The 72,089-nt window shown below is 44.5% G+C and overlaps 2 pseudogenes; both read left to right on the top strand.

The window, feature by feature from the left end:
* Window positions 1-178: 178 nt before the first annotated feature.
* Window positions 179-298, top strand: LOC136660896 (5S ribosomal RNA; annotated as a pseudogene).
* A 44,354-nt stretch (window positions 299-44,652) lies between these two features.
* Window positions 44,653-44,769, top strand: LOC136660741 (5S ribosomal RNA; annotated as a pseudogene).
* The last annotated feature ends 27,320 nt before the right edge of the window (window positions 44,770-72,089 follow it).

The following is a 72,089-nucleotide window of genomic DNA, read 5'->3' as shown; positions in this document are numbered from 1 at the left end:
CCTTCCCCTAGGTGTTTGTTCATCCCTTTATATCGAGGCACATTATCATCCTCTGGTGCCTGTGGACCTTTTATAGGTTACCAGAGGGCCTAGCCCAGCTCCTGCTGCAGAATGAGCCCATGTCCTTCCCTGGAACCATGACCTTGGTCACTATGCCCAGCCCTTCACCTTTTCTTCCTCCAGCAGCAACTGTTACCCTGCACATGCCTGATCTCATCTGATCTTGGAAGCTAAGCAGGGTCAGGCCTGGTTAGTACTTGGATGGGAGACCACCTGGGAATACCGGGTGCTGTAGGTTTATACCATAGTCTTTTGAGACCTAAGGTTGCCAACCAATTCCTGGCTGTGCTTTCCTCCTTCCCTCTTCCCCCAATACCCAGGCACTTCATCCTTCTCCACACCTTCCTGCCTCTGCCTACTGGCTTGCCACCATCCACCCCATGGTTCTGCTCTTAGTTCCTTTTATGAACCGATACGAGCCCTCGTCTCCTTGTCTGTCCAGTCTTTGTCTGGACAGTCTCCAGTCTATCCAGTTCCCTGTTGTCTTGACCCTGACCTCCCCAGTGACCCTGAACCAGCTGGCAGTCCCAGCATTTGACAACACTGCAGGAAATCCCAGCACATTCACTGGTCCCTGGCAGCACTCTGGCAGTGACAGGCCAGGACTGGTGCGTCAGCTTTATAGGACGCATATGCAAACACATGGTTTTGTGCTGAGTCAAACTAGGCCAGTGCTTCCTACACTGGCTGGCAGCAGTGCTCCAAGGCCTCAAGGAATGGCTTTCTGAGGTTTTTCTCAGATCTGGTGTCTGAGATACTAACTGTGGTCAGTGACTAACCATGATTCTTAACCCATTTCTGCCCAGCCCACAGGTGTTCTCATTTCGTCCCTGTTGCGTATATGCAACTTTAGGCATAAATGGTTTAACCAGCCTGAGTTCAGATTTTTTGTGCACACACACACACACACACACACACACACACACACACACACACACACACACACACACACACACACCATTCCCACCCCCAAAATTGTCTAAGTGACAATATGTATTCTGCCATCTGGAAACATTATTTAATATGAGGGAAATTTGAAAATAAGAGGTCTCTCTTGGTAAACCTAATCTGGAGGGTCTTCTTGGGCTTCTCTGAACCTGGTAGCATTAAGAACACCCCATCCTTGTATGTTTCAGAGTTGTGTGAAGTGAATGACAGCAAGTGACACACACACAGACCCTACAGAGGTTTCAAACAGACCGAGTCAAGCTGTGTAAATGTTTTCATTTACCAAGGGAAAGGATCGGACTGAACTTTCCTAATGATTTTTCGGACAGGGTGAAAGTAGCCAACTTTTTTCCTTTTTCAACTGACCTTTTACAAAGTTTATTTTGTGAAACTGTCAAGGCTGCTGTAATTAGGATTTCCTCCCCTCCATAACTCAAAGTCAGATTCAGCTGCTTTCCCCCAATCACATTTAAACACTGTTCAGTCATTAAAAAAGCATTCCTCTCCCTCCTCCCCCCACTAAATCCAAGCATTTGCATATATATTTGAGAAGGTAGGCTTTGTGCATCTTTAGGAGACTGCAAAGTAGTTTTTTTTTTTTTGCAGACTATCAAGTTTATACTCTTTTTTTTTTTCCTAATCTTCCATCATTGCTGAAGAAGAACTTGGCAGAACTAGGCCAAAGGCCTGTCTAGTCCAGCATTCTGATTCCCACAGTGGCCAGCTAGTGCCTTTGGGTAACCCACAAACAGAAGACAATACTCACTGTGACTGCCCTGTAACTGGAATTCTCAGTTGTACTGGATCCTGGGGTAGTATATAGCATGTCTGTGCAGTCTCTCTACATGATTCAGGAGTGTAATGTTTGAATCAGTCAATCAACAATTAGTATATAGGAATTCAGGTGTACAAGTGCTAGGATGTCCCTTCACGAAACCTGGGCTATTTCATATTGAAGATGCACCTCTCACTTATACCTGAAGTGGTATGCGCTTAGAAGATGTAATGATTCCCTGGAGTCCTAGGTGTTTTGCTGAAGCTATGCAGGTCTAGGTCTGGACTGTGCCTGTAGGATGGACATGATGTTTGTCTTGAGTTCTACAATGGAAGAACTCAATGTCTTGAGTTCTACAACGGGATATAAATTATTACCTACCCTCAAAGGAGACCACTTCGTGCATGAATCTGTTCACGAATCTATTCCTTGCCTGAATCTGTCAGAAGAAAGCAAGGCCAAAGCTGTACATGATGATGTCCAACAAGCAACCACTGAGGGCAGGTAGTTCTACCACATCGCAATTTTGGAAGCAGTTGTTGCTCCAAACTAATTCAGAGAGGAGATGGGGTAGAATTAACTGGTCCCAGCAAAACCTGATTAGAAGGAGACAAGGTGACAGCATCATGCAGTGATGTAATAGGAAGCCCCTTTAATTGTAAGTGAGTACTTCCTGTTCACAGGACCCTTTGATTACTTATTTTTGGTGGCATGTCAGTGTCTTGCATAGTTTGAGCCTAATTGTGCTCGGTAAGCAGTAAAGCACCTAGTTTTGATTCAGAAGATCCAAGATTTGATCTGTGGCATCTCCAGGTAGGTAAAACAACCCTCACAGAAACCCTCTCAGTACAGAATAATCAAATATCAGATGTTTTAAATGACCTACAACAGAAAAGGGCAGGAAAACAATTATTTTCAGTGTCTCTTCATTGCAATGAACACAGTCAATATGGAAGGACATTATCCTTATAGATATTGTTGTAATCGTTCAAAAATAAAATTCATCTCTATATGCATTTCTCTGATGTATCATCTTGCTTTTATTTATTTATTTTAAATAAATGAACTTGGCCATCTGGACAACGATTGTAAGTGTTGATAGACCCATGTGTGAAGTTAAATGCTGAGCCACAGTGGCTGGCTTTGGAATTGGGTGGTGATGCCGGGCACTGAATCTTACCTTTGGATGCAAATTTTCACACGCTGCATAAGTTTGTATCCATTTCCCGCCAGACTATAAGGCTTTACTCTCCAGGTTTAAAACAAGTGAGTGAGGTTTTATGGCTCTGTTATAATGGAAATGTTGACCTTAATTATTGTATCGTGAATGGCTTGCCAAATAATATATGGAATGAAAAGTAAATAACAGAACCATATAATTATATTTTGTACCATTATGCTGCATGCAAACATGCAACTAATATTATGATTTTTAAATATGGAAGAAAAGTAGATTGGAGTCGTTATTTCCATCCCTTACCATTTTCCTCTTCTTTCCTTTTTTATTTTGAGGTTTTTTTTTAGAAGGGGGGATGAGAACTAGTTTTCAATCCTATTATTTTTAAAGATCTCCTGCCTCCCTCAAGGGCTTTGGACATTTAAACAAGTGCTTTTATCCCTGAAAATTAAAATATTTTCATGTAATCAGTAAATTCTGTTATGAAACTTTACCACAGCTATATTAAATGATAAGAATAACTGCTATTTTGAAATTCTGAACATCTTATAATTAGACCCGCCGTTAAGAAATGTTCAGAGTTAAGGCACATTAGAATGTATTCCGCAACATGGAGACAGGCCTGACAAAGAAACATTATTCTTAGATTTACAATTAATTACCTTTATGTCTATACCTTGCATTCAATTTGCATATCTTAAAAGTGCTGTAAATTTTCCAGCACTCCCTTGTTATTTAAGATCATTTGCCTTGGTTAAAAGTTTTCCACTGTGATAACTTTTGCTTGATTATGTAGTTGTGAGGTCAATAAATCTGGCTATGCTTAGGTCGGCCATGTTATAATTTTTCTTTGTGTGTATGTGCGTGTGTGTTTCATTATTTTTTCCTCCTTGTTCCTTCTGCCCTCTCATTTATAATCCCCTGAAGAACCAGTAGATAGAGACGTCTGGCTATAAGACAAAGTGAATGGTCAGATTTTCCTGATGTTATCTTTTTCCCAGAACGCATTGGTACTGGGTATCTGGCATGTTCTATACATCTTTCGAGTGTCATTCTCATTAAACAAATACAACTTAACATATAGCTCTCAATGAATGAAATTTCATACAAGGGATTTGTTCACTATTGGCTTGCACCCCCCCCTTTTGTACTCCTGTTTCATTTCCATACTCCCAAGTTCTTGGGTTAGCAAATAGTTCTGTGGAGCTTGTGTTTTTGGTTTAGAATTTGATATTTCCATGGTTAAATCGGCAACATTTGATTTGAAAAGATTTTCTGAAAGCCTCCTGATCTGGCAACTTTTCACATATATAACCAAGAATCCAGTGGCACATGTAAGGCAAATGCATTTTTTGTACAATCCAATATATCAAGTAATGTTCAAGGTTATATCAAGGTTTCAAGCAGATGGTAGGCAAATGACCAGGGCAGGAGGAAAAGCAGGAGTTTCTTGGGACATCTCCAGCAATTTTCTGGTAGTAACATCTAAAGAGGTAGATATTTTGGAAATGTATTGTAGCATAAACCTTTGCGGAGAACAGGCCCCTTCATCAGATGCATGGAGTGTGAACTCAATTGGTAGGTGTGAATATACATGAGTACAGAAAATGAGAACAAAAAAAATATGGTGAGGTTAAATGGCCAGAAAGTGAAAAGTGGTATTAGGGCTATTCACATAATACATCACATTTTTTTTTCATTTTTTACAGTGCTTTTAACCCACGGTTAAAGGGACCCAAATCATAAACGCTACATGTATATGTACATATGTGACTGTACACATTTTCATTTTAAAAGTGAACCATGAACGAGATCATTCACATATAGGCTGTTGATTGTGTAACTCCGTGGTTCCCAAACCGTTAGCCGTGGCTCCCTGGGGAGCTGTGGAAACCAGCCAGGGGAGCCACAGAATCCTTGCAAAAAATCCACCACCCTGTACAATGAATAGAATTGTAGCTCTAATGGTGAGCCACAGCCGAAGGCCCAGGAGGTCAAGGGAACTGCTAGTTTGGGAATCACTGATGTAACTCCATGCATTTTGAGCCAGCTTGGAAAATATTTTAACCCCTGAATCAGCCCCACATGTTAAATTATATATGGATTCACAGTGTTTGCTGGTTGTGGCCCTCCTTTGACTTCTCCTGCTTTCATTTTAAATCTCTCTAATGGTGTGGAGGGGGACAGTTTGGACAAAGTCCTCATCTATAAACAAAGGTTTAACAACATATGTAAGGTGGGGTAGTTCAAACAAACCATCCCCCTACATCAGTGCTTCCCAGACTTAGCAGTCCATGACACAGCACATGACTCCAGGAAGTAACTGCCGATGATGTCATCACCTGTTACTTCTAGTGTTTGTGATCAAATGTGATGCTACAAGCAGTGGTAAAACAGTCATGGTGGGCTGGTGGGCTTTTTCAAGTACGCGATTTTCACGCACTGAAGCTCTGCCCGCTGAGCCTCCTACTGCTGCCAGTAGCATTATGTTGTGGTCTCACTGATGGGTGGCTGGTATCCTGCGCCACCCCTGAGAGCCGCACTTCACACTTTGGGGAAATCTGCCATACATGATTAGGGAAATTTTTAAAAAGCCGTGGAAAAAGTATGGGAAGGGTTGTTGTGTGTTCACCATGAGCATACACCTCATTTAATGCGTGAGATGGGTTTGGGAGGGAAGAATGTCATCTGAACTGGGGCTATGTGTGCATAACTGTGAATAAATGTACACAGATTGTACACATTTACAAGTTAATTTGTAATAATAGCCCTATTGTCTGTAATGATGCTAAGTCAAATTTAAGTGTATAAAGGAGAAGCACAGCGTGAATGCACAACGGATTCCTCTGGAATATATACAGTGCTTTTTTTGTAAAAAAATAGGTGCAGGAACTCACAACTTTTTATTTATTTATTTATTTTTAAACCATCTTTTATACATGCGCGCGCGCGCACGCACACACACACACACGTCCATCCCGTGTGAGATCCCTGGTAGCAAAAGCACTCCTGCCACAGCTGGAGTGAATCACCCCATTTTTTTTTAGGTGGGGAGGTGCTCCATTGGGCTATAGGAAACTCTCTCCATTGGGCTATAGGAAAGCCTATACAGTAGTTAAAGTGTTCAGAACAAATATATAAGGTCTTCAGCCCAGCTGGTGGCCATCAGTGCCTCAAGTGTTAGTTCCAAACACTTTGAACTTAAGACCTCTGGTGGCTCAGTGGTTAAATTATAGGTCTGTGGAGCCAGAGGCTTGGGGTTCAAATCCCACTGAGGAATAATTTTTTTTTTTTTAAGGTGGGAAGGTGCTCCATGGCTGCAAAATATAAAGGTTGGTTGCTAGTTGCCAAAAGGGGGGCCAGTTGAGGCTGCAAAACTCCTCAAAGTTCAGTCCCAGGCAGGCTCTTTTTTTAACTTTTTTTTTTTTTAAGTCCCAGGTAGGACTTAACCCACAGCCTCCAGCAGGGGGCTCACTCCAGGAGCTTAACTGTGGGTTAAGTCCTAACTGGAACTTAAAAAAAAAAAAAAAGTTAAAAAAAGAGCCTGCCTGGGACTGAACTTTGAGGAGTTTTGCAGCCTCAACTGGCCCCCCTTTTGGCAACTAGCAACCAACCTTTATATTTTGCAGCCATGGAGCACCTTCCCACCTTAAAAAAAAAAAAAAATATTCCTCAGTGGGATTTGAACCCCAAGCAAAGACCTATAATTTAACCACTGAGCCACCAGAGGTCTTTGATTCAAAGTGTTTGGAACTAATACTTGAGGCACTGATAGCCACCAGCTGGGCTGAAGACCTTATATATTAGTTCTGAACACTTTGACAACAGGTTTTCCTATAGCCTAATGGAGAGAGTGCTGGGCTGTGGAGCACAAGGTTGGAGGTTCAAATCCCTCCCTAGCCAGCAGTGCAGAGCGGGGTGGTGCAGGCAGGGGAAAAAAAGGTGGGGGCAAGGTGGGAAAAAAGGGGGTGGGGTGGTGCAGGCAGGGGGGAAAAAAGGTGGGGGCAGAGAGGAGGGGGAAAAAAAGGTGCCGGTGCGTTTCATTACAAAAAAAGCCCTGAATATATATATATATATATATATATATATATATATATATATATATATATGAAACTGTTGGCACAGCTCCTTTGCTTGTGCAACTAAAACAATAGCACATCATGTCCCTTTCTCTTGCCTCCATTTCTCTCCTCTTCCTCTGTTATCTTCTTCAACTCTGCAAAGATTGTAAGCTCCTCAGGGCCAGGATCTAACCTCTTATTCTGTGTAAAGCTCCATGTGCATTTTTTACATGTGCATTTTTAGTGTTTCATTAACACTAATTCCAGAAGGATGGGCTGTTTATTTAGTACAGGTAGACACTATTTGTCTTCCATCATGGACACAATTTTAGCTTATATGGGTTTCCCCATTTGGTCTCCTGTCTACACTCTAGCCATACCAGGAGCTGCTTAGGTGCAGCAATGCAGCGGTATCATGTGCCTTTATGCCATAGCCTTGTCCTCGTTAGTAACCCGTAACTATTAGTAGCATATGAGATACAATGCAGGCTCTTTAATCTCATGCTAAATATGCATATCTAGATCAGTTATGCAAGCAATTCTGTTCTGACCATGAGATCAATCTGTGTCGTGCATCATGTTGAAAATGCCCCAAATTTTGGTGTGGGGAAAAAAATGTGTAGATGTGCTGTATCTGTAGTTTATGGTTTAATTCAAGGTTAATACAATATCCTAGAAGTAAAAAGGACACAGAGCAGTTTGCTGGAATAGTAAATGGTAAACATGGCGATTTGCTTTTTAGGCTTAAAACAAAAATTAAAGAAGCGTTTTAAAGAACAGGTCCATTTATATCCGAAGCAAACCTTTTGTTTAATGAGACCATGCATTACTTACGAAAGAAAAAATAAACAACTGTGGCTGATTTCAATTAGCACACTGGGAGAAATTGGGAATCGCTGAGTTCCTCTGCAGTCATTTATTGAATCTACAGCTGTGAAGCCACTTAAAAGAAGCAAGGTGGAAAGGTATGTACAGGGGACACTGCATCCTACTATCTCTTATTTGCTTAAGAGACTCTTGTTGTACAGACAGGTCATAGGGCAGTGGAAAAACTGTGTCCAGTTCATCCATTTTATAAAAATGACACCTCCCTTTTCATGATAATGTTTTTTCCAAAAAGAGAAAGGTGATGTCCTAATTCCATTTCATCATTCATTTCATATCATTAATTAGTAATCTGAGCTTATTACCATTGTCATTTACCCCTAATACCTTTTTAAAAACCTATCCGAGCAGAATTGCTAGCCATGTTGACTTTTTTTCCTCTTGTCAAGATGCACTTGACATCTGCACCCCAGGACCAGTGGCATCACTAGGGGTTCAGAAGGTGTGGCCCGCACCAGGTAACACACACAGGAGTGACATCAGTACTGCCCAAAATTTTTTAAATCTTGATATTTTCGAATAATGCCATCATGTTACATATCAATTAGTGAAACAAACTGTGGTGAAATCTCTCTACTCTGTCGAACAGCCAAAAGGCAAAAGTTATAGCCACAAGACCTGCAGAGTGATATTTCATAGCACAAAATAGGTTTCTGTCCCTGATGGGAAGATCAGTGGGAGCCTATGGTTTATCCTAAGGCCTGAGTTCATAGCCACCAGAAGGTTTCAACCAATTTTTTCCTCACTAGAGTGGCTAGAGTGAACCTCTTGCACCACACTGCTATAGAAAATCACCCCAAAGGAGCTATTTGCCCGAAGTGGAATGCTGCCATTAATGCCAGTGGCAGCTTCAACCTAATGGAAGACAGCAGCAGAGGACGAGGGTTACTCACTAAAACAGAATGGGGAGCAAAGACACACATGTTCAACTTAAGTCCCAGTGTTGCTTGATGCTGGCAAAAATTCTGCAGCTGCCGCTGCTGCATGTAACCCTCCAAAAACCCGGGTGGGAGATGGAGATTCAGCCACCTGTCCATGCACCTTGTTCTTTCCACATGCGGTCCCTTTAAACAAAATAGGAAGTGTGGGAACTGCTAGCAGCCCTACCGGCATGAGCTTACACTTCCTGTTTTGTTTAAAAAGATAGTATGCAGAAGGAGGAGCAAGGTAAAGGAGAAGGGAAATAGATTCCTACCTCCTGATTCACTGCAGAGTGGCTCTGTCCGTAGAAGGTTGGAGAGAGGTGGCAACAGACTCAGAGTGAAGGTCACCCTGTGTCTCTTTGATGCTCCCTAAAACCCACTGCTTGACATGAGCTGCAGTGTTCACTTCATGGATGGACTGGTTGTGCCCCATCCTAACCACTGCCCCTATCCAGGTTGGTGCTCCTTTTAACAAGCGGAAGATGGAAGTATGGCACTTTTTGAGTCAGGTACTTTTGACCCTTAGCCATTACAACACTCTAGCTCTCAATAGGAAGCCAATTGTATATTTTTCTTTAGAGGAGAATCATGTATCTCCTTTGCAACTAAATCCTAGGATGCATATCTCTGTGTCTGTTCCATCTGAACATCACACAGTTTCCTATGATGTCCATTGTATTATCTTCTTCTAAAAACCCTCAGGTATTTCATATACTTCCTATCTAAATAGTAGGTGCAAAAATACATTGTAAAGCGTGCATTTAAATATGTATTTTTCTGCAAATGTACCGAATGCATAGAATCCACAGACATATTCGTATCTTATAAAATCTGATTCCCTGGGGAGTGGGAGGGGTCTGGAACCATGTGTTCCATCATATGTCTCATTATGAGAGGAATTTGGTAACATCCCCACTGTTGGGGATGTTTTTCCTCAACAGTGGATCTATTTTTCTCTTGCTTGGGTTGTAATAATGTAGACATGAAGTTGTACAGCAAAGGAAGCCTTCCAGATCGATTCCTCTTGGAGTTTCTCTCTGACTTGAAAATACGTAAATAGTTTTGAGGCTTTCTCAAGAAACTGTGTGTGACCTATTTAAGAAAGGAGCGGGAGGAAGCTCAGTGGAGCTACAAGTAATTGTGGACATAGCGATGTTGTCGCCGATTATGAAATGGTCTGTCCATTTAAAAAATCATTGTTAAAACTTCCCCCCAAATTCCAATAATATAATGCAGTGGCTCAGATGAGCTGCCTTGGCAAAAGTATGTGAGTAGCAAGAGTTTCCTAGTCTTATGTCCTATATACATCTGTTAAATTACTCAGAGATCTCATTAAATAAAGCTAATGTACTTGTAAAACAGTAGGGAGAGACAGTATATCATTGTAAGTATTCGAAAGAGCCATTCCAGCAAGGAGGAAAGCCAAGAAGGCTAGGTATATGCTGGTCAGTGTAGATGTTTCTGGGCTATAAATCTTAAACCTTCCTGCCTAGTTATTGTGTATTTCTTTAGGTGAGAGATTGATTGTAGCAGGAGAAGATGAATTTGCCCATAGACCCTTTCTTCTCCCTTTTTTTTTTAATACTCCTGATGCTTCACCAAGGTGATCATGCTTCTCCCTCCCGTCCCCTCCCCAGCTTCCACCTTCCCCCCTTTGCAATCATTTGTTTCAGATTAAAAGCAGGAAACAGCACAAAGAAACATGGGGAAGGCTTGTCTCTTACAATCCGGCAAACATGAGGGCATGAAGATGTATAACTGTCCCAGGTGTGAGAGAACCGTGCGTGGGTCATTTTTCTTTCTCTTTCTCCTAAACCCAAAGAGAGCACTGAAAAGGGCAGTGAAGAGACCACACTGCCATGATTACAGTTTGGATTTAAGGCACAGCACAATGCCCATCAGGGGAAGGGCTGTAGCTGAGTGCTTTCAATGCAGAAGCAGTGGCATATCTAAGATATTGCAGGTAGGATGCGTGTCCTGGATGCCACTTGAAGGGGGAGTGCCACTGAGTAGCAGCTTCCTGTCCAACTCTCAGCTTCTGCCAAGCCTGTGCTTGCTTGGGGGCCTGCAGCAGCTTGGCAAAAGTCAGGAGTTGGCCAGGAAGCTGTTGGAAAAAGAATGGGGGCAGGGGGCACCAGTCACATTGCAAAGCCACCTGCGTTCTCCTCCAAACCTGAAAGTGATGTGACGATGCCACATGACATCATGATGTCCCCATCCCTGGCTATGCTGCTGTGCAGAAGGTGCCAGGTTCAATTCCTGGCATCTCCTGTTAGGGCTACAAAAGACTACCTTCCCCCATCCCCCCACACACACAACTGAGATGCTGGAGTACTTCTTTCAGTCAATGTGGATAAGCCTGTCCAAGCTGAATCAAAGGGTTCCATTCTCTAATGACTGGAGGCAGCCCACAGCATATGACTACCTGAAGCTCGGCATCAAATGGCGTCCCCTCCTTTCCATTCCTCCTTTTCAAGTTGCTTCCTTCTTTCAAAACTCTCCTCCAATTTGCCTTCCCTTTTATGCAAGCCATCCTGCAGGACTGGCTTTAAGCCAATTGAATCAATTGCTCCAATTGGGCCCCATGCCTAAGGACCCTCCTCCACTAGGGTAATCTAGGGTAATCTACTAGGGTAATCTCCTATAGTCCAGCCAGCCCAGCTAGTGACCTCAGTCACTGTGAGCAGAGTCTACTCATATTTGCTTTTTCTCAGTCAAGCGTGAGTGTGACGGAGTGTAGGGAAGGGGCTTTTGTCAGAAAAGATGTGGCTAAGTTTCATGACAATGTGTGAGCATTCCCATGACACCTGTTTGTTGACATATGATAGAGGAAGAAGGGGGAAAGATATATGACCCATATCCTTGTTATAATGCCATGTGCTTAATGCAGGAGAGGGAGGGGGGCCGCCCGAGTAGGAGGATATATTTTTCATGAATATATATAGATGCTGAATTTATAAGGATCGATGTAGTCGCAAATGTTGTACAACATGTCAAGATATCATAAAAAAGCCAGCAGATCTACATAAAATACCAGCTTAATCTTGGAGATTTTAAAGCCTCATTAAAATGTGGATAAAGTCCATATATGGAATGGCAGCATTCAAAAGGTTGAAGTTGTATATCTGAGGTGGAGGGATTTTAACAATTACATCTGAATGTCAGTCGACTCGTTTTGGTTGCAGTTGATATTAACATGTAGAAAGTTATCAAGATGAGATTCCTCTGGATTCCAGAGTTGGCTGCTACTATGTGAGACTTTAAGGTGGTGTTAATGAATGAATTTGGTTTGCAATATGGTGGGACCTTTGTTCCCAGATAAGCTTGCTAATAACCAATCGGTTTTTGTTGTTTTTTTGAAGGTGTATACGGTGGTCCCTTGGTATTTATGGGGGATCTGTTCCAGGACCACCACCCCCATTGATACAGAATTCCATGGATAATTAAATCCACAGCAGGAGGGTCTCAAGGGGCCTCCTGGATGCGACCAGAAATCTCGGAATTGAACTGGGTGTGCCTTCCTGTCACATCTGGGAGATCCTCTGAGGCCCTCCAGCCACAGTCTCAGCACGCACAGATACTGAAATCCATGAATGCTGGGTTCATGGATAAGAAGGGCCCACTGTACATTTACATCTTATTTAAGAATGGAGGTTTCTGAAGACCAAATTTTGGAGTTGATGATGGCAAGGTTGTAAGAAGCTTAAGAATATATCAAACTCTCTTTGATTGCGTGGGTCATTTTTATCCACAGTGATTGGCAGCATCTTTCAGGGATCATCATAGGAAGGACATTAAGAAACTGCCTCATACTGAATTAGAAAATTGGTTCAGCTAAGTCAGTAGCTCTTAAGGTTTCAGGCAGAATGTGTCTCTGCACTACTTGGAGACACCAGGGATTGAACCTGGGACCTTCTGGATTAGCTACAGCCAGTCCTCAAAGGCACATTGTGAAGAGCCCTGCTAGACTAGACCAAAAGTTCAGTCATTTTACATAAGAACATAAGAACAGCCCCACTGGATCAGGCCATAGGCCCATCCAGTCCAGCTTCCTGTATCTCACAGCGGCCCACCAAATGCCCCAGGGAGCACACCAGATAACAAGAGACCTCATCCTGGTGCCCTCCCTTGCATCTGGCATTCTGACATAGCCCATTTCTAAAATCAGGAGGTTGAGCATACACATCATGGCTTGTACCCCGTAATGGATTTTTCCTCCAGAAACTTGTCCAATCCCCTTGGATTTCTGGGCAGGGGGAGGGCGGGGGGAAGGCGGCCCCAGGGGTGGGTGCACAGGGAGCCGGGGGCAGGGCTGGGACCCGGCGGTTATGCTGGATGCCAACCCCCATCCCCAGAGAGAACGGAGCGGCTCCCAGCTGCTCTGCTGTCCTCGGACTTGCGCCACCTCCAGAGAACTTGCGCCACCTCCACCTCTGAGGAGACCCATTGGGGCACACAGGCCTTACCCAGGGGTAAGGGGAAGAGCTTCCCCTTGCCCGTGGCTGAGCCGCTGCACCCAATGAACCTGCGCTGGAGCAGGGAAGCCAGGATTGCGCCCAAAGACCGTTATATTTCAACAAACTTGTATAATCTTTCTTTCTTTCCTTCCATTTTGTTATTGTATATTGTGATGTTTTATTGTAAGTGAGCATGAACAATGTTTAGAATGGTAGCATATAAAAAGTAAGGCTGGCTGATCCATGAGGGTTAAGTAGTTATAACAAATGGCTGATTGGTGGTGGGGGAAAGTACCTGCCTTCTTCTGCCCACATGCTTCATTTTAAGAGTTGGTTTGCCTATCTGTGGTGGCCATGTGTTGGCTTTGGAACTCACAGTGTGTACAGGTCAAACCGTACATGTATGTTTATTTTTCTCATTTTTATACTGCCCTTCCTCTGAGGAGCTCAGGCTGGTGTACATAGTTCCTCCCCTCCTTTTGTCTTCACAGCAACCCTGTGAGGTAGATGAGGCTGAGAGATACTCCAAGGTCACCCAGGAAGCTTTGTGGCTGAGTAGGAATTTGAAGCTGAACCTAGCTCTTCCTCCCAAACACTATACCATCCTGGCTATCAGAGTTCAGCTCTTATAATATGCAGTTGTGTTACTGATTCCTTCCAGGTAAAGTAACTGTGCTCCCTTTTTTTCCATGTTGTCAGATTATGCTTTATAAAATTTGATCTCATCTGAGAAGTGGAATGAAATAAAATCCTATCTGAAAGAGAGAGGAAAGAACACCTTATCATTAAAGGAGGGGGTTGGAAACCACCCACCAAAGACCTATTAAGCTACTGGATTGTTGTTTTTTCATAGAGGGGATAAAAAAAAACTTTCAAAGTCAAGCAAGTAGTTTTACCTTGATCTTTCTGCAAGACTGCCCCATATTCACTAGTTGTCAGCACATGTTTGTCTGGAGTCATCTGTCAATGCCATCCGTCACTCCTCTGCCGTTCCCATCAGTCCCATTATCGGGGATCAGGAGAGAGCAGAGGATGTAGCCTGAAGGATCATTAAACCTCAGCTTCCAGGTACTGCAGGTAGACCAGGTGGCCTGTTGTTATTTATAATAAAGAAACAACACAGCAGAACTGCCTTGACAGTGGCCCAGGAGGCCTTCTTAAAAGGACGGGCTGAGGCATGTCACCGATGAAGGACAGCTAAAAGTGGACTTCCTTCTCCCTCACAACACCAGGAGCAGGAGGATTTATCGAACATCTGTTCAGTACATGGCTGGGAAGATTGATTAATTTAATTGCTCGCACTTTGCTTAAGTAACAGTTGAATACTTAATGTCAGGTTTGAAGGATATTACAGTGGGTTTTTCTTGCCCACCTTTCCCTTTCAAGTGGAAGAGTCAGGGTCAGTTTGGATAAACAACAGAATCAAGGGGTGAAGATTGTTTGGGGAAGGTGCCATTTCTGGTAGAGTCACTGGGAGGAATTGTATCGGGGGTAAATGTGTCTTTTGGGCCCCTTCCCTTCTCCCTTCAAATGTGAATTTGGCTCCCAGGCCTTCCATTTATGTTCATCAACTGCCCTTCCTCCTCAGGGTGGTGCACATAGTTCCTCCCTTTTTGTCCTCACAACAACCCTGCAAAGTAGGTGAGGCTGAGAGATGGTGACTGACCCCAAGGTCACACAGAAAGCTTCATGGCTGAGCGAAGTTTTGAACCTGGATCTTCCAGATCTAAGTCCAACTCCCAAACCACTATACTAATCCTTGTCCCCTTTGGCTCCCGGACCCCCCTTTTGATCCTAGGTCCAGGTACGATGTACCCCTTGAACCCTCCTCTCAAAGGCCCTGACTTTGGGTGGCTGCAGAGGAGTGGGAAGGGATTAGCAGGGGTTACACATTTGAATGATCCTTCATAACAGAAACACTCTGCCCGAAGAGAACTGACAGGGCAGGGCAGAAGACTAGGCTGGTTTTATTTTATCAGAGCCTTCCATGGTCTCACCCTCCCTGCTTCTCAGTACTTGTTTCTCATGCCTGTCCTTCACTCGTCCAGCAATGGTACCCTCAATCATCCAAAAGATTTTCTCTCCCTTAAATGGGTCTACACTTCTCCCTCACTGCCTGTGATGGTCAGCCCAATAGTCAGATATTAGAGTTGATCCCAAAAGTTCACACCAAGTGACATTTGAAGCCAGAGGCGTAGAAAGGGCAGAGCTTGAGGAGTACCTGCCCTGGAGGCTATGCCAAGGGCAGCATAATTTTTTTCTTGGTGGAAAAAGCGCCCCCTACTGTAAAGTACAAAACAAAATGCCAGAGGTCTGCTCACCAGCCTGCAGCATCACTGTGGTTGGATCCTGGACTTGCGGAGAATCCAGAAGTCACAGAGGAGGTGGTGCTGGTGACAGCTGCTTTATGATCTGGCTGCCACCCCTGTTCCTTCTCCTTTGGCAGCTCCCCCTTCAAGGGGGAGCCTCCCCAGGAGAAGGGATGGGGAGCTGTAGGCATATTACCACCGGCTAGTGCCGCCTCCATCTTCGGTCAAACCTGGAAGTGATGTCACACGATGATGTGATGTTGTGGTGTCTCTGCCCCAGGCACCAGGGCCATTAGTCACACTTCGGTTTGAAGAGCATTTCCACATCAAAATCTGGGGTTCTCCTGATGGGGATACGCCTGGGCATTTCCAAGGGCAGCCAAACAAAGCAACTGAAATCACTAAGGAAGGTTCTGCACCTTCCTATTCACCTTCTCCTATGTCTGTAAACGGTACATGTCAGGTGAAAAGCTACACGGGTGGATTCTGCTGAACATCTGCCTTGGATCTCAGCGATAACTTTGGGAAGTGGAGAAATATTGCTATAATCCACTAAGTGGTGGGAGTATATGCAAAGCAGCATGGGAAAAGTTACCTCTGTCCATAAAAAGCAACCAGTGATTGTTCAATTTTTTTTTTTGCCCATTGTGCTGTGATAAATCATTAACCTGATGAAGTTAGATCTTCCTGGACTCGAGTGGTGGTAATTTTCTCTCTGGTATACACTAGGAAGGTAGTTTGGCCTTCTGTACCCTTTAACGTAATTCCATGATCATACTGGAGCTGGAGATGAGATAAAGCTCCAGAGATTTATTGCATATTCAGGCAGCGTGTCCGAGGAAGGTGTACCTGAAGTCCTTGCCAAAAAAAAAAAAAAAGAAAATAAGGAAAGAAAAGGACATTAATGGGAAACAGTGTTACCTATTAAGATGCTTCATGTTCACTCCACTGTTTTGTTATCCACGCTACATGAGATTTGTAGGTTAATCGTGATTTCTGAGGTCACAGGCCACCTGTGTACTGCTTCCATCCTGGATTGTGTTTCTGAAAACTAACTTATCAATAGGAATAGCTTCTTTAATGTACAGCAGTGATTTTCAACAGCATTCGGGATGTGCCTTGCTGCTGGATCCACCCTTTTCCACTGCCTCCCAGTCCTTCCCCTCTTCCCCATCCCATTTTGCCCCAACACCCCACTGCTGCGTTTTCCTTCAGACACAGTGGGGTCTAGTGGCAGTGGTCTAGTCTACCCGTTGTGGCAGCGCTTGCAAAATGGCATTCATTTTATGACAATGGAAGACTCATCTGCTGTCATAAAGCCCTGCTCCCCTTTCCTGGATAGGATTCAGCTGCAAGTCACAGTCGGAGCTACAGTTTGGTCTTTATGATGTTACAGGGCTCCTTGTTGTGTTTGTGGCAACCAATGAACATGGCTATCCCTGGAAGTGTAGAACATGTTTTCTCAACTGTTACACATAAAATGCCTGCTTATGTCTTTTTAAGGTGAGTAGAATTATGGCAGGTGTGAAGGCATTAGCATGACCCATCGTAGCTTGAGCTGCTCCCCGCTTGTGGGTCCCACCGCACCAGCTGAAGACCAAGGTGCTACATCATTTTCTCACTGGGGCTAATCTTATAAAAAAAAAAAAAATAGATTCACAGTTCAAACAGAGAGGAGGCGAGCATTTTATTTTATTTTTCCATTCTAAAATCCCAGGCTTCAATTCCCTAGTAAAGATGTTCTTTGATCTTCCTTTATAGCAGATCATTTTAAACCTGATATACAGTCAGACATTCCAGTTTAGATACGGGATCTTTAAATATTTGTCTTACTTTTTAAAAGTAATTTGCTTCGGCACTCTTAAAGGTTGTAAATAGTAAATGATACAGACGTACATAGTCATGCATTTTTTATTATCAGAGATACTGTATATAACGTTCTCCCAACAATGCTTAAGTCAGAGAGAGAGAGATTTAAACTTGGCTACATTATTAATTTACAGACCCTCCAACATTAAAACAAAACAAGCAAACTCAGAAATGAAAGACATTGTATGATGCTGTAAAGAAAACAGTCATGATAACATGGATTAGTACTACGTAATGATGCTGGGGAGTTCTTTTGCATCACAACCAGAAAAGAGGTCAGTGGTGGGTGGGTTGGTGTGTGTGTGTGTGTGTGGGGGGGGAGGACAACGTTCTTAGAACTGGATAATCTTCCGTCAAATCTGATTGAAGCGGCGAGCAACATTGGCTGAGTCCTTTGAAAGATGCCTGACTGTCCCCGAATCTGACCATACAACAATACATCCTCCTGTGGTGAGTTCAGATTGTCAAGGCCAGAACCAGGTGCCTCTGTTGCTTGTATCCCTCTACATCAGTCATACTGTAAGGAGCAGACAATTAATTCTGGAGCAAAATTGAAAGTCAGAGGCAGAGTGTGAAAGAACAGAATGACAATAATAAAGTACCCCTGCCTCGCATTAATCTCCCTCACTTCAGGGCTGTCAGAGGCAGCCCGGCGGTGACTAATGCCAAGGTTTGCATACAGTGGTCACAGACATGAGCAGCGTGTTCCCGTTACAGCATCCGCGATCCGCTTTGTTGAGTTTTTGACTCCTGTGGAATCGCTGGGAAAACATAGCTGCTGGTCATAGGCAGCGGGGGCCAAGTTCTTTCATCACACACCTACTGATCGATGCTTGGTCGATCCCCTTAAAAAAAATAAATTGCAATTAAAAGAAATGGCACGTTGATGCACCATGAAGAGTTCAACACACTTTTTAGGCTAGCAGGGGCTCAGCCAATACGGGGTTAATGTGATGAACCTTTGGAGAAAAAAGAGTAGCACTGGACAAGTCGGGACACCAACGTGGAACCACCTGGCACCTCCTGAGATATGCAGAGGCATCAACATGGCACAAGACTTTGAGGAATTGTCTTCCATTGATTTTATTGTCACCTCTCCCTCTCCTTCCCTAAAATAATAAGCAGGACAATATTTTCAAGGCACCATGTAATTATTTCTGAAAAGGAAGACATCAGAGCAATGGTTTTTTTTATTTATTTGTTTTTTGGTAGACCAGACATTTTGACAAGAATGCTGTAATGTCTCTGCGTTGCTGAAAAGGTTAAAAAGTGGTGCATCATGTCAGGATGCAGAGACAGCAAGAATTCAAGAATGAGCCAGGTTTCCATGGGAAAATGAAAGTATGTCGGCACAGGCTATTATATCTAGTGGATCCTGGTAGCAGAGGGAAATGAAATCTGCTAAATGAAAACCTTTGCTTGCTCTGGGACAGAGTTTTGAGGCTCTATCTCTATTGTTTAGATAGCAGAAATAATTTCCCTCACCGATTCCTTCTTTGACTGCATGTTGGGAATCCCATGCATGCCAATGGTTGGAATTTTTATTTTATTTTTGAAAGTGTCACATTTTGACACTATTATTTTTCTGCCCTGCTAATAGTGGGAGAAGATTCCCTATATAAGAAGAGCCCAGCTGGATCAGGCCAAAGGCCAGTCTAGTCCAGCCTCCTGTATCTCACAGTGACCCATCAGATGCGTCAGGGAGCACACAAGACAACAAGAGACCTGCAACTTTGTGCACTCCCTTGCATCTGGCATTCTGTGGTAGCCTACTTCTAAAATCAGGAGGTTGCACATACCCATCACAGCTTGTAACCTGTGATGGAAGTTTCTTCCAGAAATTTGTCCAATCCCCTTTTAAAGGCATCCAGGCCATATGCCATCACCACATCCTGTGGCAAGGAGTTCCACAGATTAATTACATGCTGGGTATAGAAATAAGCTTTCACTCCAAGCTGAAAATTGCAAGGGTACATTGTCCTCCAATCCCACTTGGTTGATTGGGTGGATGCAGATTACCAACCAGAGCAGAAGCATCTTTGCAGTGGCATGTCTAGTGAGTTCTATGAGACCCGCGGGACAGCTTGGATGGCTTCATATTGTATTAAGCCAGTCAGGAAACATGCATTAGCAACTGTATTACACTAGGATATAAACCTATTTAGTATTTTATAGTCTACTACTCTCCCGGGAGGGAAGCATGTTTTAGACTCGTGCTGATCTTCCATTGTCAAATGCTTCTCGGTGAGAGACAACAGATTCTTGCTTGATACAAGCCTGAATATTGCTTGTAACATGTTGGCATCCTTCAGTCGCGGAAGACTATGGTGTCACGCTCTGAATGGTGGTTCTGGAACAGAGTGTCCTCTCCAGTGCGCGAAGCCTGGGTAAAGTAGGTATGGAGGATAGGCTGTTACCCATGTAGCAAATCCCCCCTCTCCATGTCGCTGAAATGGTCCAATGGAAAGGCAGAGGCCAATACGGTTGATTCCAGCGGCGTCGCAGGAGTTGCCAGAACATGACTGTGTTCAGCCATGAACTGCCTCAGGGACTCCGGCTCCGGATTTTGCCTCGAGGTTGACTCCTGAAACCTTTTCCATAACTGGATGTAACCACAAGGCAGTGGAGGTTTGGGATCAGAGTTTTCCTTCTCTCAGATGAGCTGCCTTCCCAGGCTGACGAGTCCCATCTACCCTGTGGCTGTTTAGTCGCCTCTTACGACAAGTACAGCCAAACTGAGGGCCTATTCTTATCCCCAGCCCCCAGGGGAAATATTGCTTGTATGTCAGCAATAATATTGCAAGTGTCACGTTGACTATTTCCTTCACCTGTGAATGTGGACCAGCTAATGCTGAGGTATTCAATCTGTGTGCCCCCCCTCCCTGGTGAGGTGTGGCTAGCCTCCAGGAGCCTCGCCAGGCATCTGGTGAGAGGGAGAGAGGTGGCCAGCAGCTGCTCAGCTGCACGTGTTGCCTGCTGACTTGCTGCTTTTCTGCAGCTGTAAACGAGGTGGGTGGGGCATTGTGAGGCTGGGAGGGCATGTGAAACATGGTGGGGGGAGATGGGAGAGAAGGCTAGCTGGGCATTGGCAGAGGTGCAGCATCTCATCATGGAGCTCTCTCCATGTGCAACCTCACCCCAAGGACTACATTTCCCAGTGTGCCCCTCGCCCTGGGCATCCTGGGATTGGTCGAGGCTGCCTGGGAAGGAGTGAGTCAGCCTGCTCCTAGTGGGGGGGGGGTGTCCAAATGCCCCAGCCTGCATCCCTCCATCTTGCCTGGGGGGAACAGGGGTGGCATCTGCATGTTGGGTGTGTGTGTATGAGCAGCCCCCATCTACTTTGGGGTGAGTTGCTGGGTGTGGCTGCAATCCTTTCCACACTTTCCTGGAAGTAAGCCCCATTGATTCAAATGGGGCTTAGTTCTCAGTAGACCTACATAGGCTTGGGGTCTATGCCAGCTTAACCCAGGATCCTCACCTTTCTCTTTTTCCTCCCCCTTCAAAAAAGAAAAAAAGCCACTCTTGATGGCTTTGTCTCCAAAAATTGATTAAAAATAAAAAATCCCCATTCCTTTTAAGCCATTCCCCTTTTTCCTCCTGCCTCCTGTTTTTTTTTTTTTTTTTTTTTTTTTTGGGAAGGGGGTACTCTATTGGCTGCTATTGTAAGACAAAAGGCACAATCCTAGCTAGGTCTACTCAGAAGTAAGTCCTGTTGTATTCAATGGAACTTACTCCCAGGAAAGTGGGGTTAGGATTCCAGCCAAACAGTCTCTAGGTCTCAGTTTGCATCAGTTTGCAATTAGCAGATACACACAAAACAAAGTCTTCCCCTCCCCCAGCAAATTCATCACTTCTCCCACCCTCTTTCCAAAACCCTCCAAGTGTGTTGCTAACAAACTCAGGGCACAAGCCTAACCAGGTCTACTCAGAAGTAAGTCCTATTTTGTTCAATGGGGCTTACTCTCAGGTAAGTGTAGTTAGGATTGCAGCCTCAGAGTGCTGGCAGCCTTGTTTCTAGTGTATAATTATAACACCTTCATCCCCATTTTGGGGGTAACTGAGTTGAGGTGTTGTAATGGGGAGCCAAGGATCAGGGGAGGCGCAAACCGGAAACGTTCGAGAACCACTGAGCTAATCTATGGATTCTGTAAAGTCCTGGCGGATTGCAAGAGAATGGGGACAATGAGAGTTGTAGTAGAGAAGTGACACTAGCCCAACTTTCCATCCTCCACTTCAAATCAGAAGTGAGGTGGCAATGTGCAGACAGGCAGGCAGTATCATGTCACTGAGCCAGAAGGCATCTGACTCCCAGCATTGTTGCCTGAAAAACTTATGGCACCACTGTTTTATTTTGATTTATCCTTCCTCAGAGAGTGACATGCTTTTCCTTCTCCCTCTACTACCCCACCAACATGGCAAGTGCATTGCTGTGGTTTCCTGTCTGTTGGGAAGCAGGCACAGTGGGCCCTCCTAATCTGTGGGTTCCGCATCTATGGATTCCGGTGTCTGTGGGTGCTGAACCTCTGAGGCCTCATAGGACCTCCCAGACAAGACTGTAGGGCCTTCTGAAGCATCCTTCTGAAGTGTCTTTTGATTGCATCTGGGAGATGTTCTGAGCACCGCCTCCCTGTGCCTCATAACACCTCTGAGAAGGCACTTCTGGTCAGATCCAGGAGGTCCTGTGAGGACCAACCGTGGATTTGATCATCTTCAGAAATTGGTATCTGCAGGGGGCCCTGGAATGGATCCCCTGTGGAGAAACCAACTGCAGGACACTAGGGGCAAAGTATCCAGGAGGCAGATGACGCAGAGGCTACCTGTCTCAGAACTTTACTTGTTCCCCTTAGACCTGTGGGAGTGTCTCTCCACTTTGCTTCTGTCTGTCCCTCCCTCTCCTCCTAATCCTCCAAGCATGCAGGATCTCTCTCCATGAGCTCTGACCAGCTGCATGCATTCTGCCATGCCATGAGGTCTGGAGTGGAATTGCGGAAGATCTGGCAAGGAGGTAGATGTGGTATCAGCAGTGGCCCCTTTAAGGGTGAAGGCTTGGGCATTCTGCAGGGAGTGTGCTGCACAGCTGGAGCCACTTGAAGGCAATAGGGCCCTCAGGCATAAAAGCGCCTGATGAAGGGAGAGTTTGGTGTGGGTAGCAGAAGGAGGAAAGCTTGAGGAAGGACAAACTGGACTAATGGGCTGATGTGTGAATGGACTTTGGAAGCTGCTGGAGCAGAAACTACTGGAGACACTGATGTTTGGCTGCTGTGCCTAAGACCTGCTGAGGACCAAGGGGCTGCTGTAGTGGAAGGAAGGAAGGAAGGAAGGAAGGAAGGAAGGAAGGAAGGAAGGAAGACCTCTGTAGGTTAAACAGACAAGCTACCCTGGTGGTGGGGTCCAGCAGTACTGCAAGGCAGAACCAGGGTCACTTTTGAGGAAAGAAGGGTAGCTAATTAGCTAAAAGTGGGCATAATTCTCCAGGTGGAGCTTGGACTGGGAATCTGGCAGAACAAGGTCTCCCACCATGCATTGTGAATAACAATAGGATTTCCTGTATATGTAAAGTATGCATAGGAGCATTGGTGAGAGAGGGTATGGTCTCCATCTGCTGCTTGTTGGCTTCCCAGAGACATCTGGTTGGCTGCTGTGGGATGCATGATCCTGGACTAGATAAGCCTTTGGTCTGATTGGCAGGGTTCTTCTGATGTTCCTTGACTTAAGAAAACAACAGTGATCTTTTGCTTCATTTCCTAGTCTTCTATCTGTTATTGATTATGCTTAGGTGGTGTTGGTAAAACACCATCGTTTTTCTAATTCTCAGGCAACTCTGCTGACATCACTGGGAGATGCCTGATCTGTTTTTCTCCATCCAAAGGAATGCCTTTTCTTTTTAGTTTTTGCTTGGGGGGGGGGGACCCAAGCAAAAACTTGGGTCCCCCCCCCAAGCAAAATCCATACATGATATATGTGCTCAGGCTTTGCTGATCAACCATTTTATGGGAAGCATAAGAGTTAGGGAGCTGTCAATGGAAGCAGGATTGTTAAATTTTTTTTGAATAAATCATAGGTGATTAAATCCCACATCCTCAGTTGACCTAGATATGGTAGATTTAATTATGTCTGTGTCAAGTACTCTTAAGCACCTTTCTTCCCACTCAACCCCCCCCCTTCAGATGTTATGCTTGGGATGTCATCTTTTCTTTATTGTTGTCATAAAGGAGGGTTTCCCTTCCTACCCTTTCACTTTTTTTTTTTTTGTCTTGGAGAAGGGTGGTAACTTGGTGGTAGGGAACATGTCAAGCATGAAGAATGTCTGAGGTTCTATTGTTGACATCTCCAGGTAGGATTGGGAAAGACAGCATTCCAAAATCCTGAAGAGGCACTGCCAAGGAACAACACCGACTTAGGTGGATAATAATCTCAGTAGGCAGCAGCTGGATATGTTCAATGGATCATATATTCCTTCTCCCCTTCCACCCTCCTATTATATTTGAGATATTTATATGCCACTTTTCATTTCAGGGACCCCCCGCCCCCAAGCAGCTTACGATATATTTTGATCATAAGGAAATGGCCCTCCAGTGGGCTTTCCTTATCTGCAGATGTGAACAGCCAAGCCCATGGTTTGAGGGCCTCAGAGGACCTCCCGGGCATGACCTCCTTAGGCGCATGACCTCTGGAGGACCAGGAATGACCCCATGTACATTGTTGTAGTGCCACACACCATTCTCCCCTGCGGCTTTAATTATCCATGGGGTTTCCTAGAATGGATTCCCATGGATACCAAGGGCCTGCTGCCTTTTTATTATATAAATATATAATCTGTATAATAAAACAAATTTTAAAACAAAGCAGAGCTCCAATAGAAAACAAGAAAATAAAGACGCAACACTGTCTCCAGCAAATCCTGGAAGGAGTTTGTGAAGTGAAGCCAAAGCATAAGCAAAAAACAACAGAGTGGACCTGGAACATTTTCACAGGAATGTCTTCACTGCCTGTTTCAAAGCTGCCAGTGAGGGAGCTAGCCAGGCTTCTTGGGAGAAGCATCCTACAATCTGAGTGCTACCACTAAAAAGGCCCTGATTTGAGTTCTCACTGACCAAATCTCAGACGGCAATAGGACATGGAGCAGAATCTCTGATAATGAATGAGCTGGGTTCATGTGTCATCTTATTGAAAAATATGTGCAAGTTAAGTGCTTAGAGTTCCCATCTGCTGAGGAAACGGACAGCACGCTTTCACCGGTTTATGCATGTTTTACATAAATGGGTCTAAATTTTAAATATATGCAGCTGGGTATGGAATTATTGTAGTCGAACAGGACCGGCCCTATCATTAGGTAGAGTGAAGTGTCAGGTGACGGATTTACCATTTGTGTGTTGGGGGTATATTGGATTTTCTGCTTGGTACAAAAATATCTTGGTCCAGCCCTGACGCCGTTCATTCAGTCGAAGGGTGCTCAATGAGGGCTGTACCACACAAACACAACAGGGGCTTGGATCCAAGACCTGTGAGCACAAGGAGAAAAATGTTTTTGTGCTGGTCTTGTACAAGGGCTAGCTACAGACTTTAATGTATTGAGTGCTACATTACAATATGAGAAACATAATTAATGAGGAACATGGAGGCTGTAGCATATGAACTCTAGTGGGTCATAACCAGAGCCTGCACTAAAGGGATTTTTCTCTGATCAGTGGAACTCACCTCATGATTTCTAAGAACACAGTGTTTTGTGTATCAAATAAGGTCAGCAAATATCTTCACTGTTCTTTGCACTGTTCTTTGTTGCTTGGAATGACAAGCTAGGGTGTTGAATTTTAGTAGGAACATTCAGATCTCACTACCTAAAAAATGTCACTAATCTTGCAGAAATGTGTTTGACTTTTCTTGAATATTCTCAGATGTTTCTGCTTAGGAGGAAACTTGAAATTCATTTGAATTTCACTTTGTGAGAAATTTAAGTTTCAAGCCGTGGGATGTGTAGAATCCCTCATATCAGCACTTGTTCTCAGTCATAAGAACTTCATAAGAACCCTGCTGGATCAGACCAAAGGCCCATCAAATCCAGTTTCCTGTATCTCATAATGGCCCGCCAGATGCCTCAGGGAGCACACAAGACAACAAGATACCTGCATCCTGGTGCCCTCCCTTGCATCTGGCATTCTTAGGTAGCCTACTTCTAAAACCAGGATGAGTGTATGCTTATTGTGGCTTGTAACCTATGATGGATTTTTCTTCTTTTTCTTCTGTCCAATTCCCTTTTAAAGGAATCTAGGCCAGGTGCCATCACCACATCCAGTGGCAAGAAGTTCCACAGATTAATTACACACTGAGTATAGAAATATTTTCTTTAGTCTGTTGTTTCACTCCCTCTGTGCCCTTACAGAAACTTACAGACTTTTATATTAGAGAAACTTCGTTAATGTTCCTCAAAAATTCTCCAGTGTTCTTCTGAGAAGTAATTCACTTTGAATTTTTTTAATTCAGTGGTGTTTTTTTTTAAACATTTTGACATCAACTCTGTTTTTGAGTAGGCAAACTTGCAAACAGGTTTTTGGATTTCCATGTTTTGAAATGGAAACCTTGTGTCTGCCTCCCATGAGAAATGATCGCAAGTCTTCCATTGTACAGTTTCAAGCAGCAGACTGCCAGCCCTACTAATGAGTAAGCATTCTATTTGCAAAATGAACACCTCTTGAGTAAGCACCCACCTGGCTATTTCAAAAGAAGGAGAATGTATTCGGAACATTGAAGGTTGAAAAGAAAAGAAATTGAGATTAAGAGACCTGCTACAACTTCAGCCTACTTTTCCACTTGAAACACTGCCTTTGTGTTTAATAATGAAAAGAGATAAAACTTGTTGCAAAACTCAATAACCCCAGATAACGTGAGTAGCTAAGAGAGCGTTTTCCTGCTCAATTCCCACTATAGTTGTGTAGTAGAACATTGGAACACTTTTGTCTTTTGGTGGGGAAGACTTACACTAGTTTGTGAATGGTGTGAATTTAAATTTTGATCGAAGGAATGAGCTGCAATCCAATGCTAAACTATAGATTTTCAAGCAGATTGATGCAACAAATTGTTAGCAAATAGCAGTTTGCAATTTGATGCTAATTAGACATAAGGCAAATATGTGCCGTGACAAATTAGCAGCAAACCATACTGAAGAGGATTAGCGAGCTCTGGCATGGAGGCTGCCTGCTTTCCTTGTCTTAACTCAGGAGGCCCGAGCCAGGTTTCGTTCTCAGGAAATTGGGAGCCAGAGCCGAGAACGCAAGCCTGTGAGATTGAACTGTAATTACATATCTGAAATGTTTAGCCTTGCTTCTAATCCTCAGGAATTTTCTTCCATGGCATTGACTTTTATTATATCAGGAGATGATAGAACTCTTTATTTTACATGTGCGATGATGTAAGGAACTTACTTCTGACAGTTGCTTGCACAACTTCCAATCGTCCCAGTTTACTAAAGGCAGTTCCTATCTTTTTATTTATATTTTCTGATATTTTTTTCTGGTTAATCACTGTCTCTGTCTTGCCTTTTGGGATGCTATCTTACAATCTTCTTAACTCAGGTTGCAAGAATTGTCATTTTTCAGGTTTGGAGTCAATTTAACCCATTTTTGTCCAGTGTACACATTTGGTCCCTGTTGTGCATATGCAACGTTGGGCAAAAATGGCTTAAGCTTTTTCCCAAATGCAGCACACCTCCAGTAGCATGAGAGAATTTGTTCCCTGAAAGTCAAGCACTGCATAAAACAGTGAAAGAGACATCACTGAAGATGAAGCAAGTAACTGGTGCTGATTGGCTGCATGCTAACCAGAAGGCACTGCTATCATTGGTTACAATAGCTGTCAATCATACCCAGGACGCAGCACTGGGATAGATGGACCAGTGTTTCGACTCAGTATAAAGTGGCTTCATACACTTCCAGGAACATTGGTTAAAATAATTAAGGAAATTTAAAGAATGGGCCCCCGATTAACATTGGCCAACATTTTAATCAATCAGAAAGATGTTTAGTTGATTAACTTGCAGCACAATCCTATCTTGTGCTGGAACAGGCAGGCCAGGAGGCCTGCGCTATATCCAGCACAGTACAGGGGGCCAAAGTGGCTCAGCCAGAGGCAAGGGGAAACTCTTCCCCTTACCTCCAGGTAAGCCACTGCAGCCCCAATGGGACTACTCAGACTTGCCCACCTCTGGAGGTGGCATAAATCCAAGGAGAGCAGAGCAGCTTGCAGCCGTTCCATGCTGCTCAGGAATGGGGGCTAGGATCTAGCAAATCTGCCGGATAACCCTCCCCCTGCCCAGGAACGCCTCCCTCCTGCCTCTTCCCCGTCCTCCCCAGGCTCCTGCGTCAGCCAAGCTTGGCCAACACAACCTACTTGAGGCAAGCTGCCGCAGAGGCTGGATGCAACCTCTGTGCTCCGGTGCACCTCGTGCTGGTGTGGCTTGCTCCTGAGGAGGCGCGAATACACTTTTCGGTACATGTATGCATATCTATTCAGAAGAGAGTCGCAGTGTATTCAATGGTGCTTAGTCCCAAGCAAGTCTTATAGGATTGCACCCTAAATTCTATTTTTGTAGGATAAAGTGACTAGACGCCAATAGATCACTGTGCACATTATGAATTCTTCAACATTTTTCTGTTTGTCTGGTTTCCAGAAAAATATATTTTAAAAGATTTATTTATGACTTAAATGACTTAATTTAAAAAATAAATTATTTGTACTTTTTGTTCATACAGGGCCCTTAAAAGTATATGAAATAAGACATTACAAAGTTAGACGGATCCAAACATTTCTGTGTACAATATGAGAAAGGATGAAGGGGGGGAAGTAAATTATTTACAATAATACTCAATTTTTTAGATTTAGTGAAGGGATTTTTTTTCCAGACAGTTTTCAGAAAGATCAATAACAAGTGTTCTTAGAAAATCTTTTTCATGTATTAAAAATGTGACTATAAAGTACAAAGGGTTTACCAAAAAAAGAAGGGCTTAGACAACTTGTAACAACTCTGAGTTGCAAGTTATTTTACAGCTTGTTCTATGCATGTTAAAGGAAAATGACTGGTCCATTAAGGTCAATGTCTGGCAGTAGCTCTCCAGGTTGGCTGGAGATGCTGGTGATTCTGCAATCTGGAAGCCTCTGCATGTGTTCACGATTGTAGCCCTCTCTGTATCAGCTAGGATGGGCTCTCTGATGGGTCCCTTAATCTTGCAATGGTGGTGGCAGCAGTAGGAACAATGGGGTGTGATTAACAGCCCAATCCTATCCCCGACCATTGCCAACAATGCAATGGTGGGAGGGACTCGAAGGCCAACAAGAGGTAAGTTAGAAAAAAAATTACTTCCAGTTACCAGCATTGTATAGTGGTTTGGGAGTTGGACATAGACTTGGAAAATCCAGGTTCAAATCCCTGCTCAGTCATGAAGTTTCCTGGATGACCTTGGGCAAGTCGCTATCTCTCAGCCTCTCCTACCTCACAGGGTTGTTGTGAGGACAAAAGGAGGGAAGGAACCATATATACCGCCATGAGCTCTGTAGAGAAAGAGTGATATAGAAATGTGAAAAATAAATACATTTCCACATTCCCCTTTGAACAAATGTGCCAACAAATGAGTGGGACATTTTAAAGTGCCAAATGACAAGTGAACATTAAACAAGACAAGTGAGAACACTTCCAATTGAAATACAGTTGTCTTTCCATTCTTATACTTCGTTCTTCTCAAGTCCCTCCCTTTGCAGACCTCTTTAGAGATTCTCTGGCAGTGTTTATTTTTCCTAATGCAAGTCTCACACTAGACTGATATTTTTCCTAGTCTCTGAAATATTTAAGGTTGTCAAGGATGGCCATGTAGTCATCAAACTTTTATTTTTTCCCCCTCTGCCTATCCAGAATTCATCAACGAATAAAAACAAAAGATAGACATGTGGGGGCTTTTCTAAAGAAAATAAAGCATTTTTTTTTACCTTGCTGTAATTTATAATTAGTTCCCTGTATCTACTTAAGACGCCTGAGTTAGCAAATTTCCTTTGACAAGTCCACCCAATTTATTATTACTAAGCATCCTTCTCCGTACCATCTGAAATGTCACATGTATTGTTTTAAATAACATCCCAAAATTAATTTTTAACCATGCAAGTGATCCACTAACAATAGAGCCAACAAAACGTAATAAGCAGTTTCCTACCGTTCGTCTGAGCCATTTTATTTACGACGATCATCTCCCAAATGCACAAATGTTTTGACTTCAGTTGCACACTGGCACTGAATTAAAGCAGATCTTAGTTAAAAAGAATGCAAGATATATAGTTTTGAATATTTTATGTGCTTCAGAGGTGCTGCAGAACTGAATTTTCAGCAAGCTTGAAAGAAACCTTCTTTAAACACGTCTGGGAGTCTGTCAAGATGGTTCTGAAATGGAATGGTTGAATTTAGATCTTTGGAGTCAAGTTGTTGGGCAATTTTGAAATTGTCATTCGAAAGGGTTGTTTCCAAATTGGCTGCTTTTGTTGACATTTGGTGACAATTTGTTAGAGAACTGTGAGCAACCCACAGAATATGTACCACACTCATAGCTGATGGGTGTGTGATGAAGGGAAGGCCAGTGTGTGTGGGCTGGTGGTGGGTGCTGGTGGTGTGTGTGTGTGTGTGTGTGTGTGTGTGTGTGTGAGAGAGAGAGAGAGAGAGAGAGAGAGAGAAGGTGGCTATTGCCCTTGGATGCAGGCCAATTCCCCCCTTTCCCCCCCACCTTCTATTTTCTGGTGTGTTTTTCAGTGGATGCCAGAGCATTCTGTTTCATCTACTGTCTTCAGCTGCCTGCAACTGTAGACTGAGGACCCAATCCTATCCAACTTTCCAGCACTGGTGCAACCTCAATGCAACCCAGAGGCCAGGGAACAAATGTTCCCATACCTTGAGGATGCCTCTGAGATTGTCTCCCCTTCACAGGAAACTGTGCACACCCCAATGGCACAGCAGCACCAGCACTGGAAAATTGGATAGGATTGGGCCCTTAAATGACAGAGGGCGCAATCCTGCTCTTCACTTTGGTGATCCTGGCCTGGAGAGCCGGGAGGAGGCTGGGTGATTCCCAGATGAATGCAGTGTGCACCGCAGGACCATCGAATTTAGGAACCACTGGTTTAGTGGTTTCTCATATCTTTATGTCAAACACTACAAACTTATTTCCTCCTGAGGAACTATGGAGCTTCTCCGCCACTATGTCGAAACTGCTACCACATTTTTTTGGCTGGCCCCATTTCATGTACAAACTGGAAAAGTACTCAATCATTGAAGTTCGCAGTTAGCCAATGCAAAGGCACCATGGAGGCAATGTTTGCTGCTAGTGGAAGCTAGTGTATGACTAGAAATCTGGGCCTGTAGCTCTTCCAGTTATGGTGGGAGCCACTTTCAAATATTCTCCCATCTAAAAAAACCAAATAACTCTTTGCATATATAAAAATAGCACACACATGCCCTTGTAACCTGCGGATACACAAAACTGGGAATACTAGAGACGCTCCTCATGCCGCTGAGGGCTTCCTCGGCTCTCATAATCCCTTTCTGTTTTTTTTACAGAAAAACCAGAAGTTGCGGTTTTTGGCTGAAATGGCCATTCTGATGCCTGCAGAGGCCGTGGGCAGATGCTTGTGGCTTCTGTGGGGCTCAGAAGAGCTTCTGGAAGTGAGGGAGCGGACTTCCGGAATAACTGAAACTGCAGATATGGGATCTGCAGATACAAGGTCCCCCAGTACGTTAGGGGGATGTTTAACCTTCTCAGGGTTGGCCAAAGACCTTCTGGCACAGGAAATGCTAACCACCCTCCTTTACCCATCAGTCTGCATCTCTACCACTTCTCTCTCTGTAATCAAAAAGGAAGTGTATAACAGTCTGGAAGAGGAAATGTGGAGAGTTTTCACTAGAGCATTGTAGACACCTTACTCCAGGGATTTCCAAACTTTGTGTCGCCATACCCTGGGTCATCACAAGGCACTTGCAGGGGTTTTGCGGGCTGCTCACCTGCTGGCAGCAAGACTGCATTGGATGCCTGAAAATGGTGGTAGGAGGATCAGTGCAGAGGGCAGAGGTCCAGCATGTAGTTTTTGCACACACTGAAGGGTCCTCCCATCCAGTGTGGGTCTCTTACCTGCATTTGTAGGCTTTCCGTACATATTCAAAGTAGCTGGTGATGATGCATTGCATTGGGGGCCAGTGGATCTTGGGAAGTGCTGCCTTAGTTCACCATTGTCCTCTCCTCCACACTTCCTCTTCCGTGCTATTCCCCTTTCTTTTTTGTTCCATAGAATTGGAACAAAAGAGAGAAGCAGTTGAGACAGAATGTCCTCTTGATATATTGTGCCAACTTTTTGATGGGGGTTGGAAGCATTCAAACCTCTCCCACTGCAATCTGGATATGGTACAGTTCAGCAAAATCTTGCCCGCTCGCTTCTGCTGACTGTGGGCCCAATCCTATCCAGCTTTCCAGCACTGATGCAGCCTTGCCAACAAGGCATGCACTACATCCTGTGATGGGAGGGTAGTCACAAAGGCCTCCTCGTGGTAAAGGAACACTTGTTCCCATATCTCAGGGATGCACTGAGGCTGCATCTGCCCTGGAAAGTTGGATAGGATTGGGCTCTGTATGACCTGTATGCTGAAGACAAATGTATTATTATGAAGTGAAGGAAGCACAGTGCATCATGGGAAAACAAGCACATGACAACGGGGACATTAACTTGGCAGTGTACTTGATCCCTTTGGTGTAGATAACGCCCAGCGGATGCCGCAGTATGAAATAAACACTTGTCTCAATGTGAAACCTCTTATTACTGAGTAGCAAGCAAAGGCAGCTTATCTTCTGAAAAGAGATCGGGAGCCTTGCTTGCATAATCAAATGCCAATGAGCAAATTGCCCTTTGGTGCTGAACGATTAGGCGCTTGTTTTTGCCTAAGGGAGATAACAGGCTATCTCATGCAATAAAGTAACCGATAACCTGCTTGTTCAAACCAGGTTTGGGTAAACACGTACCTAAGGACTCAAAAGCAAAGGGTAATTAATGGCTGTCTTAAGTAGCCACCTCTCTCAGTTATGCACTGTAGGGGAGCTGGTTATCTGATTAAAGTTGCAGATTGATATTGCAGAAATACAGTAGTATCTCCTTCCCCCATCCCACTTCCACCAGAAACTCAAAGCACATGCTTAGTTCCATTGGAAATTCTGAACTAGCAGTGCAGACCTGTGCCTGTTTACTCAGAAGCAAGTCCAGTTCTGCCTGACGAAGCCTACTTACAGGAAAGTGTGCCTAGAATCACAGTCGGAATAATATTTGCTGAACATGAAGGCAAATGTGTGGCTTATGTGCTTTTCTTAATGAAGCGGATGAAGATGGAAGCACATTACAGTTGGACCTCCATATCTGAAGGTTTGGCAATGGCACCCACGAATTTGACTCAATGTGGACGATGATCCCACATCTGGAGGGTGTTAAGGACTCTCAGATGCGGCCAGAACACCCTTCAGGTCATGTCTGGGGGGTTTCTAGAGGTCCTCCCTACTGATTCTGTTCCTTTTGACAGGGCAGACCTGAACCAGGTATCATTTTCACTGCCTCATTATTAGAGATTTTGCCCATTTGTTTGGCAATTTCAGGTGTGATGATGCAAATTTTTCAAGGTTTTTTTGGAGGGGGAGGAAGGCTGGCTGGCTGACCAGTGGTTGTCATTGTCTCATGCTATCTAGCAGTGCTAAACATGTCATCTCATTACCCAGCACCCCCCAATAAAGACACAGGCAAGGGTATATGGTACAAAGGGCCACTTTATTAACTATTTAAATATACGTACTTCAGACTGCAACAGGGCCTAACAAATAAGTCATGCGGGTTCTACATGGGGGAAACGGAGCTGCCCGTCTACTTTCCCCTATAGTGATTTGGGCGACCACACCAGACTCTGGGCAGCGTCAGTACAAGCCTGCCGCCCCCTTCATTGTTACCCCGAAGGGGCAGGGTGGCAGGCTAGCTCAGGCCACCTGAGCGAACCCGCAGTGCGCCTTTACCACCAGGCCGAGGTTCATCCAGCCTGCGTCACCCAGCCGGGAATGCCAGCATGACCAAGCGTGGAGTCCACCCGGCCCTTGCCACCCTGCGGTGTACACCGATATGACCTTACCTACCCAAAACCCGCACGACACCTGCCTAAAGTGACCAAGAAGACCTATGGAAAACCCCCATTCCGCCCCTAACTCCGCAGTCCGGGGTAGGCAAAAAACCACCAACCAATGTGCCAATTAGGCTGATGGCAAAAATTCCTACCCGGCCCCAGAAGGCGACCAGCTAGTCTCGGACTGCCAAAGGATGGGCGGGTGGGTGAACGCTGCCTGGTCCCAACTGCGCGGGCTTCTCTGAGCAGCCTGCACGTGGCCCCAGACCAATTAGCCCCCAGCCAATCGGCTGCGAGGCTGGCCCTTCCTGTGTCTCGTGCGGGGGCAGGGCAAATGCCGGTGGCGTGCTAATACACGTGCCACCAGAATTCTAGTGACCAGTTCCATCACACACACACACACACACACACACACACACACACACACAATGGCAGCCAGAATCATCCACTGGGAACATACTCAGTGCTGCTATTCACAACAGGGTAGCAATGTAAAACACAATCATTCCTACATGCTGTCCAAGCATCAATCTCCAGGTAGTCAATCTCCAGGGCTAAGGAAAGTTCCTGTTCAAAACCCGGGAGAGCTGCTCCCAGTCTGTGAAGACAGTCCTAAGATGGGTCAATGGTCTGTCTCAGTAGAGAATTGTTACCTAGGATTAACTGGCAGGATACAACATCCTGTCTGTTTTATTCTTACAGTAGCCCCCCATATCAACAGATCCCATATCTGTGGTTTCACTTATCCACCGTTCTCAAATTTCCACCATTGGCTCATAACTTCCTTCTGCAAAGCATTTACGAACAAAGAAAAGTGAGTCATGAGTGAAATGGGGTTTGAGTAGGGTCCGCTACTATCAATGGTTTCAGGTATTCGTGGTAGCAGCAGGAATATATTCCTCCGTGGATATGGGGGAACGCCTGTATTCCTTTTAAACTGGACACTGCTTTTAGTCGTCGTCCCCCCATTTTTGGAAAGCCAGCAGTTAACACAGCCTCCCAAATTACCAGTGGTTTTGTCCATTCCAGCCAACTACCACTTATGAACAAATCTTTAACCCCCCTGGTTTTTTTTTTCTCCCCTCCAAAGTTAATTTTCATACTACAGTTTCATCTCCTTCAGAAACACCGTAGAAAGAGCTTACCAGCCAGAAATGCTTAATGATTGGGGTGGTACACTACTGAAGCATTACCAGTGAAAATAGCTCACTTACTGATTTGTTGCCAGGTACCGAGCCAATTAGCAGCTCTGGTTATTATTTACATTTCATGCTATATATCACTAAAATTGTGTTGTTGATTTATCATTTATAGTCTTGTATTGTCAGCATAATTTATTCAGATCATGCTGGGATACCTGGAAAATTAAGTAATAAAGAGAATGGCATGGAATGTGTCTGTATCCAGAGATATTTACTTGAGTTTTAATGAGAATGTGTGTTAAAGTAAACCATAGATCACTTAGCTATTAAATTGTTCAGAAGCAAACCCATTAAAAGTTTACTCCCTATATTTTCTATAAGCAAATGCTTTGCTTTTGCTTGGAAGTTATTTTTCCCCTGTTAAATAGGTTGCTTTTATATTTACCTGCTCAACAAAATTTCAAGTGATGCAAACCCAATTGAGTATCCTATTGCCACAAGAATGAAATGAATGAATGCAGTACTTGGAGATTTTGCAGTGTCCACTCTTTTTCCAATTCTTTTCGTGTTCTTCAGTTCCTTGTTATGTATCAGAATGTGTTACAAGTAGAAAACATACAGCCAGGTCCTGTGTATATTGCTCTGAAGTAAATCTATCTGTAATATCAATGAGAGTTGCTTCTAAGTACGATTGCAGCCCTAGGAATCAAGTGAATGGCTCTATCTATCGATCTGTGTCATTATGAGGAGGAGATCAGCTGGGTCTAGTTCAGACATGCATGCTCATCACTTAGTGCCTGGAGCATAAAAGAGTGACTTGCATGAGATCTCACAGATCAAACATTTGAAACCTAGTTTCATAGACTGGGTTGATTGAAAACCTGGTTTAAAAAAACAAACAAACAAAAACCCTGGGATTTGCTGGATTTCGGTGTCTCAACAAATGATTCTAGTGCAGTGGTTCTCAAACTTTTTAGTACTGGGACCCACTTTTTAGAATAACAATCTGTCTGGATTCACTGGAAATGATGTCATTAACCTGGAAGTGATATGATGGATGGAAGTGACATAATCAATTTAGACTTCAAAGCTAAGCTGTGATCAGTCAAAGGTCCGGTTACACAGGGCACTCGTGCTGCCATTTTGCTTGGAAGTCAAACATTCTAGCTCGGAAGTCAAAGCAGAATGCAGACTTGGATCCTTCTCCAACCACACAGCCCTCCTCCCATTCCAGTGTCCCATCATCCCACTATTCAGGGCAAAGCACCCTGCCTTGCCCAGCAGCTCTCTATCCTGTATTTTCAGCTCTGTATTTTCAATGACAGCTGAGTTTAGGGTGCTATGTGACCCACCTGAAATTGGCTCCTGACCCTCAGTTTGAGAAACGCTGTTATAGTGTGTTCTAAAACACAATGGAAATTTAAAACTTTTCCATTCATGCACATGAGCACTCAACAACAATAGGATTGAGCTCCAGGAGAACGTGCCCTGGCAGAATGCGCATTCCACTGGCGTGTGCTTTTGCAAAAGCACCATAAAGTGCTTTGCAATAGCGCAATGCCCAGGCACACTGGCAGGAATGCTGGAAGAACACTTCCTGCTGGCACCAATGGTCATTGGGAAACCCACCAGAGCAGGTATGACCAACGTAGAGGTGGGGGAAGGGATTGAATGGGGCAGGGAGGCAGAACAAGGCAATGGCGGGGATGGGTGGGCAGATCAGGCCCAGGTTTGGGGCAGGTTCGGCAGGGCCATATGTGACATATCCAGACCCCATTCCCATCTGCCTGCACACAGATCAACGTGGTGCCAGTGATATCGAGTCGACCCATTGTGGTTGCTAGGGCTTACCAAGGGGCAAGGGGACAAATGTGCTCTTACCCCGAGGAGACTGCCAGGACCCACAAATCCCCCATAGGATGCAGCATAGTCAGTGCTGCTGCATTGCTGCATGGGTATTTAGGTAGGATTGGGCTCTCAATCTCCATGTGCTTGATATATATGGGAATGAGATATGAGCTAAATTTTAGGGTGGTTTGGATGCTGGGGTTAGGGTACAATTAGGACTGACCTTGCAAAAAGGAATTACTCTGGGCTTCCATCTTCTGCAGCAGTGGTGTGAATTGAGAAGAGCACTTGGCACAGACCCAATGAAAGTGGGGAACAGTATTAAGGCAGGGATGGCAAAAATGTCTGGGAATAGCATGAATTATGGGTCAGAGAGAAATGTGACTTTTATCCCATGTGTGGGAAACAAAGATCATATAACTTGCTCTTGGCTATGCCATTTGAGAATCATCAGATCTTTTCTCACTTGAATGATAAATGTCAGATCCTTATAAACAGTGTTGCATCACACATTCTCTTTTGCTCTAGCTACAGTTGAAAGAAAATTGCTGAAAAGAATTGAAGTTGCTCTAAAGGACGGACGCCCTGTCAGCAGATGAAACAACACACAGAACGACGTGGAAAGTTGAAAGAAAAAGACCGTTCTCAAGGCTTGGCATTTGAATATTGTTTACCACCAGCATAACATCCATGGAGTCCTCCATTCCTGTTGAAATGAAGGCCAATTAAAGGTGCTCATGTTCTACTGAAAGCATTGGGCTGGGATTCACTCATGTCTAATTAAATTCAATTGATTTCAATGGGTCAGGCCCCAATCCTAACTTGGGCCATCACCAGTGCTGAGTCTTTTTGCTGGCACCAGGTGCTGTAAATGTGCTGTAAAGGGAGCACTGGTGCTGGGCCTGTACCAGTCAGGCACTGGGACGAGCACTGACCAAAGAAGGGTGCGCCACTGCCGGGGGTAAGTGTGAGCATCAGGTGGTGGTGTGGCCTCTGGGGGATGGTGGAACAAGGTCAGGGGGAGGAATTTGGGTGGGAAAGGATGGGACTGGCAGAGCTCTGCCATGCCAGATCCTGAATTCCATGTCAGGATGGAGGGCCTGATACAGAGTCTCAAGAATAGCCAGTGCCGACTTGAGAAGTACCATTGTGGTGCTTAGGGCTTCCCTGGGGGGAAGGAGACCTCTGGCTGCTTCCCAGTGCCTGCTGCTCCAGTGGGCACCCAGAAGCTCAGGACTGGGCTGTTAATCACCTGTCCACCCTTTCTTATCTATGTGATCTGATCTAAATTTAAATCTATGGGCCTTTCTCAGATCGTATGTACTTCCTACCCTCAGTGCTGAAGTCTTGGGGTAATGTCAGCCCAAGATTTCACTTCACAACAAAAAAAGGGTCTCAAAGTGGTTTGCCTAAATAAAATCAATAAATGGTTTACTGTCGCCAAAGGGCTCATGATCTACAAAGATGCAGAATAAACACTGGCTGGGCTGCTGCAAATTCTTATGCACCATGCTCCTTTCCTACACTTCTTCTTCCACTTCATACCTCTCTTCCTTTACAAATCCAACAACCTTTCCAGGAAGAATGCCTGATTTGTCCTGCCCCTTAGATATCTGAGCTTGTCTGGTGGAGACATTCATGTTCTCCAAGTGTAGCAAATGAACATTTGCTTCTTCTGTTTTGTAAAAGACCCAGACAGAAAACAAGTGCAAGTCACTCGGTTTTCCTCTAAGATCACATTCTTGGACAATCCAAAGCATGCCTTAGTTGTTGGCCTTTTGTGGCTGAGTTTCCAAATCATTTGAGCACTTCCAAAATATGTTATGGCTCAACAGGACAATATGTGCATTGTGTTTGCATAGGGGTAAGAAGATTTTCTTGTGGATTTGCTCTCCCCAGAGTTCTCTTGAATTCTGGTTTTACTAGCTGAATTTCTAAAATTTCTAGAATTCTTTCAGCTCCTTCTGTTCATTTGTAGTTTTTGCCCTTTTGTGTGTGTATGTGCGTGTGGTCCATGCGCATTGATAAAATACTGCAAAAAAGCAGTCCTGATGTGATCATACGTATTTACAATTGTTTCAAGTCCCTTGCACTGCACTGTTTTGCCAGTGTGCACATGCATTCCTGCCCACTGGTAAAACACTGCACAAAAAGAATCCTGAGGCAGTCATGCATATGATTGCATCAAGATGCCTTTTTTTTGGGGGGGCTGGGATTTATCAGTGCATATTTGCACATTGGTAATGTAAATGGGGAAAGACACAAATGAACTGAAGGATGCGATAAACACTGCATGCGCCATATTCTCCATACAATTCAAATATTTAAAGCAGCAGCAGTGGAATAATAATTTCCTTCACTTTGAAAACAAAATGGAATAACTTGACACTCCAAAATCTGGGGACAAATTTGGAGGAACTGAAGTTTTGTGGTAAAGTCTCTTCTCTGCTTTGTACTTAAGGGGATAAAATCTACTGTCAGATACAGAGTTTAGTTTTTGTAGTTTTCTGTCTTTCAGAGCATCCTGTAAGCAAGGCATATCTTCTCCCATCTCTTAATGGAATGATAGCTTTCAAAGGCATTGTTTTCTGAACCGTTGATTAAACAAAATGGAGCTGATTGCAGCTGGGTGGCCAACAGTGGATGGGGGTTGCTATTGCGATCTGCTGGCGGAGAAGCCATTTATCAAAGTTTTATCTGATTTCAGAGGCACTGAATTTATCAGTCACAGTTAATAAATGAAATGTCATTGGGATCAAACTGAAATGATACCTTACTCAAGTGTTTTCGGTCAAGCAGCAACTGTAAATAGTCTTTGTGGATATACATATGTCCTTGTGCTAGAAATTATTGCGTGCAACAAATACTGGAACCACTTGTGCCCTGTCTCATGTCTTCGATTTGGGGAGGGAAAAAGAGGAAGTAAACTTCCTCCTTCAACTTAATCATATGTCAGCTTAAAGTTGCCTGGATTCCTTCATAATGGATTCAAAGTCAGCAAATGGTTAAACTGTTGCTTTCAATTTAAGTTTTATGAAGAGGGAGATAAATTTAAAATTCTTTGTTTTTGAAACGGAACTTGCATGCTTTTAATGATGATAAACATGTGTATAGCACTTTTGAATGGTTCACGTGTCTCGTTTCATTCTTTACAAAAATCCTATAAGACGACTGAGGGTCCAGTCCTATGCTGGGACAATGCGCGGGCTGATGCACTGCCCTGACAACCACTGTCCTGTGAGTGCTGCAAGGAACATCACCATTGCCAGTAAGCCCGCTGCAGTGTGGTGGAGAGGCAAGTGCCAGTTGACTCTGGGCCTCAGCACCAGGAAGATGATGTACTGAACCGGCGAGCTGTAAGTGCTCCTTTCAGCTGGCGTTGAGACTTTTCAGGGTTGTGGGAAGGCGGAGGGTGGGTGAAACTAGGCTGAGGCAGACTGAGGGCCTTCCCCTGAGGAGACTCAGGCAGCTGCTCTGGCCCCACAGGATACAGCAGTGGCCATTTTGGCACTGCTAGACATCGTGGCACCAGAGCACTATAGGATTGGGCTGTGCGAGTCTTATCTCCGTCTTGCAATGGAAGCTGAAAGACGGTAGGAATTCCCTAAGTTTCCCTACTTCTTAGGGGGATTGGAGGAGGCCTAATTTATAGCAAAGGCTCTTAATCGTTATGCTACATCAACACTTTGAAGATAGAGACTCTCTTCATTTCGCTGTGCAAATGGAAGAGAATCACAAAACTCAGTATGACTGAGCTTTTTGCAGGGGTCTAAACCACCCCTAGAGTTTGGGGAATGCAGTGCTGTAACAAACAGGAGTGTTGATGTGAAGAGCAGGAGTGCTCAGGTTCTGCTTTAGGAATTTTTTATTCAAGGACCTTAGCTGAGAGAAAACATTGGGCTCATCAAGAGGCAAACTGAGACATTTGCCTAGGGGCACAAACAGCAGTCTGCCTTGCCCCCAAATGTTGATAGATGATAGATAGGAGAGCGAATGGGTGGCTGGATGGAAGAAGCACAGAAGGTAAAGCTGGTAAGTGGCTTTGGCAGTGGCAGAACAAAATTCTATGGGTTAGAACAGCCCTTTGTGATCTTGAGAAACATAATGTATTTGATCCTAAATTCTTAGAGATCCATGCCCCCCCCCCCCAACAAAATAGTTTGTAATTATCTCTGTTAATAGGATCATAGGAAATTGTCTTACAGTCAGTGGGATGTGAGCTCTGTCTGGCTCAGGATCATCTACACTAACTGCTATAGCTCTTCAAGGTCTTTTCCAGTCCTACCTGGAGATGGAACCTGGGACCTTCTGTAAGCAAGGGATGCACCTTTATGTATCTATGGCTGAGCTATGACCAATTAGTGACTAAAGAAAATCTACAGAAATGATGCAACTAGCCATTGGACCAATTCTGTCCTATGATTACTGTTCATTTAGGCTAGGGAAGTAGGAAGCCTCCTTGCTTAGTTTCTCTGATGTTGTGAACAGCCTTTAGTGTCTCTTGAAATCCCTGCAGAAGATGTTCCACCTGAACAACGCTTCCAAATATCACTTCAAGAGAAACTGGGTAGCAACTTCCATTTGGACCAGTAGTGTCCTGCTTGCTCAGAGTCAGCCTCTCCTTGCTGAAATTGTTTTGAATGATGAATAAGCAATTAGTAACACCCCAGCATGATGCACAATATCAAGCCAGGTCTGTGCTTTTTGAGGGGCGAACAAATAATGAGCAATAGCCCCACACCATGGTTAATAGCCAATTGGTCCTTAGGGGAGCTGTGAGCATTGCGAAAATTGTAGTTCTGCATATCTGCAAAAATGATCTCGACCAAGCAGTGCTAGTGTTCAGGAAAGTGGAAATAGAAGAAAAAAAAATGGAGGTTTTGCCCATTCCTTGTGAGAATCCAGTTCCCAAAGGCTGTTTATTCTGTGCTGGAAAATGGTCAGAGAGCATCTGAAAGGGGGGGGAGAGCAGGAGAAAACAGCATTGTTAAGTGATTACAAAGGTAAATCTTATTGTCTGGAGGAAATGACTTCTGCACAGTTATTTCTTTTACTGGAGTGCAGAATTCGAGGGCATTACTCAGTTTAATAAATTCTACTGTATCTTTCAGTCAGTGTTTGCTGATATAAATATCTCCGTTCTGTCACATTACCACCTTTGTACAGCTAATGTTGGGTCGTGATGACTTGCGGCTGATAAATGCAAAACCTCATTTGGTCTGTGAGAGATTGAGTGCTAACACTGTTTAGATTTCTTAATATACTTGTATTAGCATGAATAAGTAATGAGGGAGCCGGGCTTTTTTGAATATTTGATTGTATCTTTGTAATGGATTTGTGTCTCTCTCTTTGTGCTAATGTCATTGTAACTTTGCTGGTGTCATAACTCCAAACCTGGGCAATCGATCTTTATCAGCATACCTTAAGTCAATTACTCTCCCATAGCCCAAATTACGATGTCATCGTGCTTTCCTTCTAGAATGACGCTGCTGGCTTTCCGACCCCAAATAGGCGCTAAGGCAATGACTTTTGGTATGTACTCGTATTCATGGATGTTCATTGGTTTGCTGATAGTGTTAGCGGTTTTGTTGCAGGTTTGTTTCTGTTTTTTGGTGGGCAGGTCTGGTGTTAAAGGAGAGCGTTTACTCTCCAATCAATGCCACCTTCAAGAGAGCAGCCTTGTTTAGAAGATCATTCTTCTCAGGCCTGATGTGGTTTGTGAAACTGAGCTGTGCCTGTTGAATATCGTATGCATAAACAGCAGCATTCCTTGTCTCTGACCAAAGACAGTTTTATGAAAAGACTCAGAAATGTGCTCAGCCAATTTGCACCAATAAATTGTGATAGAAAAGATCACGATGAGTGCCCAACACTGATATGGTTTAATTTGAACAAAATGTCTTGTGGAGTTTAGAATTCAAATTGAAATGCCTTCTCCATTCCACTGAGCACTCCTCTATCCTTAAACTGTCTGGCAGATCTGTGACATCAGAGCACTAGCACCAATGGCAGACAGAGGGGCTATAAAAAAAATATTTCTTTACTCAGCATGTGGTTGGTCTGTGGAACTCCTTGCCATAGGATGTGATGATGGCATCTGGCCTAGATGGGGATTGGACAAATTTGTGAAGGAAAAATCCATTATGGGTTACAAGACATGATGTGTATGTGCAGCCACCTGATTTTAGAAATGGGCTATGTCAGATGCAAGGGAGGGCACCAGGATGAGGTCTCTTGTTATCTGGTGTGCTCCCTGGGCCATTTGGTGCGTCACTGTGAGATACAGGAAGCTGGACTAGGGCAGGAGGTCTGTCTAGAGGGTAGAGCCTCCATTTGCCTGAAGATTAACATCCACAAGGTCGCCAGTTCGAGGCCACCAGCACCGTGCGACCTTGAAGCAGCTGACAAGCTGCAGCTTAGCTGTTCCATCTGCTCGGAGCGTGGGAGGATGGAGGCCAGAATGTCAAACCAGATTGGAGTGTAACACCTTGAATGTAGTGGTTCTTGAAAGAAAGAACCTTCTTTCAATTTGTAAAAATCCCTGCGTGGATTTAATAAGCCTGCCTATGTAAACCGCCTTGAATAAAGTCTTGAATAAAGACCAAGAAAGGCGGTATATAAATACTGTATATTATTATTATATATTATTATAGATGGGCCTATGGCCTGATCCAGTGGGGCTCTTCTTATGTTCTTATCCTACTTAGATTGTTTAGATGGAATTATATTCCTCTGCAATTCTTGTCCTGAGTTTATGATTATACTGTAAGCTGAACCATGTTATCAGCTTACTCTTGCTATCTCTTGTGGTTGCAATCCTAACCTCACTTTCTTGGGAGTAAGACCCATTGAACACAATAGGACTTACTTCTGAGTAGACCTGGTTAGGATTGTGCCCTGTCTCATGTCAAGAAGCAAGATCTGGGGCTGGCATTCTCCTTAGTATTCTAATTTCATATAAGGGGAGCATTCCAACATCCAGTTCCACCCTCCTCAGTTTGAAGTGGCGGAATCCAACAACAGATGTATCTCAAGAATCTATATATCATGTCGTTCAGCTCTGAGTTGTTAATGTTGTAAAGATGCCATTTGATTACTCTTAACCTTAAAATCTGGGCAGTTTTCTGTCGGTTGGGTAATTTTTGCTCCATGAGAGAGGCTTAAGAACAATTTGTTACAATAATGGCTTTGATAACTATCCAAATCAACTGACTGGTTTTTGGGTAGAGAGGGGAGAGAAATATGTTTTAGAAATTATAAATGACATCCGGTAGTTCTTGGACCTTTGCCTGATTAGGCTGGCTACCCACCATGTTGTTCTGTCATCTCAGGTCATTTGATTGGCAGTGCAGAGTCCTCTCTCTATGCCATCTGGCAAGGGACCAAGAAGAATTAATCACACAGAGATGGAATAATGATGTCCCTGGCACCTGTCTAGCAGGCGGACATCCATTTCATCTCCAAGTCGCATCACATTCTAAAAATGAACTGAAACATATTGCCTCATGTTGAGCAAGGAGCCAAACCGGTTCAGCAAATCTCTGCCATGCCATTCTCTTGAATGTCCATGGGCTTGTAGAAGTTGGCGGGGGATAGGCATGGAGAAAGATGTTTTTTCATCTTATTTTTCCTAAAGTCTACATGCCGTGGCTGTCACAGGCCAGTCACAGGACCAGCCCAAGACCTCAGGAAGCCTGTGGCAGAATTCCAAATGCTGCCCCCTTTCTCGATGATGGGTCAGCCCCAGTTCCTCCCACTCTCCAATGTTCCAGCTAAGCACTCTCGTCCCCTCCGTATTTCCTCTTCTCTGTCTTCCTCTTCATTTTCCAACCCACGGAGTGGAAGGAGGCGCAGAGGAGGCAAGTAGGTGGAACAAGATGCGTGCCCCCCCACCAATCTGCTGCCTGAGGCAATGGTTTCAGTTGGCCTCATGGATGGGTACTTAATACCTTTAATACTTTCATACCTTAAGCAGGATTCTTGGTGAAGGGCATCTGTGTATGTCAATTTCTGTTCCAACCAGTATTTATGGCAGCAACTGTTACCCTGCACATGCCTGATCTTGTCTGATCTCAGAAGCTAAGCAGGGTCAGGCCTGGTTAGTACTTGGATGGGAGACCGCCTGGGAATACCGGGTGCTGTAGGCTTATACCATAGTCTTTCGAGACTGAAGGTTGCCAACCAACCAGTATTTATAACATAGACAAATTCTAGATGAGCAGGAAATGAATGATCTTGCGGCACTTTAAAAATACCTGACATACTTATTGAAAGAACAGGAGCCAGAGGAGAAGGAAGTGCTCACAAGCTAGCACCCAAATTCCAAAACCAAGGTATCCCCTAACTTAATTCTTAAACAGTGGACCCTCTGTATCCATGAGGAATCTGTTCCAGGACCCCATGTGAAACCAAATTGCATGGATAATGAAATTCCCCCGGGGGGGGGGGGGGGAGAGCATGCTGGCAAACCAAAAATGCCTTTCAGATGTGTCCAGGAGGCTTTCTGAGGCGATATTCGAATCTGTGGCTGCCAAGCCCACGGATAAGGAGGACCTACTGTGTCATGAGTCCAGTATGGCACATTCCCCTCCCCCCCCCGTTAATCATATATGGTTAGAAAAGGGTTCCTGTGGGAGTCCATAAGCTCAGTGGTCTTGGAAGGACTTAGGCCTGTGAATGATGGAGTTGCTAAATGCAACTCCAGTTCGGAGCATGTTGGCCTAGAATTGGAGAGGCATATTTTTTTTTACCATTTTGTGCTATATAATATTCTAATTTGATGTGTGCCACATTGGGTGCACGTTACAGCAAAAGAAATCTTTCTCGAGCTGCTTTGTACAACTGTATAACCCTCGGGATAATCAGTTCTATCTTTTTGCTGCCCTCAGCACTGCGCAAAGATATTTTTGGTGCTATATTTATCTTCTAAATGAATGAATCACATGGAACTTACAGGCCTCAGTTTCTAAACAATAATTTCACTGGGCAGCAGTGAAAATATTAAGTGATAGTGCAGATATTTTAATTTTAGTTTCACTTTTTTGTGGATTGTTTTCCAAATCTTAAAAGTCAGGGTTCAACATACACATTACTTCTACTTCTTTGACTTAGGATGCAATCCTCAGTTGCCCTTGGGCTGGCACAAAGTCCCTTGCATCAGCCCAGAGGTGTTGCAGAAGTGCTATAAGACACTTTCACGCCACCTCAGGAGTCAGGAGACTGGCGCACAGAAGTATGCCAGCCTCTGGAGACCTAATCCAGCACCTTTGCAACAGGGGAGAGGTGACTCAGTCAGTGTGAGTCAGGCTGCTGTGGGGGTCTGGAGAGGGTTGGGGAAGGCTGGAACAAAGTCATTCTGGGGCAGGGGAAGGGAGGGCAGTGGGTGGACCTGTGGCCAGCCCAGGATCAGGAGGGTCCTAAGTACTGGAGCCAGAATCCAGTACTTAGGCCAGATCCTAACCCCACTCCTGCGTGACCCAGTGAAGCGTCAGGCTGCTCCAATCTGCGTCATCTCTTTAGGTGGCACAGATCCGAGTAGCCACATTGAGACTGCTGCTGTGTGACCCAAGTTAAGGGGAATCAGTTGCCCTTGCCCCGGGCTGAACCACAGCCAGCCCCAACCCCACACTGGATACAGAACAGGCCAACAAGCCTGCTGGTTCCAGCATGGGTTAGGATTAGGTTGCCCAAGATCTTGAAGGACCTTCAGAATACAAGTTGAATGCATGGAATGGCTGCTTAAATATTAATCGTAAGGCCTAACCAAAAATACTGAGAATCAATGATGCAGTTATAAATTTTGAGGTGCAGTAACTCATCATGACATCCTCACAGCCTCAAACCTTGGCCCACCCCACTACAGTTATTTAAAAACAAACAAAACTTTATATGGCTTTATTAGGATGGTTTCTTCTTCCACTTATTTCTATTTTAAAATGTATTATATGTCGCTTAGGGTGCAATCCAATCCTGCACAGGAGCAGGCAAGCCAGGAGGCTTGCACTGCATCCAACGCGGGCTACTGGCCAGCAGTGGCTCAGCCAGAGGCAAGGGGAAACTCTTCCCCTTACCCCTGGATAAGGGCTGCTGGCCCCAATGGGTCTCCTTGGACCTGTGTCACCTCTGGAGGTGTTGCAAGTCCGAGGAGAGTGGAGCTGCTTGAAGCCTCTCCATTCTCCCCAGGATGGGGGTTGGGATCTGGCATAACCGCCGGGTCCCAGCCCAACCCTCAGCTCCCCACACGCCCGCCCCTGGGGCCGCCCTTTGCCCGCCCTCCCCTGCCCAGAAACTACCCCTCCTGCCTCCTCCCCACCCCCTCACGCCTACCTTCGCCGCTTGTGTCGGCACAGGTGCGCTGGCACAAGTGGTGGGGAGGAAGCCACTGCGGAGGCTTCTGCCAGCCTCTGTGTGTCAGCGCATCTAGATGTGCTGACACAGCTTCCTCCAATGGAGGCGCATAAGGCTCCAAGGAGTCTCCCGGGGATCCTATGCCGGCGTAAGTGCCAGTTAGGATTGCGCCCTTAAAGAGCTACCAGTACCTAATTTCATTCTCAACTCTTGGAGGGGTTGCAATAGCTTAAAACAAGCATTTCCCAAAGTGACCCCCTGATGGGTTGCAAGCTCATGCTAGGTGGGTCATGGGCTGGGCCCTCTCACCCACCCTTGTGTCCAAGTTATTCTAAATCAGAGCCATTCCAGAAGCGCTGGGCAGCCTAGGAGGCTTATTCTTTGTCTCCCTAGGCTGGTGATCCATGCTACTGGCCTCCAGGGGCCTCAGAATGGCCCACAGAAGGTTCCAAAAGCCACTTCCAGTTTTTGGAGACAGTTTCCAGTTTGACTCAGGGTCCAATCCCAACTCTTTCTCCCTTTCTCTAAAGAACAAGGGAAAGATTTCAGAAAACAAATTATGCAACAAAAGTTAAGATAAAGGGATGAGTCATTGGGTACTCTTGGTTGATTGAACCTTTGCTGTTGGCTCCACTTGCTTGTCCATCTGGCTTCATGGCTGGCCTTGCTATACTCCTCAGCTCATCATACCTGTCTTGAGCCCCACCTCCTGATTTGCCAGGCCCCATTCCTGGAATCCCAGGCTGAGTCCTCCTATCTCATGGTCTGGACCTCAGGAGATCTACCAAGAGGGCCCAGCTGCCATGTGAAGCCCATGAAAACAGCTTCCTTGTAGCAGCCACTTCATTCACGATGGAGAGATTTCTGGAATTACTTCCAGAAATCAGCGACTCCTCAGCAGCTTATGACACATGCATTACACATCTGAAAGACATAGGGCAGAATCCTAACCAGGTCTACTCAGAAGTAAGTTCTATTGTTTCCAATGCGACTTACTCCCAGGAAAGTGAGGTTAAGATTGCAGCCATAGCCAATGAAGACAATAGCTCCACTAAAGAGAAGTAAGTAATGCAAATCAAAATTGTGGTTGATGTTTGTTTGCTTTGCATTATGTTTGAGCAGTGAGTCTTTGTCTTATTCCAAAGTTTTCTTTAGAAGCCAAGACAAGTGATTATTTCTGTAAAGCATATACACTACCCATTATTAAATTGATTATTCAAATCTCATTTAAAACTAGAAGCCAGATGGCAATTTTCCATTCATAGTTGCTATGGGCAACCACCAACCCCCTCCCCATACTGAAAGATTTTCCATGATTCACTGTATACAATGGGATTTTTGTAAATCCCATGGAATAATAATTAATAATAAAAAAGCGTTCTTCAATAGGAGACATATAAAAGATTAAACCAGTTGATGCTGATTGAAAGCAAAGGCTGCAATCCTACACACACTTACCTAGGAGAACATCCCATTGAAGTTGGTAGGACTTACTTTTGAGTAAACATGCCAAAGATTGTACTGTAGGTACCTTTTCTGGATTGCTACGAGGGTACTCCATGGAGACTCACTGAAGCTAAATCTGATTTGAAAGTAATCTACTTCATTCCATTTTGGTCATCTGGTTGCTTACAGTCCTTGTTCTATTCAGTTAAATGTCCAAGATAGCTCTAGATTCAATACTACCCCCAACTTTGTGCAGCCTCAACCTAGCCATGTATCATACTGGCATTGAGTAGGAAGAGCAAGAAGGAGTCTTGGTTCCACTTAGTCAAAACCCTCCATGTCCACCTATTTGCCTGTACTGCTCTTCTGTTGCCTTCCACTTCCTGGATTTGAAAAGGAAGAACAGGTCAGAGAGAGGAAGAGGAAATGTGGGAGGGAGGACAGTGCTGTGCTAGAGCATTGGAGAGTGGGGAGAGCAGAGGCTGGCACATCATTGGGTAAGGAGAGGTAGTGTTTGGCTTTCCACCTCGTTTGCAAAGGCTTGATACTTTGGCACCTGGCGGGTCTAGTGCCAACCCTCCCCAAGATGTTCATGGCAGATGTAAGGTTTGAAGCAGGGATTTCCTGGTTCGTAGTTCCAAATACATCCATGGAGAGATATGCAGACATGTATCTTAAAGTTTTTTTTGTCTCTTTCCTTAACTGCAGCCTCTTCATTCTCAATACTCTTCCGGAAAAAAATAAATAAAGAAGGATTGTCATAATTCAGAGGCTATTTACGTTATGGCAATTTATAAGAAACATAAGGTTAGCCTATAAATGCCAGAACAGCAAGACTAGGCTAGGGAACACACGGCACACTTCTAATCAAACACCGCAAAAATGCATTAATCAGTATTTCATAGTTCATTACAATCTGACTAATTTTGAAATTCTTCATGTAAATTGATTATGTGTCTGCCGCATTCAGATAAATGAGCTTTTGTTTTAAGCAACCTTTCTGGAGAGGCCATATTTCTCCATGACTGAGGTGTTACAGCAGTGGTGTGTCACTCCTGACATAAGAGACAATTGCGACAGCCCCTTACCCTCTGTATTTTTCATTTACTGGCTAGGGGGGAATGTGGGAGGAGAACAGAAATAATTCCTTATAAAACATGATTGTATTATAACCAACCGATAAGGCAATTGGGTATCCTTCCTTTTGAGACATACAAAATTATGCATGGGAAGGACAGAGTGGATAGAGAGATGCTCTTTACGCTCTCACATAACACCAGAACCAGGGGACATCCACTAAAATTGAGTGTTGGGTGAGTTAGAACAGACAAAAGAAAATATTTCTTTACTCAGTGTGTGGTTGGTCTGTGGAACTCATTGCCACAGGATGTGGTGATGGCATCTGGCCTGGACGCCTTTAAAAGGGGATTGGACAAGTTTCTGGAGGAAAAATTCATTACGGGTTACAAGCCATGATGTACATGTGCAACCTCCTGATTTTAGAAATGGGCTCTGTCAGAATGCCAGATGCAAGGGAGGGCACCAGAACGAGGTCTCTTGTTGTCTGGTGTGCTCCCTGGGGCATTTGGTGGGCTGCTGTGAGATATGGGAAGCTGGACTAGATGGGCCTTTGGCCTGATCCAGTGGGGCTGTTCTTCTTTTCCATTTTATCTCTCTTTTCCTATCCACCCCCTTCTTAAAGTATGCTTTTAAATGTTATGCTTCTTTACAATGGGGTACCAATGTGGCTAACTCCGAGAAGGGGCAGAAGTTTGAACACTGGGAAGGTCAGCCCATTTATAAGGTTAGCTGAGACAGTCGACTCAGGCAGCAGACTGGAAGAGGGCACCTTCCTCTATTTGCCCCCTTATCTCCCCTGCTCCTCCACCTCTTCCTCTCTAGAATACAAAAAAGAAGAGGAGTGAACTTTTATGGTACTAGGGTATTTGCATCCTTAACTATCATCTCCTGGTCAAATGCATGCTAGTCATAGATGCCCCAGACATTTGTGTCCGGTTTTTTTTGTGCATCCTGGTTATTTGTGTCCCACTATCACTGGGCAACAAAGAAAGTATATCTTTACAACAAACCCCATGCCATATATTCTAAGCATCTTATCCCAACCCCAACCCTAACTCTACCTTTGCATTAAAAAAATATAAATGGACATCTAGTATACATATTTAGAAACACAAATGTCTGAGTGCAAATGTCCAAGGACGCCAATGGCCAGGACACAGTTGTCCAGGACAACAGGTCCTGCCACTGAACGTTTACCAGTTCTTTGTGGGAATGTTTGGGCCTTTGTGAGAAACCAATCTGCTAGTTTGCAAAGGCTTGATGCTTTGTGGACCTTCATTTGGGACATGCTTCAAAGCTCAACTCCATTTCAGGTAGAACAATAAGGGCCCAAATCCTATCCAATTTTCCAGCTCTGATGCAGCTGTGCCAGTGGGGCATGCACTGCATCCTATGAAGGGGGGCAGTCACAGTGGCCTCCTCAAGGTAAGGGAATGTTTGTTCCCTTACCTTGGGGCTGCATTGTAGCTGCATTGGAAGGTTGGACAGAATTGGGCACTTAGATGCTCATGTATCCTTGTTCATATAGCCTCCCCTCCCCTTGAAAACTTTGCAAAGCAGGGATCCATCTCAGCTCATCAAAAGGGATGCAAAGTTAGGTGTCTCTTGTTTGAGCTCATTGGTAAATGAGATCACATGCTAATTCATTTGGAAGCCACTGGGACCACTCAAGTCATTAATACTTAACATTTATATTTTCTGAAACTGCCTTACAGGGACAGCCACCAATCTCTCATTTTTGACACTGCTTTTGACGATTGTTTGCCTTGCCTCAGCAGTCATCTGAGACGCTGATATCTTCTAAAATACCGATACATCAAAGCTTGCCAATAGCTACTCTGTCAGCATTCCACATTTCACTTATTTGGCTGTCTATGTAAAGTTTTAGCACTGCGTGTTTGTGCCAAGAACATCTATCTCATGATAAATTGCTGTGACAGTGAAAAAAATATGCTTTCTTGGGTGATGTGTAAATTATTGATGGGATGGCACTGCCAAAAATCATTGCCACGACCACCTACTTAGCTCACCGGTACACGTGGTGCTGGATAGGAAATGTTTAACAATGGTTTTTCATGGTTTCAAAAAATATGTATATTCATATGGGGGTGTGTGTCTACAAATGTATTTTTAAAAGCCTGCTTGTGCTTCTCTATGGCAACGGTTACATTTCTAGGTTATGCAGGCCCAAAGGCTTTGCAGCAATGGTCATCCTGGCCCTGGTGCCATTCGGCACCACAACCGCAAATTGCCGCCCCCACCCCCCACTGACTGGTGTGCTGCCCTCCCACTGGTTGCACCTCCTGTCTCCAATTCAGAGGCCTTCAGATGGCCAGAGAGGCTGCACACATTCTCCCCATCCCTCACAAGGCCTTCTAAGGGCATAAAAAGGGCATAAAAATGTCATTTCTGGTTTCCACTTACAAGGCGTTCGGAAAGTCAAGGAGGCCCCCTTCTCCGGCTTGCCAACAGCCTCCAGATGGGAGGCAGCGGGCACGATGATGGGAAGGCAGCAGATGTGCCACCTGGGATTACTTGACACCCTGGTTCCCCCTACATAGGCCACTGCTTTGCATAAGAACATAAGAACAGCCCCACTGGATCAGGCCATAGGCCCATCTAGTCCAGCTTCCTGTATCTCACAGCGGCCCACCAAATGCCCCAGGGAGCACCCCAGATAACAAGAGACCTCATCCTGGTGCCCTCCCTTGCATCTGGCATTCTGACATAACCCATTTCTAAAATCAGGAGGTTGTGCATACACATCATGGCTTGTACCCCATAATGGATTTTTCCTCCAGAAACTTGTCCAATCCCCTTTTAAAGGCGTCTAGGCTAGACGCCAGCACCACATCCTGTGGCAAGGAGTTCCACAGACCGACCACATGCTGAGTAAAGAAATATTTTCTTTTGTCTGTCCTAACCCACCCAACACTCAATTTTAGTGGATGTCCCCTGGTTCTGGTATTATGTGATAGTGTAAAGGGCACCTCCCTATCCACTCTGTCCATCCCCTGCATAATTTTGTATGTCTCAATCATGTCCCCCCTCAAGCGTCTCTTTTCTAGGCTGAAGAGGCCCAAACGCCGTAATTTACAATTTAAGTTATACTCCATGTTACCCCATTTTTCCCTTCTTAGTAATCTGACTTCCTTCAGAAGGGTTTCTCTTGAACGCAGCGAGTTCAAGAGGTATTGAACTGTGAGGTAATTCAAGAGGTATTATGTGAGAGTGTAAAGAGCATCTCCCTATCCACTATGTCCACCCCCTGCATAATTTTGTATGTCTCAATCATGTCCCCCCTCAGGCGTCTCTTTTCTAGGCTGAAGAGGCCCAAACGCCGTAAATTTGCAATTTAAGTCATACTCCATGTTACCCCATTCTTCCCTTCTTAGTAATCTGACTTCCTTCAGAAGGGTTTCTCTTGAACGCAGCGAGACCCAGGTTCAGTCCTTCACATGACCAATTCAAATGTTCTCATGAAATAGTTGCTTGGAAAGAACTGAGGCCCTGGTAAGCCACTAGTGTTGAGGATATCATAGGGCAGTTGCTGAGGATTCAGGGCCCACCAGAGATCATTAAGACACTCCTATGCCCATAATAAGCCAGAGAGCCAGGATGATATAGTGGTTTGAGAGCTGGAACTAGACCTGGAAGATCCCAGTTCAAATCCCTGCTCGGCCGTGAAGCTTGCAGGGTGACATTGGGCCAGTTACTCTCTCTCAGTTGCATGTACCTCACAGGCTTGTTGCAATGATAAAAGGAAGAAATATACTATGTATGCAACCCTGAGCTCCCTGGAGAAAGGGTTGTATAAAAATGTGAAGAATAAATAATGTTCACATGGTGCTGGAGTTGAGTTGACTATCCAGGTAGGCAGAGATTTACATCATCTAGGACCCCTGGCCCTGCTTACTGTTCAACTTGTGAAACCTGAGCTCAAAGCACAATGAGGCAAATACTGCTATATCTATCTGAGTTTGGGTCATGACTGACTTCTGGGCTTAAACCCACCTCTTGAAGATTTCTGCAATAGAAAATTCAATGCATTGGGGCACTTCTGAATTACACATAAAATGGGAAATTTGTACCCATATGAATCTGCCCAAACTCTTAAGATCTGTACCTGCTGCCTTCAGAGGTGAGGCAAAGTGACTGAATGTAGGACCTTTTTGGTGGTGGCATTTCCTGAGACTTGATCCCCCCCCCCCCCGAGAAATTTCATTTGTCTTAAAGATACTTGTTTGACTTTTCTTTAAAATTCTCAGTTCTTCCTTCTTGGGGGGAACCCCAAGGTTCATTTTGCACTCAGACACATGCAGTTTTATTCTCTGTGCTTTAAAAATGAATGATATCCCTTACTCTTGCTTTTACTGGCTTTACTACTGTGCTTTCAGTTGAGAAGACAAGCCACTTCTCAGCTGTTCCTTCTGAGAGTGGCTTGCCTCTTTGTCAATGCAAGTGGCTGCGGTGAACATGAAAGTAAATCTCTAGCTGAATGTGTGATTCTCTCCTGAATGTATATATCAGTTCTTTGGAGCCCTCATGCATAACATTACAACTCTATGAAACAATAGCAGTGGTGATGAGAGTGTGTTTCAGAGTTGTAAAATTAACATGAAATTGTCAAATGAATATGTAATCACAATTTGTAGCAAACAATATTAGAAGATTTTGAAAACCAGTCATTTAAAGACAAACTAATCTTTTGGTGTATCTAGTGAATTTTTTTTTCTTCCTTGGTTTTGTAGCATTTATTATAGATGACTACTTTTGAGTCAAAGGATATGAATTGAGATGTCATGAAATCTCAAAGAAACCTCATCATTGACCAGTCAATGCGGTTTGGCCTCAGGTTCTGCCCAGAGCAAAATAAAGCTACATCCATTTTAACTAAATTAAATCCAGAGTAAACACATAGCTGGAAGGCTTTTTCTAACTAGAAGAATAATGGTCTTAAAACACTTTTGTCCCGTAAGTTTAAATTGTAGTGGAAAGGGAGATGGGGGGGGAACAAAAAGAAAATGGCAATTAACTCTAAATATTTTTTGTCATTGGCTTAAAAAATTTTTTAAAACCAAACCAAAAAAATCAACATAAATGCATGTGTTTTGGGAAAACGTTCTCATCATGGTGTACAAAAGCATACAGCAATACATTGTGAAAATAATTTAAAAATACGTTGTTGGCAACCTTCAGTCTCGAGAGACTATGGTATCGCGCTCTGAAAGGTGGTTTTGGAACATCGTCTAGTGTGGCTGAAAAGGCCAATTCGGGAGTGACAATCCCTTCCACAACGGAAGCAAGTGCAGTCTGTCCCTGGTCTGTCTCCCTGGCTATGGGCCTTCCTTCTTTGCCTCTTAGCCTCAGACTGTTGGCCAAGTTTCTCTTCAAACTGGGAAAGGCCATGCTGCACAGCCTGCCTCCAAGCGGGCCGCTCAGAGGCCAGGGTTTCCCACCTGTTGAGGTCCACTCCTAAGGCCTTCAGATCCCTCTTGCAGATGTCCTTGTGTCGCAGCTGTGGTCTACCTGTAGGGCGCTTTCCTTGCACGAGTTCTCCATAGAGGAGATCCAATTTAAAAATAAACCCCTTAATAATAACTGTAGATCAGGAATGCATGAGCATCCCAGTGTCTGATATGAAATTTATAGCCCAATCCTAACTTGTACTGGAACAGGCAGGCCAGTAGGCCTGCACTGTATCCAGCACAAGTTTGGGGCCAGAATTGGCACCACCCGAGGCAAGGGGAAAACTTTCCCCTTACCCTGAGTCACACTGCACTGGCCCTAATAGATGTACTTGGAGGTACCTCAGGAGGTAGCACAAATCCGAGCAGAATAGAGCTGCCAGAGGCCACTCTGTACTGCCCAGGAATGGGGTCAGGATCTGGCATAACTGTCAGAACCAGGCCCCACCTCCCACTCCCCATCCATCCCTGGGAATGCCCGCCCTCCCCCACCCCAAAACGACTCCCTCCTGCCTCCTCCCCGTCCTCCCCACTCCCCCCCCCACCCCAGACTTTTGCATTGGCCAAACTTGGCCACCTCAAACTTACCCCGTCCAGCCTGGATCCAGCATGGAGAGGCCAGCACAATACCTTCTTCTGGCCTCCCCAGCTCTAAAGTCAGCGTAAACATGCCTTACAGCATGTTTACAACATCCCCGAGTTGGCACAAGTGATTTGTGCCGGCCTAACCCAGGGGTTAGGATTGCGCCCTGAGTTAAACTTTTGTTTATGTTCCAAGTGAATGCTTGCAGAAAGATTGCAACTGAATGCTTGGACCTTTGTGAACCCTCAATTTCATCTGTTGCAAAATGTCAAATGTGCACCCTCTGAACTTGAAGCTTTGCGAGCATCAAAGGTTTGAATGTATGCAAACGTTTGAATGAAAAAGGAGTTTTGGGAAGAGATAGTTTGCTCATGAAGGTTCCAACTTCTTGTATCATCTGGATTATGCTTGCAAACTGTTGTTGCCAGCACTGCCCTCATAAACATGCACCTATGCCCACCAATACATGTGTACATACCCACAATCTTGGGTTCAGGTTTGCCCGGCCCAGAATTAAACTCAGGGACCTTATAATGCAGGATGTATGGCCATTTGGGGGGTTGTCAACTGGATAGCAGAGGGAACAATATCACAGTGCCTGCAGTCAGTGGCAGACCTCTCCAGCCCCACACTCCGGGGCAAAGGTCCGCGATGGTGCCCTCACCGTAGGATGTCGCCGACCCCTGATGCAAATATGCCCCTCCCATTTACCTGAAGCTTATGGGGGGACGGAGGGCGGGCAGAGGGTATTCCAGGAGTTGGGTAGGCGGGGAGCAAGAGGTGGGGCTGGAACCCAGTAGTTATGCCGGATCCCAATCCCATTCCCCGACCAGCGTGGAGCGGCTCCAAGCCACTCCTTTCTCCTCAGACTTGCGCCACCTCCTGAGGTAGTGCAAGTCCAAATAGGCACATTGGGGCTATGGACGCTTACCCGGGGGTAAGGGGAAGAGTTTCCCCTTGCCTCCAGCCAAGCCACTTCTGACCCCAATCTTGTGCTTGATAGAGCGCAGGTCTCCTGGCCTGTCTGTTCTTGTGCAGGATAGGATTGCGCTGCACAGGTGTTAATTGTCTATAGAATACGTGAAGGTGGCAGTGTGCTGGCTAGACATGTCCCACATGCTGCATGCTCTCCTTGACAACAACCTCTGTCACTTCTACTTTCAGTACCTGTTATGATAGGGGATGCTGGATACAGGGAGAGTCCCCCCCCCCCCCCCCCGATTAAGATGTTTGGGCACTCTCATCATGCACTATCATAATCTCCACCCATGCAAACATTTTGTCAAAGACAGTTTTGGGAAAAGAGATCAGGCACACATAAACATCTTCATGGTTCTAGCACGTCAAGCTGATTTTAAGTTACAAGGGCACTGTACTATGTTTGCATCTCCCCCGCTGAGCCAATAGTTTTCAAATCATCCTTTCTGTTTGCCCTCTATAAAATCAACTTTATGGCCATTATCTACCCTAATAAGGTGGACTCATAATCCTTGGAACACCACACTGATGATGTCAGTACATTATAGCCTGTCAGTGATTCTCTCATGTAACTGATAGTAACCAGAGAGGCAGCCGTGGTATTTTGTTGTCTTCCAATGGTTTCTGTGTTGTACAGTATGCAGAGCTTATTGCTAGCCTTGCCAAATGTATTCTCTGACCCACAAATGTCATGGTGGGAAAGCACTGGACAATACCCCAAATTATCCAGGTCATCCTCTGACATTGAGGAGGTCTCTGGGTTGCAGTATTTGAAAGATAAAAATAATTTGTAAAAACCTGCTCTTAAGTTTTTATTGTATTTTTTTTTTATTGCTGGTGATTTCTACTTTTGACTGGTTAATGGGAATGTATTTTTTCCCCCTTGCATTGCTATTACCTCTTCCTGCTCCTTTCCAGGTCACTAATTTTTCTGCTTAGAGTTCATTCTGCTTAGACTGATATGCTGTCTTTTTAATGAGGTTATTTCTGGGTTATTAGCTTTCTTGTTATATGATATCTTATAAGAAAGACCTAATTGATGTAAATCAAATATGGCTTGCTGAGGAAAATCAAAAGGATCTCTCTCTCTCTCTCTCTCTCTCTCTCTCTCTCTCTCTCTCTCTCTCACACACACACACACACACACACACACACAGAGATACATATATTATAAGTGCATTTCTATTGCAAAAACATGCTTTAAACACTCCCTGTTGGTTAGCTCGTATATTCAGCTACAAACATGGATCCAACTTTGAAAAAAGACTTGGATACTGGCTGGTTCATAGAGAAGTCTCAGAAAGTCATTGGCATTTGGGTTTGCTGACTAAGCACCAGGCAGAAATTAGTTTCAAAAGTATTTGGTGGGAGGGGTTTAATTGTACAGCTCAATAACCCTGGCGACATTTTTATCCAAGCATTCTTACATGAGCCGTTAAGCTTTAGGTTAATTTTTACTGATATTTTCTAGCTAGGTGGAATAGGTGAGAATGTAAAATATGACCAGTTTAAAAAAAAAAAAAAAAAAAAAGGCAATGCACCCCAGTATATTAGATTTTCTGCTCAATGTTTTAACCAGCTTGTTCATACAAACATTGAAGGAAGCTATCTGTAGATTTGACACTCTGCATTGTGTTGCTATGGGATATTTGTGGGCAATGTGTTCTGTTGTTTTGCATCTGGAAGATGTGTAAGTATGCCCAAGGGCAGATTAAAAGGGATCTTGGGCACATTGTCTTACCGCACAATCCTATACATGCCTACTCAGAAGTGAGCCCCATTGAGTTCAATAGAACTCACTCCCAGGCAGCATTATTTATTGATATACTTTTAAAAAAAATTTCTAATGAGATACTTTAACCATTCTAATGAAGGGACCATCAGTTGCAATTCATGATATAAGAAGACTTTAAAACAGTAATTAAAAAACCACCAATAATCAGACAATCAGAACAAAGAAATTGGAACAAGAGACAGAACAGAAGCTCTTCCATGACTTTTTCTTTTGGGATAAGTATACCAAAAAGAGAGAGAAAAGTACTTGCATACTCATTTTGAAAGACTGCCTGCTTTATGTATTATGCTTCTCTGTAACACATGCTGAAAGATCAGCCCTATGTAGGTTTTATGTGCATGTGCCTTTAATTATAAGGGAAATAAACTCTCTAATATTTATCGGAATGACTTTGTTTATCCTTATTAATATGAGCTGTGAGCTGCTCAAAGGCCACAGAATGTGACTGACCACAGCAGCAGCATCTGGGGAAAAAAAGAGGATTTTCTATTACATTTTTCCTCCACTGCCATCATTGGGGAAGGTTCTTTCTCCACCCTTCCACCATGCCTGGCAAGAACGAGAAATGCAGGCACCCTGTTAGTGCATACTGGAAGGGGGCTGTGAATGCTTGTTTGTTTATTAAAGTATTTTTATATCGCCTTTCCTGTAGACTCATAGAGTTTAGTCTCGTACACTCAAGGTATTTATATAGGCAGGCAGACCATATCCCCCCCTTTTTTTGTTTTTCCCCCAAATGGGTTTTTACTAGTGCTATTCTCTGAGCAGAACATCATAGAACCCTCCATTTCTCCAGATGTTTCCCGTCAAGGGGCAATCGTAATCCTGGCTCCACAGCTCTTGTGCTTTTCAAGCTTGTACAAAACATATCTCAGGATAGTTCTCAGGATGTTATCTATTTCTTGCCAGTCCACATGATTTCCAGCTAAATCTTATAGGATTCAGCCCCGGCGGTATGAGCGTACAGCTGGCTTTGGGTGTCCCAAACATGCTGTACAGCACATTTGTGGCACCAGGAAAGGAAGGAGCACTGGCACTAGGCCAGTGAGCCTCAGCACTGGAAGAACAGTGTGGGAGAGTACCTGGGGGTATGTTACATCACCGGGCGGTGGTGTGGCTTGTTGGGGCAGGGGGAGAAGCATTTCAGGTTGGGGGGAGGATGGATGAATGGAGAGTAGGATGGGCGGAATGACTGGCCTGGGACTGGCCTCCTCCACTGAACCCTATCCTTTTTCAGGCAAGGCAACAGCTCAACCTCCAGACCACAACTCCTGCCATGTTGTCCCACATGTTGGATTTCTGGGGAAAAAAATAACAGTATGATGTAATAAATATATAATGCTGATAATAAGAAAAAAACACTTAGTATGTGGAAAAATTACTTTCCATCAAGGAGTTTAAATCAGGGGCTGGAGGGAAGGGCAAGCTGCTTATCGGGGGCTCTTGATCCCTTTTACCCACCTCTTGTACTTACATTTTTTTCAACCCTTTAAGGATGGCTTCCTTCTGTATCAGTTGGTGTACACTCAGTACTCAGCATCAGAATTCCTGCTTCATTCCCCGCTGCAATCCTAAGTACAAATGGTGGGGATGCAGAACAGTATCATCATATAGAATTATAGAATTTCTTATAGATCATTATAGAATTTCCTACCTTTGGAGTCCCAGCTGACTTCAATGCTTAAAAACAAACAGTTACAACCAGAGCCTCTGAGTAGAATTTTACCAGGGGGTACAAAGTTTCTTTTGGGCCCCTTTGCAAAGAGGGAGGGATGAAACAGAGCGGGGGAGGGTGGTGAGGGGTAAACAGAATAGGGGCAGCAGGATGAGGGGAGGGTAGAGACTGCTGGAAAAGTCTTTGGAGCCCAGGTCTACCCACCCATGTGGCATCAGTAGTGTCCCCAGCATCCCCAGTCACAGCAGTGTCCCCAGCATTCTGTACGGGCAACAAGTCTGAGTAGATAGGAAAATGTCAGATCCCAGGAAATTTCTGGGCCCCCTCCTTTTGACCCTGGGCCCGGGTACAAATTATCCCCTTTACCCCCCTCTCCTAGGCCCTGGTTACAACTTTCTTGTTTAGTTTTGCTCTTAATTTTCCTGCTCTTTGCTGCCTATTAGGGTTTCTTTTTCTTGTTGCTTCCAAACTTGGAATATTGTTTTAATATGTTTTACCGAATTTTAATGTTTTAAATAAATCTATGATTGATTTCAAGACAAAGGCTAAGTACTTTGCATTAATCATTCCCACTGACATTAGGATCACGTGACTTTGATTGGAACATATACGATTTCCTCCTGGTGGCATTGAACCTTCCTCAGGGAGTTTGAGATATAGGAAGGATAAAAGCTGTTCACCCACTGTTAGTGCCTCAAGTACTTGGAAGAACATTGCCATCTTTCCCAGATCAGTAGCCCAACTGATTTGGTAGCCCAGTCTTTCCCCAAAGAACGACACTGGCTCAAAACTGTTCTGCCAATATGGAAAAGCTGAGTGCTACTCAAAAGGTATGTAAAATTTAAAATGTTTAACAGCCTACAGACTATTAATTCTGTAACTGTAATTGGAAATCCAAAACAAAAAGGTACAGATGTGCATTGATCCATGTGATTTAAATAAAGTCATAAAATATGGATGCTATCCAAAAGAAAGTATTGAAGGAACAGCGGACAAGCATTCCGAAGCAAAAATATCCTCAATATACTAGTTAGACATGCATTTTCACAAGTAAAGTTAGATGAGTCAAATTCTAAGCTAATGACTTTTAATACACCATTTGGACATTATAAATTTAAGTAGATGCCATTTGACATTATTTCCGCTTCTGTGATATTTCAAAAAGTCATTGCAGAGATCATGGGATTACAAGGTGTTGAAGCTATAATGGTTGATTATTTCACTTGAAGCTGGGGCCTTGGTGAACATGGTGTAAGATTTAGTTAGGTTTTAGAAAGAGACAAGAACACTTAACATTGAATTATAGAGTGAGGCTAAGCGCAAGTCCAGACCGGCATTATTGTCACTTTGGATTTCATTTCCACCTTTCATTTTCCTTTATATAACAAATGTATTTCCTGTATGTCTATCCTTCCAGAATGGTGAGCATGTTTTTCTTTAGTTCCCCTCCCCCCAATTAAAATTGAATTTGTATAGTAACAACTTTTGATAAATTAATCCAATTTAATTATGCACATTTCTGTTAATGCTTAATTGTCTTTATTATTTATTAGATATTTTACATGTTTCATAGATCTTCTAGTTCACCTCTTGTTTTCTAAGCCACAGGTGAAATTCTACCAAGATGTTCTATAGTAGCTATTCCCACCTTGTGGAGTCAATGAGTACATTCTGGAAATTTTTCTAGAAGGTGTGGTGAGCACCACTGAGAGACCAAAGCCAGTCTTAAAATGGCTACAAAAGAGGCAGGATCTCACAAGAGCACTGTGAGACCACTCTGGGTAGGAACTGTAACACTGTCTTCACTCTATAATGCTTCCTTACTGAGCACGTGTGTACACTTTTCAAGTGCTTCAAGATACGGACTGGAAAATGGAGTCAGCAGGAGCTCCGTATGGCCCTGGGCCAACAGACAAGCCAGGGAGGAAAGCCCTTGTATGTACATTGCCCTCCATAGGCTGACTCTTTCCCTGGCAGAAAACTTTTGTATGTAATTTTGCATTCTAACAGAGAACATCTGGAAGGAGCAAGCCCTGGTGTTTGGCCCTGGAGTCTTCACATCAACTCCAATGGTTGGAGTGTGAAAACCATACCATATACATCTTTTTTAATGCTGTGTGCTGAAACATGTATGGGGAGCCAGGCAAATCCCTGTTTTTCCCCCTCATTATATTTCTGCTGTGTAGTGAGTTCTTGAAAAACTTATATGCACTTCAAAGTGGGGAAGAACAGACTTCCTCTGTTGTTGCTTTGTGTTGAATATGCCCCATATTCTCTTCTGCCTCCCTTCTGGACTAAGAATTTTTAGAATGCCCAGAATGCTGATCTTTACATGTTATCAATGCACAGTACCTATGTGCACTGATGAAATCACATCAAGATTTCTTTTTATGCTATGATTTAGGCAAAACACTTGCATGCACTTATTACAAGTAACTTGCAGGGATGGGAACTCGAGTTAGGTGAGTCGAGTCCAAGTCGAGAAAATCAGCTGCACCAATGACTTGGGAATTGACTTGAGTCTGAGGCCACTGACTCGACACGGTCCCCATGCGTGCAGACTCGAGTCTGTCTGTGTCTGGGTGTGCTGTGCTTGCTTACTTTTTTTGTGGCATGAAAGACCTCGTGGAACCAGACTGGGTGAGCAGCAGGGAGTTCCAGCCAGGAGGCAGGGTAAGGTTGATGTTTGCTTTTGCATCTGAGTGGGCTCTCTTGGCTGTCTCTTGATAGGAAGAAACTGTTGATCATTGGACAAAGTATGGGTGGTCTGATTTTCTTCTTTGGATGACGGAGGGCAGGAGGAGGAGCCTGATGGGTTCTTGCCTTGGAATTGGCTGGAGAAGCCCAGGGAAAAAGGAGGTGTAGATGCGTGTGTGTGTGTGTGGGGGGGGGGTGTTTCATGGCAATCATGCTTTCTAGTTCCATGGCTGTGTGAGCTCTGTTGTTACTTGGGGGGAGGAAGCCCCATTGAATGACTGGTCACAGGGAGACTACTTCTGAGTACAGCTGCAAAGGATTGGTTGTTCTGGTTAGCCTCCCAGCTTCTGTACATGACCCTCCTGCCTCTTGCTGCTTCTGTCCCTGCTCTCATGCAATCCCTCCCGCCCCCTCCCACCCTGTTTACAGAGGGGATGGGTCAGAAGGGGAGTGTTTAAACTCTGACACATGCACCCCCAGGCAGCAGCTTTCCGCACCTGACTCGTGTATCCAAAAGACCTTGTGACTCGAATCTTTTCAAGTCGTGAAAACGCTCCAGGCGTCTCAGAAAGTGCCCCCATTATGACTCATTTTCGAGTTGAGTTGTGGGGGACCAAGACTCGTGACTGGACTCGAGTCAAGCTGTGCTAGATTCGCCTGTCCCTGGTAACTTGTAAGGAATGATCCTCGCCTGCTAAATGAGTGGTGTCTCCAGGCAACATGCTTACGGCTCTTCCTCATGTAATTTGGATGGGCCAGTCAAAACACCACCTGAATCAGCCCCTGATGATTTGAGCAAGTACCCAACAGAGGCCTGTGGTGTGAGCAGGTCTGATTGCAATGTATAAAGCAGACCTGAGATGAAGTGAGAGAACGTTCTTCAATTGTTTGTACATTGGGACTGACGTAAATTTGGGTGGTGTCAGGAGTGTGGCATTGGGGAGGGGGTTAGACTCCAGAGCTGCATATTCTCTTTTGTCCTACATGTGCTCTTACACTGTCCATGCTATTGTCTGACTGGAATTTGGCCAGCCATGTTAGCCAGACATATCTAATTACCAAGAGGAAGTCTGAGACTCGGGGTTGTAGTTCAGTGTGGTAACACTGTAGGAGCCACTCTGTATGTAGCTTTCCTTTTTCTTTTTTTAGACAACAATCTGTACTCTTTAATCTGTTTGGAATATTCCAGAATCCTATTAAAGCCTGTACACTGTCAAGCCATTTCCCTGACTGCAGAATGACTTATGATGACCGATGTAAGGCATCTGGAACACGCTTCCATCACAATTTCCTGTCATAAGACATCTGGAGAGCAGAAGGTCCCTCGCAAGTACAGACTGGCCTTTGGAGTTGGCAGGATATGTGTATATGTCTCCTAATTCATTCACGAGGTGGCTCATATCGATGATAGTTAATGTTACATGAAAACAAAACCTTTGGGGGCATACAGGGGTTGCACGCATGCCAAAGAGCTATCCAGGAAATCACATACATTGCTTTTGTTTTCACCTGCACCCTATTCATTGACTGGGTGTGTTCATTTGAGATAAGCACATGGTCTGGAGCAGGGTTTCCCAAACTGTGGATCGAAACCCACCTGTAGGTTGCAAGCCAATTTTTGGTCGGTTGTGAAAAGTTTTTGAAACATTTAAAAAAACAACAAAAAACACACCTTTGCAAGCACACTTGCCTGGTTTGCAGAAGAAAATCATTAGCGGTATGAGGTACCCCCAAATTAAAATGTCACATTTTTGTATTTTCTATAATAGCTGGCATGCCATGGATCAAGTGTGAGCCCAGTTTCAGCTTTTTGTCTGGCCTGAGGTCTCTAAGGGCAGATTCCTACCCTGCGCTGGAACAGGCAAGCCAAGAGACTTGCGCTGTATCCAGCACAGGATAGGGGCCCAAGGTGGTTCAGCCAGAGGCAAGGAGAAACTTTTCCCCTTATCTCTGGGTAAAGCACTTTCTCCTATGGGTCTCCTTGGACTTGTGCGACCTCCTGACCTGGCACAAATCCAAGGAGAGCAGAGCGGCTTGAAGCTGTTCTGATCTCCCCAGAAATGGGGGTTGGGATCCAGCATAACTACTGGATCCCAGCCCTGCCTCCTGCTCCCCACCTGCCTGCCCCAGGACCGCCCACTGCCTGCCCTTCCCCACCCTCCGCCCAGCCAGTAACGCCTCCCTCCTGCCTCCCTCTCACCCACCTGGGCCGACACAAGTCACGCAGAGGAAGCCAGCGCAGAGGCTTGTGTCAGCCTTTGCAGGCCAGCGCACCTCTGAGCACCAGCCCAGCTTCCTCCTGAGGAGGCGCAAACATGCCTTATGGCATGTTTGTGACCCTCCTGGTCCCTTGCGCTGGCCCATGGGCAGCTCAGGATTGTGCCCTAACTCAATGATTCTCAACTTTTTTCATCTCTTGGCACACTGACCAGGCACTAAAATTGTCAAGGCACACCATTGGTTTTTTGACTATTGACAAGGAACACCCCACTGACAGCAGGGGCTCGCATCCCCCAGTAGCCCTACTAACAGATGATCCTCCCCCAAACTCCCACGGCACACCTACAGACTAGCCACGGCACAGCAGTGTGCCACGGCACAGTGGTTGATAATGGCTGTCTAACTGCATGTCTTGCTCTCCCGTTCAGCCTTCTGGGTATCCTGGAATGACTGTAAAGGTCTGGGGGAACAGTCCTTGAATTCCATTTCTAGGGAGAGTCTAGCAAATATCTATGCACACATACTATATGTAAGGTCTCTAGCAGCCCTGGGGATCTCAGGACCCTATTATTAATTAATAATTTATTATTAAAATATTCCTTTTTAGTTATCCTTTTTTCGTCATGATAGATTGTTATTTTAAAAAGTGGGTCCCAGTGTAGCAACTGTTACCCTGCACATGCCTGATCTCGTCTGATCTTGGAAGCTAAGCAGGGTCAGGCCTGGTTAGTACTTGGATGGGAGACCGCCTGGGAATACTGGGTGCTGTAGGCTTATACCATAGTCTTTCGAGACTGAAGGTTGCCAACCCAATGTTAAAAAGTTTGGGAAGCACTGGTCTGGAGTATGACTAAAATAGGCCAGAATTTGACTTGTTTTGTATCCCTTTGTATCTTCATTCCAGTAGAAAGCAGATTCAGGATTTTGGATCGCTCTAGTCAAACATAAGGCCTGTGGTCCGGAAGTGACCACCAGAAGCTCTTTATCTAGCCCCTGTCAATACTTGGGCTTTCCCAGAGCTGTGCTTTCAGCAGTGCCACTTCTGCCAAGACATGATTTCACAGCGGTGGCGGACCTGGGGCAAAGGTCTGAGATGGTGCCCCCCCCATGGAATGCCTCTGCCCCTCCAGGCACTAATCCACCCCCTCTTAACTGGAGCGCACAAAACTTCATGCAACTCTAGGACGCATCAGGGGGACCTCCTGAAGGTTCCCTGACACTTTAAACTGTGCTTTTGGTTTGCCTCAGGGAGGCTTCTGCTGGGTCCTAAAGGTGCACACAACTCCACACCCAGGGCATATACCCCGTCAAGTAAATGGGAGGTCCGCCACTGCTTCACAGAACACCTTTTGACTTGATTTCTGGTTGAATCGTCGTGCATTCCTTGTCAAGAGAGTCATGCGATGAATTTGCTCTATCCTGCTTTAGAGGTTTGCCAAGCAAAGCTTGCTACCATCGGGTTCCTGTGTTGTCATTTCGGCCTGTAGTTTTTACTGAACACCTATGACATGTAATCGGCCTTGAGGGTGGCCATGTGAAAGTGTGCAGCTGTCACATTTATTGATTACCAGGCCCCATCTTGGGTTTGTGTTTCTGAAGTGGAGGCTGAGCAGAAGGCGTTTTCTAGTTTATTAAACGATTTCACTTTTTGCTGGTTCAGGTGCACAAAAACGGCTGGGCCTGATCGCAAGGGCCATTTAATAATTTAATGAAAACTTAATAAACTCATGAAAGCAAAGAAGCCTTTAAAGTGCTCCAAAGGAGGTGTTTAAACTGTTATGTGCGCCTGCCTCTAAAAGATGAATGGTGGTGCCATTCACTTGGGAACTCACTTCGGTAATAAATTTGGATGTGATTTCATCCACTTCCCTGGACTGTGCATCGAGCAGGTACAGTCGGAAGTAGCACTTGTGGGGGAAGAGAAGGAACATTCAACGCGATTGGAATCAAGTTCTCCATTTCATTATGGTGGCAATTTCCCTTTCTGGGCAAAGGGGCACTTAAACAACAACAAAAAGTAGCCATTCACTTATATTTAGCAGGAGGAGAGGGATAGTGTCTACTCCATTTGCCATTGCTGGTTTCTCTCGTGTTTCTCCTTAGATTCGTAGCTTTTTTGGAACAGGAGACCATGTTCTCATTTTTATTGATTTGTGTATTGGCTGTGCGAGCAGCTTGGAGAAGCTTTTGGTTGCAACGTGGCATATGGGCATTGTGAGTTTTGTATCTCTCTCACACTCAGCGTTTCTTTCCATGGGTTGGTGCGGATGAAAGAAGAGAAAGGTGAACCCAAACCAGAACATGCAGGACTAGATGCTGAAAAGGCTGCAGAATTGGCTACCTTGGTTGAAATTCAGGACAGTAGGTTGAAATTCATGATATGCTCAATACATAAATAAACAGGTAAAGCAGCGGGTTCTCCCAGTGTTGGGTTGTGATCCACCATGGGAACTGGAAGTGGGTCATTCCCCTTTAAGGGGAGTGGCCCAGGAATGGGTACCCCAATGGTGCTGCAGCAATTGTGGCATCATGGGGACCCAGGGGCATGTAAATATACCTGGGGGGGTCATGAAGCCTCCCAGAGGGTCCTGGAGGCTCACAGCCCCCTCTGTGAGCCTACTTACTGCAGCAGTGAGCTCAGATTGCAGATCAGAGCTCACTTCTGGTTTTCAATCAGAGCTCCATTTGAAAATTGAAAGTGAGCTCCATTCGCCGACTAGAGCTCATTGCTGCAGTGGGGAGGCTCGCAGAGGGGGCTATGAGCTTCCAGGATCCTCCTGCGAGCTTCATGAGCCCCCCCAGGTATATTTACATGCCTCTGGGTCCCTATGGCACCATGATTGCCATGGCACCACTAGGGCACACCTCCCTTGCTCCCGCCCCATCCCAACCCTGCACCACATACAGGTTTCCCAACTCCTTTGGAGGAATTTGGGAATCACTGAAGTAAAGCATGCTTCATTCAAGGAATCTAGGCCCTTTCTGGTCCAGGGTGCTGTATGAGGGTTATCAGCTGCCAACCATTCATTTTCTGCCTCCTTTGTCTCTGTGTACTTGTCTTGGGGCCAAATCCTATCCAATTTTCCAGAGCCGGTGCAGCTGTCCCAATGGGGTGTGCACCGCATCCTAAGGTGGGAAGGCAATTACAGAGGCCTCCTCAAAGTATGGGAACATATGTTCCCTTGCCTTGGGGCTGCATTATGGCTGCACTGGTGCTGGAAAATTGGATGGGATTGGGCCCTTGATTTCTTACTTTCCTCCACCTTGCCTTCCCTTGGATTTCTGCACTTCAGCCTGCTCCTGTCAGAATCTGAACTATATCTGCTGTATTTGCAGGTATCTTGAGTTCTTGCTTTCTGATTATTCCATGCTTCCTTCTTCTTTTGGCACCTTGGTTGGTTGAGTCTACCCACAGAACACTCAAGAGAAGAATGAAAAGAAGTTTGAGAGCATAATCTCAGGAGGATTAATGGCATACTGGCAGGAGGTATGGTCTGGAGGTGGAGCCATCACCTTGCTTGAAAAGCTAAGCAGGATCTGCTCAGGTCTCACCCTGAATGTGCGACTGGAAGCCACTGGCTAGAGCTGGAGTATGGAGGGTGGAGAAGTCCACTGGCAAGAGATGGATAACTTCCTGAGAACCAGCCTGAGGCATGTTGTGCAGATGCCTGTATTAGAAGCTTGGAAAGTGCAAGTGCTGTGTAGCCAGGACAACGACTGCACTAGGAAGGGAAGCATCTGGAGGAATGGAGGGTTCTATGAGTTTACACTTGTAAAAACCTCATTTGAAAAAATGAGTTTTATGGTCAGTGTATGTAAACCACCTTGAGTCTAAGAGACTCCAGTTTATGAGGGAGGTGGTATATATGAATACTGTCATAAATAAATATTTATCACTCCAGGTAGACTGGGATTGTTTACTGATTGATCGATGGAGGCGCTCCAGAGATTTAGGTAGAATCTTTTTCCCGGCCACTTGAGAATCTTTTAACTGGAGATGGTAGGTGCTGAACCTGGGATGGTGTACGTGAAAAAGCATGTTCGCAACCACTGAGTTATGGCCACCCTTTTCTTATGAACCATTCACTCATCATCCCCATCATCATCGTCACCATTATCATCCTCCCACCCTACCTACAAGGAACTCAAGGCAGTGTTCATGCTTCTCCCCTCCATTCTATCCCAAAAAACAACTTTGTTAGGTTGACTGAGAGATGCTTATTGGGCTAAGATCAGGAGCTCAAAAACCTGGTTCTCTCCAGTACTAGTCTGACACTTAAAACAAGTCAACAAACCTGCATTTTCCATCGCATAACTGAAGCCAAGACACTTAGGACCTCTCAATGACATTGAGAAGATTCCACCAATTATGGGAGCTCCAATAATTGGCTCAAATTATAGCAACAACCCAGCAGAACTATCCCTCCCTATCTTGTCTTTAGTGAAGGGTAATTGGCTGAAATGGCGGAGGAGAGTGAGTCATGCTAGCTGTTTCACGTGTTCAGATAATCAATGACAGTTTGTACAAGGTTTCCTGCTTTCAGCTGTCTGAGAAATTAGCTTTTTTTGTGGGTCATTACAACCCAACATCTTGGGCCTTAATTCTGACAAGGGATTGGTCTTCTGGCCAAAACCTTTTTCCTGACACTGATTAGCATTCTCCGCTAGCCCCTGTTAATCTTCTGATGGGCTGGGTTGTGACCTTGCCTTGCATTAACCTTGATTCAAAAGACCCTGTAGCTCCAGATGACATTGTGATTCTACAGATACAGTACACTTGCCTTCCATACAACTTTGCATCTGATTTTCAAGGCCTGGAAGCCAGCCCAGTTTGAGATAGACTGTTAAGGTGGTAAGCTCTATGAATGCCACCCAGAGCCCATATTCTGAAATGGCAGGTGTGAGAATCGTCAGAAAGTCTCCCAAATGCTGTCTTAATTAGGTTGGTTGGGAAATTGGTTGACGATGCGGATTTTCTCCTTTATCTTGGTCCTTTGTTAAAACCAATCTTTACATCGCAATAAAACTTTTTTTTTTTAAAGCAAAAGCAAAAATACTTAATTTCATTAATCTGTTTAGCAATACCAATATAATGAGCCATAATATTGATTTTTGTACATAGGATTTAAAATCTCTACTTCTTTTACCCGAATTAAACACTTTAGACTGCAGCCCAACCTCTTTACAGTCACATCTTTAATTTAGTTGTTATAATTAGGCATTAACGGGTGTCAGTGGTATAGCCGGTTACAGGGCCATTCTGTTCTGCTTGTCTTGATTATCACAGTTTAGATGTAAAGTAAATTAGAATGAAAGACTATACAGTCCAATTACAGATAAAAGCAGCAAACTACACTGGTGTAATTAGGTGCCAGTATTATTTTTCTTAGATTTTGTATCTCTGCAGGCTTTTCTCACTGCTACTTCTGCTGCAGTCAATGCTTAAAGATTTTATAAAGGTTCTGGGTCCTTGTGACATTGTCTTTTCTTAAACTTTTAAGGCTGCTAATGTGATCTTTCGTGATTCCAAATGTTCCTCTTTGTTCTCTACTGCTACAAAGAACAGCTGAATGGCATTCAAGTTAGTTCACACATAGGTGCCCTTGCTTTATTTTCTCCCTGTAATCCTACCTGTTTGTAGGACTGCATGAAGGAACCTTCATGCAAACTGAATTTAAGCAGGTGTTATTGTATTCCTTTCTTGCTAAAAATTGTGGTGGAGCACATGGTTCTGGGCCCCTCCCACTTTGTGAATTCGATTTTTAGAAGAAGCAGACATGCCTGTGAATTCTATGCAATATGTGCATTTGTGGAAAAAATACAGGAAAATCAATGGAATTCAAAGGAAACTACCTGGAATTTGGATGCAACAGAAGCAAAGAGACCTGTTCATTCCCACTGGGTCTGCACACGAACATAATAATAATAATAATAATAATAATAATAATAATAATAATAATAATAATAATACAGGTATTTATATACCGCCTTTCTTGGTCATCAGATTTCTCCTCAGACTTTATTCAAGGAGGTTTACAAAGGCAGACTGTTCTAAATCCCTGTAGGGATTTTTACAATTAAAGAAAGGTTCTATCTTTCAAGAACCACAACATTTCAGATGGATCTTTCTGATCTAGTATCACATTCTGGCCTCCAGTTTCCTCCCATGCAAGCTGACAAGCAGCTCCTTCATCTCTCACATGGAGGGCAGCCAAGACGCTTCTTCGCTCACACCAAAGAGCAGGTGGAATAACTCAGCTTGGCTTGTCAGTTGCTTCAGGGTCTCACCATTCACGGTGCCGGTGGCCTCGAACTGGCGACTTGCAGATGTTATCTTCAGGCAAATGGAGGCTCTACCCTCTAGACCAGACCTCCTGCCCTGGTAAATTAGTAAATTAGTGATCAACATCTGTGATAATGGAAGCTGATGAAAATGTTGTAATTGCTGAAATGGTGTCTGCAGCCAATATCTGCAGCTAAATGACTGTGGCTTAGAGCAGCTAGTCACGGAGCCCACCAGAGGGCAGGTGACTCTGGATTTAATATTGTGCGGTACGCAGGACCTGGTTAGAGATGTAAATGTTACTGAGCCATTGGGGAACAGTGATCATGCTGCGACCCGTTTTGACATGCATGTTGGGGAAAGAATACCAGGCAAATCTCTAACAAAAACCCTTGACTTCCGATGGGCGGACTTCCCTCAAATGAGGAGGCTGGTTAGAAGGAGGTTGAAAGGGAGGGTAAAAAGAGTCCAATCTCTCCAGAGTGCATGGAGGCTGCTTAAAACAACAGTAATAGAGGCCCAGCAGAGGTGTATACCGCAAAGAAAGAAAGGTTCCACTAAATCCAGGAGGGTGCCCACATGGCTAACCAGCCAAGTTAGAGAGGCTGTGAAGGGCAAGGAAGCTTCCTTCCGTAAATGGAAGTCTTGCCCTAATGAGGAGAATAAAAAGGAACATAAACTGTGGCAAAAGAAATGTAAGAAGGTGATATGGGAGGCCAAGCGAGACTATGAGGAACGCATGGCCAGCAACATTAAGGGGAATAATAAAAGCTTCTTCAAATATGTTAGAAGCAGGAAAACCGCCAGAGAAGCGGTTGGCCCTCTGGATGGTGAGGGAGGGAAAGGGGAGATAAAAGGAGACTTGGAGATGGCAGAGAAATTAAATGAGTTCTTT

This window comes from Tiliqua scincoides, chromosome 9, assembly GCF_035046505.1.
Source record: "Tiliqua scincoides isolate rTilSci1 chromosome 9, rTilSci1.hap2, whole genome shotgun sequence".
Taxonomy (NCBI): domain Eukaryota; kingdom Metazoa; phylum Chordata; class Lepidosauria; order Squamata; family Scincidae; genus Tiliqua; species Tiliqua scincoides.
Note: the sequence above shows the minus strand (reverse complement) of the source record. Positions and strands in the feature narration are given on the sequence as shown.